This window comes from Apium graveolens, chromosome 6 (genome assembly GCF_009905375.1).
Source record: "Apium graveolens cultivar Ventura chromosome 6, ASM990537v1, whole genome shotgun sequence".
Classification (NCBI taxonomy): domain Eukaryota; kingdom Viridiplantae; phylum Streptophyta; class Magnoliopsida; order Apiales; family Apiaceae; genus Apium; species Apium graveolens.
In genome coordinates this window covers 213,382,383-213,443,840 of record NC_133652.1, presented here as the reverse complement: position 1 = coordinate 213,443,840, position 61,458 = coordinate 213,382,383, and the positions used below count along the sequence as shown (strand labels likewise).

Below are 61,458 nucleotides of genomic sequence, written 5' to 3'. Positions count from 1 at the left end.
GAGTCTGAAACAACATCTTCTAGATAATCCGGGTCTTTTAACAAATAAGAAACTCAAGTAGTAACTTGACAACCAAGGTTTAAAACTTATTTTATTCAAAAAGGCTTTTAGAAATTTGTGAGGAAAAATCTTTTCGAAAACTTGTTAAAAATTTTGAAAATTTTGAAAATCACACCTCCGGTTGTCCTTACTGTATGAGTTGGTTGTTTTCCTTCTTATGACCAGATACCAAGTTAAAAAAATGATCACCCAAAGATCCATTCACTTTCATTTATCTCCTTTCCTTCATTAGGTCTATTACTTTCCGTAATCAATGAAAACTTCCGCTGTCGTTGCACGTTATCTTATTCGTAGCTTCACATTAAGGCTCCCATACTGGTAGTACTCCCGTTAACCACTTTGCAATCATTGAGTGGAACAGATTATCCAATAGTCAACAAGTCAGCTAATGTCACATCATTGTTAAATGTTTATCACATCATTACAACACCATTTTCTAATCTCAAGAAATCTTTAGATCCCTAATCTCCTCTAACTCTCTCTCTTCAACACTTATCTACTACATTCCACAAGCTAGTCATGAGTGGCCTAATTACTAATAGCTTCTTGTAACCTGATAACAGCCATCCTTTAGAACACTTGAATCTTCTTTCTAAATTCCTTCTCACCTTAATTTGTATTTCAATACTCCATTTATTGCAGCTCCCGAATCCATCTTTATAAATACAATTGTTTCATAGAACAGATTTTAAACTGGGGTGTAGAACAAGGTGTAGGGTAAATTGAAAGGGCACACTCACAATCGATGTCTAGTAAAACAAGATAAACAGATAGAAGTTTCTTAAATAGGTCGCCTCATATCAAGAGGTAATAGAATAGCGTTAAATAATTTGGAGAGACGCAACAGTCATAATAAAAAGGTAATACCATTACTACTGTTGGAGGAACAAGGCGCAAATCGAATCTGGGAGAAGATGACGATCCTTAGACGGAAAGCTCCAAACGATCAGTTGATGCAGGGAAATCAGGATCTGCCATTGTCGTTGCCTGGATATCACGTCGCTAGTTAAGAATCCCGAATCGCAACACGAACCATGCCAAAGACCTACTATACAGTCGCACTCAACTTCACGATGACCTATCTTTCGATTTCCTATTCCTAATCCTAACCCTTTACCCAATCCCGACAATCTAGGCTTGTTTCAGTGACTTATAACCTGTAGCTCTGATACCAACCGGTGGCGCCCTCCAACCTGGGTCAGAGGTTCGGGGTCCACAACATATACTTAATATATAAACCTGTATAGAAATATTATTTGCAATGACCCTGCTTTACATAACCACGGATCGCAACAGGTTAAAGTATGAAAACAAGCCACAACCTTAACTTTTATTACAACGCACCAAATTCCCAACTAATTAAATTTACAACTGATATGAAATTATTCTTACAACCTTACTATCTCACTACTGCAATAAGCTCCTGCTAGCTCGATCAATCATAATCTAGAATCCTAGCTCGAACATTGAACTTGGAAACCTCGCTATCAACCGTATCCGTCTTAACTGTGAATACATAAAAAGATTCGCAAAAGTGAGCTAACTAGCTCAGCAAGTCATATTATCAATAACTGAGGTTAAACAAATAAACGAGGTGATTCAAAGGAATCAAGTTTCTTGTTAAACAACCAATAGAATTGGATATTCATTTAAAGTTTTCTTTTAAAACCAAGGTTAGGCTGCTGATCAGTCACGCGCTAACCCCGAGCAAAGCACACAGCACTGCTCTAACTACTGGATCCAAGGCACACATTGGCCTAACTTGACCATCGATATGGTCTGACCACGAATCTGGTCCACACAAAGAAAAACTATCCAATTCTAAAGCATTTCAATATGATCAACAATAGAGTTCAATAAAAACAGATCATAATTAATAACAATAAAATATTTGTAAAAGAGCATGGTAAAAAAATTCATGGTTACCGAAAGGGTATGTCAAAGTACATAAAAGAAGTGGCCTCCGGCCGGTAGGATAATCGGATATTAGATGAATAGTGTTTTTACAAGGTTTTAGTACTTTGATATCACAAGGTATGGTTGAGTATAAAAGTTTCTGTATGTGTAAACAATTCTGTTCCAGTGTTTGGTATATATGATGGATATATCTTTGGGAGTAGTATCTTATTTATGTGGTTTAGTATCTGGTAAATCAACAAGAAATGGTTTACAAAGAATAAGGCTTACGGCTCAAAAATCAAATGATATGGCTCAGGATCAAGGCTGAAGGATTCAAAGTATTTACAGTATAAAATAGAGCTATTTTGGGTATTAACAGTATGTCACAAGAGCATTTAGAAATATTTGCATTATATCTCGAGAAAGGTTTTAGAAATACTTGCCTTATCATAATCGATTTCAACTTCACTTGTACTTGTCTAATGACTTCATTCAACAATCACTCGTCTGCTTCTCCTATGCCTCGCTTCTATCCTCTGATTACTTGCTGTATTTTCTACATGTCAATTCTATTTTCTTGATCACCTGCTTCTCTTTCCTATGCCTTGCTTACTCTGCTAGGCATCATAAGTCTCTATCAATATTTAACTCATATGATTCTATTCGACATACACTTCTATCTACCCTTCGTTCACCAAATCCGATTAACGGATGAAAGTTACGCTATAAACAAGTAAACACCGAACATATAGACCGACAGTCAACCAACAGGTCACACTATAACATATAACACGTTAAATAATCAATGACATATCATTATAAAGGAGTCTCGGGTCGTAAACAGGCTTTCAGGTATTTTAAAATAATTTTTAAAACATTTTTCGGAATTAAACGGGTCGTTGGATCAATTTCGAAATATTAAACAGGGTTCGGTTGGCCAATTCTGGCTCCAAAACAATTTTATATAATTATCGAGCCTTGAAAATAAATTTAGAATAATATTTTAAAGCTCGAAACTATTTTTCAGAGTTTTTTAAATCATTTTTAAATAATTAAATCTAATTAAATAATAAATTAAAATCATATTAATAATTATTAAATCAATTAACAATTAATTTTCGAATTAATTGACAATTAATCAATTAAAAATTAACTGAATTAATTAACTAATTAATTAGATTTGTTTTTGAATTAAAAATAATTTTTGGAATTAAAATAATAATTTTCAGAATTTTTAGAAATTGAAAACAAATTTGGAAATGAATTTATAAAAGAAATCTATTTTTAAAGTTTTTAAAACAGAAATCCAATTCTGCAAAGCTGGGAAACCTGGGGGGCTAAACTGTAAAAACAGAGGTTAGAAATTCATTTTACAGAATTTTGGATCAAAACCGGGGTTAAACTGGGTCGGAACTCCGGGTCACCAAGAACGGAAACGGGTCGCGAAGAACCCAGTTTCCGGTGACCGGAATACGGCTCCGGTGAGCCCCGATTCAGTGTGAAAACCAGAATGTTTGACACGATTTCAAGTGGGGTTTTCATTCTAAACCATCTCAGGAGTTCAAATCAGTTAACAAATGGACCAAACTACATCTGGAAACGAAAAATCCGGCCAAAACATGAAGAACTCCGACGAGAACTTCAAAATACAACTCCGAGCTTATCAGAAATCGTTTTGGACATATGAATATATGATTCGATTGCAAATTGATAAGGAACACGATGCACCCATCAAGATCGACTGAAAACCCCTAACCAAGATTCCCCCCAAACTCGAATTGAAAACATTCAAACCATATAAACCCTAATTCCTTCAATCAGAGAATTAAACTTAAAATTGAACATGTTATTGAACTCCAAATCAAGAGTACAATATACCAAAATCATCAGGAAGAAAAGATCTTTAATATGCAAGCATCAAATCATACAACAATCTTCTGTACAAAATTCATCATTTAATTATCAAGAAATTCGAATATAAATAATTAAATAGAAAATCACCTGATGTTTCTGGGTTGAAATTGATGGAAGATTGGATTCTAGATTTCAGTAGCTTCGTTTTTGAGTATATGTACGCCAAAATCGGGATATCGATTAACGCCTCCCGAATTTGTATTTGATTACGAAGAACATAATATAATTATAGTATTTTCTCTGTAGAAATTCTGTAACTACTGTTTGCAAATGATTTCCGGTACAAAATAAAATACGGTAGAGGCTATTTATAATTATGGGAAATTAGTATCCCGTTGGATCATTCCGGATATAAAACGGTACGTTTATTTATAAAAACTGATCCAAACGGTATCGGTTTTCGAGATAATATCCAAATCAGTACAATTTGTACTGCGGTCTTGGTCTCAGCGCCTGGTTACACGTATTACGAGGTGATAATTGTGATAGTTTAATTAAAAAGCCCCCGTTTCTCAAAAATACGAGTTTTATTGATTTACCGAAACGAATATTGTATCGAAATGTTGCGCCGGGACCCGCGCAGGCCAAACCGTACGCCAGATCGAAAAGTCGAAACATTGGAATCTGCTCAGAATATTACAATTAGGTTAGGAAGGAGTTCTCGGAAAAGTTTCGGGTTCTAAAAACGTAACAACGGATGACGTCGGTTGGTTCCCGTTTTTTTATAAAATAGATTTTAAATACCCGGAAAAAGATTTTAGAAATTTCAATGATTCTTATAAATCCATAAACCAACATAAAAATAATTAGGAAGATATGACAATTATCTATATTTTATTTTGGACATATAAAAATTAAAATACTCAATTAATATTATTTTTGAATATCCCAAGTACATATAACATTTAACAATTAACTCACAGAATAGATACTGTGCATACATAATAATTGTATAATAACAAAAAATAATTACACGATATATCCCGGATATTACAGTGGGTGATATGAGGTTTCTAGTGTTTGTGCTGTCCGGACTTGTTGTTGGTAAGGTCGTATATTTTGTTTGTTGATATTTGGCTCTCTGGGCCGGGGTTTTTGTAACTTAATAAAATTGACACATAGGGTAGTCCGAACCATATAGGATTCAAGATAAATAAACTGTAGGGATTTAGACTAACCTCTATCATTTGTTCTAGGTATATGGTCCGGACTAAAGCTCGGGCAAAGGTTTACATCTCCTGCTACCCTGGCCTGTCAGATTCAGATTCATCCTCTAATTTCTGAGCGCGTTGAGATGGGGGAAGAAGACGTCCACTTTGGATGGCCAACGCGATCACAAAGCTGAACATAGGTAAAACCTCTCCTAGGAACGTGCCTTGTATTCCGGAGGGTTTGTGGGTGATGTTCCGAATTACTTCATCACCAAGAGTGAGGAGATAGAAAATAGCTGGTTACTATAGGAGTATCAGGTTCTGGCTATGCGAGGCAGCCGAATGCTGGTCCGGGGCCCGTATGACCAGGCTGATTCGATAGGAGATTCGCAGGAAGTATAGTCGCCAAGGAACCATACCAGCTGAAAGAGGAGTATGCCGCTTTGGATTATGCGGCGCAGGATCCGTCAATTTGGGCTGCCTTTCAACTGGATCCCCGGATTGAGTGGAGATGGCCTGAGTCCGGGGAGAGGATTTACCACAGACCGGCAGATGGTGTTTGGTCCGGTCTGGCTGGAGCATCTCCGGTCCGGGTGGAATCCGCATTGGCATTTATTTCTGAAGCACTTGTGTAAGTATGAGTATCAATTATCTCTCATGCAGATAACTCCAAACAGTATAAAGTGGATGACTTAGTTTATTGCCTGCTGCAATCAATTTAAGGTGCAGCTCACGTTTAGGTTGTGGCACCATATATTTAGCTTAGTTAGGTCTAGCTAGATGCCGTTGTATGAGTTTCGATTCCGGGCTGCGGAGTATGGCTACAGTTCTTCTTACAGGCTGGTTATCCAACAGTCTTCCCTGAAGTATGGAACGAGGAACTGATTATGCTGAGGGGTCTGGACTTGTTGTATCTTCCTCATATATTGCTGAGGAGTCTGGACTAGGTTCCCTCGGTCTGTTCTCCTGGGAGATGCTATCTGAATGGTTTTTTTCTGTATGTGAGTGTCTGGGAATTCAACTTATCCGGGATACTTTTATTATCCATAGGACCATGCATAGGCTAGGGATGTAAGTGTTTGTTTTTTGGTCCGGACTTGGTTATTGTTTTTGTACTTGTTATTTAGTGTTTGTTTTTTGTACAATACTTGTGCTAACTTGTATTTTGTTTTTTGTTTTGGCAGGCTTACCTCATTTTAATCCGGATATGTCTTCTTCAGCCTATAGTGATGCTTTGAAGAGTTTTAGGAACTGCCTTCAAGCTGACAAAGAAGGCTTCTGTTGCTGGGTCTGAATCCAATCCACCCACGGAGAAAGGTTCCCAAAGCAACGCTGTTTCAAGACCGGAGTCGTTGGAGAAGGATATGGATCCAGAGAAGGATGTTGAGGTCGAAGCTGGTGATGAGTTCGAAAACCTCGAAGATTGAGCCGCTGGGGGATGTTCCTGAGGTGGATCCTAGCCGGAGGAGGAAGAGGCTCCAGAATGTTGGTATGAAGCCTCCCCGGGTGGAGAAGGCTCGTGTTGATGCTTGTGCTGAGTCCGGAAGGGACAAGGGTAAAGGTGTGGAGGAAGTCCATTCGGAGAGGAGAAGTCCTGGGCTCGAAGAGCGTGTTGCCCGTTTTATGGCCGGAATTCCCTCTCAGGAGGAGTGGAAGAATATGAATGAGTCCGGATTCGATGCCACCATGAAAGAGTGTACTCGTCTCTGGGGTCAGGTATATAACGTTTCTGTTCTTGTTCTGTTTCTTCTATTTTTCCTTAGATAATTTTCCAAGATTTGCATTTTTCTTTTTGTAGCTTGGTGGTTGTATGGCCGGAGTTGCTTCCATGGCTTATAACAATTTGAAGCATGCTCAGGAGACGATAGCTGACAAGAATTCCGAGCTTGCAGAGCTGAGAGATCAGATTTATGTTAAGGATACTTATTTGTCCGGGCTGAACAAATATCTTAGCGATGTTACAACACGGGCTCAGAATGCTGAAAAGGAAGCTGCTGACTTGAAGTCGGAATTGGCTGAGCTCCGGAAGCAGATATCTGTTGCGAGACCGGAGTCGGAGGTCATCGATGCTTATAAGAAATCCGAGGAATATGATAGGGCGATTGCGAATGCTGGGGCTCCGGAGGTCGGGCGCTGCTAGATTATCGCTGAGAAGTATATCAAGACTAATCCGGAGGCGGACTGGGAAAGCTTTGTCCAAGAATTTATTAAAGCCAAGCAAGATATCGAGTCTGGACTCGGGGAGCTGTTAGTCGCTAAGCACGCCCTAATAATACACGCAAGTATACGCGATCGCAAGTAATATAGAATTATTTCTAGTTCGTTCCCACAGTGACTAGTTAAATTAACTATATGATTTATGCACTTATGCAATAATGATATGGCTATTATTCAATGCTAAGACGAATAACAATTTGGGTTTTGATTATACTATGATTAACTATTGAGAATTATACTAGAGAACATTAACTAAAAAAATTAAATAGAGTTGAATAATATATGACACAAACATGGGATTCTATTAAGTACCTCATTCAATAGCCTTTTCGTTCTTAACCTTAGCATGTAATGGTGATGACACTAATCAGATAACACGAAACTGATAATCGCCAACTTTCGTTGTACGAATATCATACTATCAGACATCCACAAAAGAGATAGAAGCTGAATAGACACCAATTATATTGAGACCCTATATGTCTATAGAATTTGACAACATAACGATTTAATGCACAAGTTATCTATCGTGATTACATAGGGCAAGTAAGATGGTTAAAATTACCTACGAATCATGCATAACAAATACACATGAACCTATGCTAGTATGGTAAGTTCTAAATCCTTAAATTCACTGTCACTTCATTAAGAATTAACACGTTGTCTTATAAGTTCGCGACGCTCATAAGAAGAATAAGCACAACCAATATTAGGTTATCATACAATCACCACACACTAGGGAATCGAAATAAATCAACTAAAGAAATCCATAAATAAATCCGCTAGAACCCCACGATAACGATTAGCCTATAATCGGACTCATCATCAACGTGTGTTCCGATGAAAGCATGGTATAATAAACGTAGTCTTTATAAATAAATAATAAATAAAGTACGTAATCCAGAGTATTAGGTTCAACAAAACAAGAAATGAGCATCCAAGATTACAACTTAGAACAAAGATTCACAAGAATAAACTAGATATTCTTCGCCTTCATTGAATTGTGCTATAGGTCTTCTTGCCGTCTTCTCCTTAAGCTCCGTTATAAAAAAAACATCTTTTTATTGTCTTTAAATAGCATCCCAATTAAGCCAAAAGCCCATAAAAATAGTCTTCTAATTGAAACAGGAAACTGGATTCCCGACCTGGCGCGGCCGCGCGTTTCACCAGCGCGGGCGCGCTGATATTCTGTTTCTTTGGCGTGGTCGCGCGCTAGCACAGCGCGGGTACGCCGGTCTTTTGGAAAAACTGGAATTGCCTTCTTTTATTTCTGCAATGAGTTGGGCTTCACGAGCCTTTATTTCTTGGGAGCCATCCTAACACCATATTAGCATCAAATCAATGTTAATTCACCTGAATCCTGAATCAATGTCTGAAATGCAAAAATGCCAGAAAACACATTAAAACACCAACAAATTAAGTACAAATACACCAATTCAAAGCTTAATAGATCGTTATATAGTGTCATAAATGGCACTCAACAGGAGCCAGAGCCCTTCGATGGTCCTTGTCCTAGCTTTCTCCCGCCAACTGCTCCGGTTTCTTAGATATTTGAATGCTTGAACTTGAATTCTGAACTTGTTGTTTTTAGATTGATTCTTGATCTGTAATTGTAATACTATTCTTAGCTTCGGGCTTATTTGGTCCGGTTAATTTTGATTTATTTGCTTTTGTTTGCTTTTATGTTTGCTGTTATAGTTTATTCTTGCCTTAGAAATTTTTCTAAGTTAAATGGTTGCTCTAGTCCTATACCATAATTGGTCCGGTCTAGGGTTTGCCTTTTTGCCTTTGTAAAAGTTTTTCTAAGTAAATATGTTTGCTCTAGTCCAGACTAATAGTTTGTCCGGACTAGTGATGGTTTTTTATTTAGAAAATTAATGTTTGGCTCTTTACTTGGAAAAATAATTCTAAGTAAATATGTTTGCTCTAGTACAGACTCATATATGGTCCGGACTAGTGGATGTTATTTTACTTAGAAAATTTATTTGAAGTAAATATGTTTGTTCTAGTCCAGACTCATCATTGGTCCGGACTAGTGGATGCTGTTTTGCTTAGAAAATTAATTCTAAGTGAATATGTTTGCTCTAGTCCAGAATAATAGTTGGTTTGGACTAGTGGTTGTTGTTTTACTTAAAAAATTAATTCTAAGTAAATATGTTTGCTCTAGTCCAGACTAATAATTGGACCGGACTAGTGGTTGTTGTTTTACTTAGAAAATTAATTATATATAAATATGTTTGCTCTAGTCCAGACTATTAATTGGCCCGGACTAATGGTTGTTGTTTTACTTAGAAAATTAATTCTAAGTAAATATGTTTGCTATAGTCCAAACTAATAATTGGTCCTAGCTAGTGGTTGCTGTTTTACTTAGAAAATGAATTCTAAGTAAATATGTTTGCTCTAGTCCAGACTAATCTTTGGTCCGGACTAGTGGTTGTTGTTTTACTTAGAAAATTAATTCTAAGTAAATATGTTTGCTCTAGTCCAGACTAATAATTGGTTCGGGCTAGTGGTTGTTGTTTTACTTAAAAAATTAATTCTAAGTAAATATGTTTGCTCTAGTCCAGACTAATAATTGGTTCAGGCTAGTGGTTGATGTTTTACTTAGAAAATTAATTCTAAGTAAATATGTTTGCTCTAGTCCAGACTAATAATTGGCCCGGTCTAGTCGTTGTTGTTTTATTTAGGAAATTAATTCTAAGTAAATATGTTTGCTCTAGTCTAGATTAATCTTTGGTCCGAACTAGTGATTGCTTTTTTACTTAAAAAAATAATTCTAAGTAAATATGTTTGTTATAGTCTTAACTAATAATTAGTCCGGACTAGTGGTTGTTGTTTTACTTAAAAAATTAATTCTAAGTAAATATGGCTGCTCTAGTACAGACTAATAATTGGTCCGGACTAGTGGTTGCTTTTTTGGATAAATTTAATAAATGTAATGTAGAGAAATGCTTTTCATTAATCTGAATTTTTATTCATACAAAATATAAGGAAAAACAAACTGGTTTCTTACCATATTGGCTACAAGATTTTGGTTGCTTTGTTTGCTTTTTCCTATTGGTAGAATTTCCTTAGTCTGAGTCCATGCCAGGTATTGGGGACTTCTGAGCCATCCTCGTTCAAGAGTTTGTAGGCACCTGGTCTCAGGACCTCTTTGACCTTGTATGGTCCTTCCCATTTGGGCATTAGATTTCCAGTGTTTGTAGGATCTGATGCTTCTGTGTCTCGAAGAACCAAGTCTCCAACTTGGAAGTTTTTGACTCTGGACTTCCCACTGAAATGCTCATTTATCTTCTCCTTATATCTCTCCATCTTTTCTACAGCTTGGTCCCGGACCTCATTAATTAGCTCCATGTTTGTTCTGAGTTCTTCTTCATTGGCTACTTCATCGAAGTTGATTGCCCTGTGAGAAGGAGATCCCACCTCAATTGGAAGCATTGCTTCTGTGCCATAGGCTAGTTTGAATGGAGTCTCTCCGGTGCTTGTCCTAGGGCTTGTCCTGTAGGACCATAGTACACTTGGTAGTTCTTCTGGCCATTTGTTCTTGCTTTCTTTGAGTCTCTTCTCAATACCCCGGAGCAGGATTCTGTTGGTGACTTCTACTTGTCTGTTTCCTTGGTGATATACTACTGATGACTTTTTGTGCTTGATCCCGCGCTCTTGGAGGTAGGACTCGAATTATGATCCGATGAACTGTGGTCCATTATCTTGTACTAGGACTTTTGGAATCTCAAACCTCATCAAAATATTGTCCATAAAATTTATGCAGTCCTGCTGGTTTATGGTCCTCATTACTTTCGCTTCAACCCATTTGGTCATGTAATCAATTGAAACTGACAAGTACCTGAGATCGCCTTTGGCCTGGGGAAAGGGTCCCATGATGTCAATGCCCCAGATAGGACCGAGGAAGGTAGGACTGGGCTAATTCGGGACACATTGCTGAAGAGCTGGCATTCCTTGTACTTTTTCACGAACTCTACTGTATCTTGGTGAATAGTGGGCCAGTAGTAGCTTTGCCTTATGATTTTATGAGCTAGGTCCTTTGCCGATATGTGATCGCCGCATATCCCTTCATGGACTTCCATTAAACTGTACTTTGCTTCTTCTGAGCCGATGCATTTTAGAATAGGAGAGGAGAAGGTCCTGCGGTATAGTAGTCCTTCTTCAAGGATGAACTTAGCTGCTTTTGCTTTTAGTCTTTGAGATTTTCCTTTGTCTTCTGGGAGTTCTCCTTTCTCTAAGTAGTTGATAAAAGGAGTCATCCAGTTCTGGTTGCTTTCGATCTCCAAGACTTCTTCGGAATCAATAGATGGTTTTTGGAGTTCTTCAAAGTAAATTGAGCAGTCCAGATCTGATGAGTTCCGGACTAGCTTGGATATGATATCCGCTTTCTCATTTTCTTCTTGACATATCTGCAGGACTTGATGCTTCGGGATTGAAGCTAAGTAGCTTTGAATCAGTGCTTGATACTTTGCCAGAATTGGGTCCTTTGCTATGTATTCTCCGTTTATTTGTTTGACCACTATTTGGGAGTCGCTGAAGATGTTCAGGTCCTGGACTTTGAGGGTCCTGGATAGCTTCAGTCCTGAAATTAATGCCTCATATTCCGCATGGTTGTTTGTTGTCGGGAAGCAGAAAGATATAGTTATTTGAATAGTGAATCCCTCAGGACAGGTTAGTATAAGTCTGGCTCCCGACCTCTCACTTGTTGAAGAACCATCTACTTTCAGGGTATAGGCTCCTGAGTTCGAAGCTTGATATGTCTCTGGATCTATGGTCATTGGTTCTGGTTCTTCTTCCGGGAAGTCATATTCGATTATAAAATCTGCAAGTGCTTGAGCTTTGATGGCAGTCCTGTGAATGAAGCTTAAATTGAACTGGATTAACTCCATAACCCAATTGACTAGCCTTCCCGAGACATCCAGTTTGTGAATTATCTTCATTAGGGGGTGATTAGTCACAAGTCTGATCTCTCTTCCTTGGAAGTAGTGTCTGAGTTTTCTCGATGTCGTGACCAAGGCAAAGGAAAATTTTTCTAAACTTGGGTACCTGGTCTCCGCATCTTTAAGTACTTGGCTTACATAGTAAACTGGGTGCTTTCTTCCATTTTCTTCCCTGATTAGGGAAGCTCCGACTGCTTGTTCTCCCGCTGATAAGTGTAAGTAGAGAGGCTCTCCTGGTTGAGCTTTAGTTAGGACTGGTGGCTGAGAGAGGTAGGACTTGATGTCCTCAAATGCCTTTTGCCACTCCGGACTACAGTTTACCTCTTTCTTGTTGTTTGCTCTCTTGAGCAAATCGAATAACGGTAAGCACCTCTCTACTAGCTTTGAGACAAATCTCTCGAGTGCTGCTAGGGATCCTACTTGCTTTTGCACATCTTTTTGGGTCCTGGGAGCCCTCATCTCCTGGATTGCTTTTATCTTCTCTGGATTAGGTTCTATTCTTCGGTTGCTGATTATAAACCCTAAGAACTTTCCTGCTCCTACTCCGAAGGTACATTTCTCCGAATTCAGTTTAAGCTGGTTCTTCCTTAGGTTGTTAAAACACTCCTTCAGATCTTCTACGTGTCCTGGTATAGTTGTTGATTTGGTAATCATGTCCTCGACATAGCACTCTAAGTTCCTCCCGATTTGGGACTTGAATATCTTGTTCATGGCTCTTTGGTAAGTGGATCCTGCGCTTGTCAATCCAAATGGAAACATCACATAAGCATAGAATGTTCTGTGAGTTATGAATGTTGTCTTAGGTATGTCCTTCAGGTTCATCTTGATCTGGTTGTACCCGGAGAAGGCATCCATAAAACTTAGCATGATATGTCCGGAGGTGGCATCTATCAACTGATCAATATTGGGGAGAGGGTATGGGTCCTCCGGGCATGCATCATTCAAATCAGTGTAGTCCACACACATTTTCCATTTGTCGTTTGACTTCTTTACCATGACAACATTAGCTAACCACTAAGGGTACTTGATTTCCTTGATGATTTCTGCTTTGAATAACTTCTCTACTCCTTCGTCTATTGCCTTTTGCCTCTCCGGGGCAAAGTTTCTTTGCTTCTGCTTGATCGGCCTTCTGTTCGGGTTGACATCCAAGTTGTGCATTGCTATGGACTCATGTAGTCCGGTCATGTCTCTTGAACTCCAGGAAAACACATCTTTGTACTCCCGGAGCAAGGACACCAGTTCTTCTTTAAATATTTCTCCGAGTCCTGGCCCGATATTCACCTTTTTGTTAGGACTGCTTTCCTCGATCAGAATTTCCTCTGTTTTAACTACGGATTCGATTTTTGCTTGGTCTTTGGTCGAGACCATTTGGTGAATTCGGGCTTCAGAGTTCTTCTTCAAATATATGCTGATTTGTTCTAATTCTTTACCTTTGGTTGTTTGCATGGTAGGACTGGCTTGGTCTAGGACCTGACTTACCTTGTCGACTACCATGACTTGGTTGCCTGTCAGTTCTTCTGCACTTGGTATGTTTGCTTCTGGATTCGGACTTGATTCAATGAATTGTACTTCTTTTTTTGCTTCTTCCCTTGGCCGGGGTCGGTGCTTCTTATGCATTGCTGTTATAAAGGACTGTGGCCTTTCTTTTGTTGTCCTGGTGGGTTTCTGCCATGACTAACCCCTAGTTGTAACATATTTCAGAAACTCCATAATCTCCCTTTATTTCTCCGAATCTCGTGGTGTTGGGAACTTGATCTTGAGATGGGAGATTGAAGTTATTGCTTGCATCATAGTTAGAGCTGACCTGCCAATGATTCCATTGTATGATGAAGGAGTGTTGATGACATAGAACTTGATGACATGAGTTACTTGGTTAGGAGCGGTTCCAAAAATGATAGGTAGATACAAGGTCCCTTGGATCGGGACTAAGTTGTGTCTGAACCCATAGAGTGGATCCTCCCGATAATCATTTGAGCCAACGCTCCCTAACTGCATTCGATCAACTGTGTGCTTGAAGAGAATATTTATCGAGGAGCCATTGTCTATCAGCATTCTTCTTACTTCATTATCAAAGATGTCCAAGATGACAACTAAAGCTGCATTATGGTGGGGGTTGACTCCTTCGTAGTCCTTACTGCTGAAGGATATCACCAGATCTGGGATTGATTGGATTGAGAGCACTTCTTCGCCGAAGTCCGGGCTTCGTGGTGGGGAGTGAGAGCCTCCTATGACCACATTAACTATGTTCTTTCCTCTCTTCTGCGCCTCTCCTCGGTTGTTGCTGTCCCGGACCAAGTACTTGTTCAGGTTTCCTTTCTTTACTTTGTCCTCGATGAAGTACTTGAGTGATAAGCAGTTCTCCGTCTTGTGGCCATGTGTCTCATGATAATCGCATTGCCTATTGTAAGGTCTGCTCTCCGGAGGAGTTTGCATCGGCTTCGGAGGATAATAAAAAGGTTTGTCTTTTATCTCCTTCAAGATTTCCTCCCGGGTCATGTTGAGAGGAGTCCAGTCCGGCTCCTGCTTTAGCTCCTGGGACTGCTTGTGGGTCCTGGATCGCTCTCTTGGACTCCGGCTTAGGACCGAGCTTCTAAAAAACTGGAGTAGCTTGTCTTTCTTAGTTCTGCTGGCTTTGCTTGAACATTTTGTGCTGATGGTAACCCCCTTTCGGTTAGTCATCAGAGTTTTTACTCCTAGATCCCCCACTCCGGGTCATACTCATTGCCTGAAGTACATCAGTTTCCTTTATGAATCTAGATGCCATGGAGTAAGCTGCTGCCAGGATTTGTGGCTCCATATTGATCAGTTCTACTATGTATCTTTAATTGTGCTCTGGATCTAAGTTTCTTCTGAAGATGCTCAGAGCTTCGCGCTCGTCCAAGTTTGAGACCTTGTTGATGAAAGAGATATGTCCTAAGTCCAATCATGTATGAGGATTTAGGAATAACTTTTATGTAATCTGTTTTGATTTCATTGATATTAATAAAAGACTTGTTTTGTTTTTATTGCGGGCTCTATCTATTTAAATGTTTAAATAAGATATACCACAGTTTAGAGTAAAGCTTTTTATGGATTGTGATGAGATCATAATAATGAGACCTAAAAGATGATAACTTTAAACTTAAATAGTTCCTGGTCGTAGGATTACTAACTAGTAATTAATAATCCGCTAAGATCGGTACATACTATGCTTGCTTCATTATGAAGGATGTCTGTTCTCATAGACATTTGTGTGGTGACACTATAGCTAGTATGTAGGTGCTTATTATAGAATAAGTTCACTGAACATGACTCACACAGCTGAACAACTGATGGAGTTCACTCACGTGTCAGCAGTTGTTCACATAGTGATAGTTGTACAAGTATCCTTAGACTTGAGGTCATCATAGTCATCTTGTGTACATTAAACTATGCTTTGGTTTAGTTCATAGTCTCAAGGGACAATTATAAGGGCTCTACTGGGTATAGGAATTTGTACACGAAGATAGTGTATGATCAATAAAGGATCTACCCCTTTCAGTGAAGGAAAAGAATGTTCAATGCTAATCCACTTATGCTAGTTCAGGAATCTCTGGCCAGAGTGAATGAAATTAGAAAGGAGTTTCTAATTTACATTAAATAGAACTAAGCATAGTGAATGGGAAAGCAAGTGATTAAATAAGATAGGCTTGACACAAGTTCCATGCCTTATATTTAATCGTGACATTGCAGGGTAGAAGGAATTGATTGTACGGTAACTACTCACTGAATAGGTTCTTGGTATTCTAAGCAGTGAATTCGTATTATCCGGATAGTCGCGATATGCTGAGAAGTATTGTAATAACCCCAATTTTTGAGAAATTTTGAAACTCTTATGAATAGTGTTTTTGCTGAACGAGAAAACTTTTCATGCCACGCTATGTAGGGGTTCTGTTATTGATCTTATGGGATATTATTAGTACTCTATGTGGTATATAAGTGTATGTAAAGATCGTCAGAATCCAATTCCGAACACTTTGATTTTTCCCGGAAATCCACAAGATACGGAGAGAATTGAGTATAAGGTAACAGGATAAAAAGGATTGAAATTAAAGGATTATAGGAGAGGATCATAAAAGGAATATAATATATTGAGAAAGGTTAAGGGAACCTAAGTAATAAGATCCCGGGTATGATCCCTCAAACGATAAACGAGAACGAAAGATAAGCGAACCGTAAAACAAATAAGTGACCAAGAGACAAGCTTGTACAAGAAGCCAGGGATTGTGACATCATCAAACCACAAGGTGTGGACAAGTGGGAGCATAATGACATGTGCAAGGTGACACAAGCATGACATAGAAGGGAAGGAAGTGTGGTTGAATTATAACCACACAAAATCAAGGTTAATTAAGTCATTAACCAAAAACAACACAAAAATCAACCAACCAAGCAAATCATTTCATTTTCATCAAACAAAACACAAAAATATCTTCTTCCCAAGCTAGCTCTCGGCCCATTTCTTAAAATTTGAAGATCCAAGCTCCACCACTTACTATTTAGCAAGGTAATTATCTAAGCTTCCCCATGGATAGTTACATACTTCCTATAAGTTTAAGCTTCTAATTCCAAGCCAATCTTTTTCTATAAATCAAGGAAGAAGATGGTGAATAGTAACCTTCAAGAAATAACTTTAGTTTTCTTGAATTTTTATGAAAGATTAAGGTTATACAAGCAAGGATCAAGGTTCTTTTAGGCATTCAAAGCTCTTGGGTTGTGTTAGGAAGCTTCAAGGAGGTATAAACAACTTTCACCTTTAACTTATAGTTTGAACTTTGAGTTTTGATGAGTTTATGGATGGATTAATGTATATATAGAAATATCCATGTATGTATAGCAAGATCCATGTATGATAGATGGTTTGGTTGGATTTGTGGTGATTTTGGATATGAATCTTGGTTAATGGTTAATGAATCTTAAGTTATGGTTAGTAGATCATGTTTGTGGTTGAATAAGTTGGAAAACCTTGAGATTATGGACTGACTTTGCCTTGATATAAGTTGTGTTTGAGGTATTGATGATGGTTGGGTGGTTTGTAGTGAATTGGTAAAGAATTGGAGTGGTATAAATATTGGTAATCGCGTAAACATAGCCGTCGTAACGTCCGATTTTCTTTAGACTGTTTTGTGCATAACATTAGGACCCGAGGACCCCCTGCTAGATTGTGACCACTGCCATGTTTAGGTAGCTCATGTTACGAGCTTCGTTTTGATATGTAGTTCGTTCGATTCCGATGCACGGTTTAGGAGAAACGACCGTTTCAAGTAACGGCGTTTTGCGAACGAAACTTTTTCCCTCGCCTTACTTTGAAACATAGGTTAAAGACCAAAAAGGGTTAATTAATGTATGAAACATTTATGGTAAGTGTGTTAGGCAGTTGGTAAGACATTCGCGAAGGAATCGCTTTAAAACTCGTAAAGGTTAAATTATTAAAAATGGTGGAGCCGAGGGTACCCGAGTGACTTAAGCGAATCAGTAAGCGCAGAATAAGCGTTAGAGTCTAAGTTAGTTAAAGTATAGATTTACAAGTGACTTTGGTTTAATTCCAACTTACTTGTTGTTTATAGGTTATCAGACTCGTCCCGAGCCATTCGTAACCCCAGTCGCTCAGGCAAGTTTTCTACCAGTTATAACTGTTGTTGTGATGTAAATATATGTATATGCATTATCTTGTGATAGTGCATGATTGTTATTAGCAAATTCTTGCGATATATTGTAGCATGTGATATGGTATATATGCATGCCTGTTTCATATTCTTGAAATTTATATCTGTTGGTTCAGTTGATAATACCTATGCTAGAGAATAGCGGTAACTTGCATATACCCTTAGTATAGGGACCCAAAGGTGAAAATATTTTCTAAAAACCGGGAGTCGAGGATCCCGAGTAATCTTGTATATATGGATATGGATATATATATATATATTTATATATATATATATATGGTTATAGTTTTCCAAACTATTAATCGAATAAGGTTTATTCGATAACTTTAACTTTATTTATTTATTTGAATATTATTTCGAATATTATTCGAGGGCTTATGACTCTTTTATATTATTTATTGAATATTATTTGAATATTCATTTGAGGATGTATGACTCCTTTATTTTATTTAATGAATATTATTTATAATATTCATTCGAGGTATTATGACTCAGCTTATTTTATTTATTGAATATTATTTGAATATTCATTTGAGGATCTATGACTCCGATTATTTGCTGAAATATATTCTTTATTTCATTAGAGAATAAACTGTTAATAATCAAACTTATTTTCGATTATTCAAATAAAGATAATACTTTCATATAAGTATATCTTTGGTTATTTAATACTCGTTTCAAGTATAAGTTTTAAAACTTCTACTTCAATTATTTTTATAAAAGGTTATTCTTTATGGGAATATTATTTAATTAATAATATTCAGATATTTTCTAATATTCTGGGGACTGATTTACTTCATTAAATCAGCCTTACTCCAAACACTCTTTAAAGTGTTTTCGAGTCTTCAAAATGATTTTTAAAAGTCAGAGCGGATCCCAAAACTCATTTTTATATTTAAGATCTTCCTTTTTAAAGGGGATTTAAATACTCGCTCAAAACCTGGGGAATCCGGCTCTGTGGTGTATTTTATATTCGCAACGAGGTTGCAGATTTTGTAAATGATTTGATTACTTGCCCAACGTTCGGGAAGTAAGCCCATCTCATTGAGTCGGCATAAGCGACAGGCCGGGGTACGGTCTATTATTGTGTAAGTGGCTGGGTGGCAGTCCATCAACGCGTGAGGGGCCGGGGTACGGTCTAGCGCGAGGTCCTAATGCGGCCAGGGTGATGACCGGTGAGGAATTCATCCATCTACAGTAGAAAAGGTTACTTATTGGTATCTTTGCCTGATCAGCGAGATATCGGGTTTATGCCAAAATTCTTTTCCTTTCCAAAATTCATTGGATGTTTCAAACTCTGTTCATACTTTACATAACAGAGGTTCCAGGAAATGTTTAAGAGATATATATATGTGGATATATATATATCGGGACTAAATAAAGTATCTCGTAACTTTATTTCATTCAATAATATTTCAAAGATTGAATCTATTCAAATCTTGTCTTGTAGTCTCATCTATGTGATGAACTTTTGAAACTGATTATAACTTGAACGGTGGTAGTTCAAGTAGTATTGGGAAAGATATAAGTATATTGGGGTATTTGGTAACCTCATCTTTTAAACTTATATCTAATTAATAATTGTCTTATGAATGACAAAGATTTTCAGAAAAACGTTGAGACAAGGTTAGATATATGAGATCACCTTGCAACGATATTTTTTTTATATATACAGTTATACACTGGGACTTTGTGTATATTATGCATGGAAGAGGACTTCCAATATTTTGAAAAGTATATATGTATATATACTGAATATTTTGCGACTTCATCGCATTAAGATATCAAACTTGGTTCATTTCTTTTGACCAAGACTTTCATGAGTATTATGAGTAGACTCATATATTGTAAATCATTATACATATTATTTTGGTGGGCTTGCTGCTCACCCTTGCTTTATTTCTTCATCACACAACAACAGTTAGGAAAGATGGCCAGACCCCAGCAGACCCAGCGCAAGCGCGTGGGAAGCGTCCCGCGTCTTCCCGTTGATGTTGTAGCTGCTATAGCTGCAGAGGTAGATCTATTGTAGATCAGACCATCTACTTTTGAGAATCAATTATGTATAATTATAACTTGTGGCAGATAATGGCAATTAACTGTAAATTTATCAAGTAATCATTTTGGGTTGTAATAACTTTTAAATTGTGGATTCAAAGACTTGTACTTATTTAAATTTCATCTCTGAGACTATAACGGGTTGTGGTGTGTGTTAGTGTGGGGTCACAGCATAAGGTTATTTATTATTAATTAAGTGAAGTGATATTGTGGAAAGAAAGACCGTGACGACCCGGATCCCCGACCCCGGATCTGGGGGTGTTACAGAAATGGTATCAGAGCTAAGCGTTATAAACCTAAAAGATGATGGGACGTAAAGATAATAAGTTCACTAAGATAATAAGAACTCTTGCCAAGTTCATAGTCGGACTACCTAACGTAGTACTGACAGTTAAAACCCTTATGGGAACCCTTATAAATGTAGCGATAGAAGCGTAGTTCGTTATCGTATAGAGTAGCGGGACTCCGAACCCTGAGGTTGAGGAGCAACAGCGCGATGATATTTTATTACTAATTGGAGATCGGATTGTGGATCCGATAGAGTGTCCTAATGCAGGACCGGATGATGTTGATATTAAGGATGTTGTCCTAGAAGGGATAGTTGCTGAGGAGGATCCCATGGAGGATCCTGACAAGAATGGATAAAGGGCTACTGATGAATTGATGACCATGGTTAGGTCAACTACCAGAGGTAGGATTGGTCGATCACTACCGGAGGTTCGTTCAAATTTGTAAAGATAGTAGCCCCCTTTAACGCGGCTTACTCATAAGACTGAGAAGTTCGAATAGACAGAGAAATGCGAGAACAGCTTTTAAGAACTGAAGCAAAGGTTGGTGACGGCCCCTATGTTGGCGTTGCCGGATGGAAAAAGGAGATTTTGTGATTTGTAAGTGACGCTTCGCATAAGGAATTAGGGTGCTTCTTAGCGCAGCAAGATAATCGCGTCTGCGTCAAGACAATTAAGGTAATATGAAATTCGATATCCCCGCCCATGAGCTTAGGCTCGTTGCAATAGTTTTACCCTAAAGATTGGAGGCACTACTTGTATGGAGAGAAGTGCGAGAATTACCTAAGCCATAAGTGCTCTAGTACATTTTCACGTCACAAAGAGCTCAACATATGCCAGAAGAGGCAGTTAGAGCTAACCAAGAATAATGATTGGGAGATTCTTTATCATTCGGGGAAAGCCAATATGGTGGCTGATGCCCTTAGTAAAAAGGAGAGACTCAAGATGATAATGCCTTTTGGAGAGTTTATAAGAGATTTTGAGAAAATGGAAATAGAAGTGAAGGTAACCGGAGCCGGTACCGAAAAGCTGTTTGAGATTGCAATACAGCCCGAATTATTGGAAAAGATCATATTGTGCCAGAAAAAGTTATGAATGAAGGTAGAGAGCCAACAATTAGATAAAAGATTAATATCGAGAAAGATGATAAGGGAATAATGAGGTATTCCTATAGAATTTGGGTTCCGAAAGTTCAAGAGTGTAAGGATGAGAACTTAGATGAGAGCCATAGTTGAGGAATAAGATTTAGAGCAAACCCTGAACGCGATAGTCAGGGAGGTCGCCATCAAGATAGAAGGAACCCATGACATAATGGAGTGGAAAATGAGGATTTTAAATTAAAAGATGACCCCGATTATGGGGAGTAGGATGAAACATTTCATAATAAGGAAACAGAAAGTCGAGTAAGGAAAGGAGACCCGAGACGGTACTCCTATACGGCAATTCATAGACCTGTCTAGACAGAACTTAGACTATTATCCCCAACCACCACTCTGAGGAGACAGTGCGGTGGGAAATTCTTTCATGACCTTTAAGTCGCTAAGCTCTCAGAGTTCCAAGGAACAAGCTGACCCAGTCGAGGCAAGAACCTGGCTAAAGGAAATAGATGAATCATTTGAGATTCTAAATGATTGACGAACCACAAAAGACTGTTTTGTCACTTACCCTCCCAAGAGAGAGACCACCCGCTGGTGAAAGGCCAAGGAAGGCACGGAGCAAGAGATTATAATAAACTGATTAAAGTTCAGCCAATTGTTTTCGGGATCGTAATTCCCAAGGTTATGGAATAGTGTAAAAGCTTTAGAGCCAGAACAAAGGCAGACGAGTATGATGAATTATGAATCTAAGCTGTAAAAGTTGTTAAGATTCGTTCTGAAGACGCGAATCCAGAATGACGGGATATTTGAAATCAATGCTTATGTTGTGTTGGTTCATGAAATAATGATAAGAGAAAGGAAAATAAAAAGGAATTGAAGTGGAAAGGAATAAAAAGGCAACAGAGTTTGAGGAATGATAAGGGAGTTGGGTATGAGGAAACCCTAAAGACTCCTATTAATAGAAATAGAAAAGTATATGATCGTCAGGATGAGGGTGATTCACCATGAGTTAAAGTTGACGGTTGAAGGCATAAGAGATGCATATAGTTTATCCCCTGTAAGTTGGGAGGATTCGAGGAAACCTTGAGATAATTCGAAGGATAAATAATGAGACGCGGATAGACTAAGGGGATAAGAAAGTAAGAAATTAAGAAAATTGGATGAAGGAAGTGACCTTCAAGAAGGTGAAGTGTAAGACCGGTGGCATGATACCCAGAAAGGGAGACGCCAGATATGAAAGATATCCCAACATTGAGGTGACTGTTGAGATAAACAACAAAAGTAAATAAGGAATTATTAAGAAGAAGTTCACGTTGAACACGACCAATATCTTCCAGAACATCCATGTTATCGTTACCAGATTAGGCAAGAAAAGCGGATAACCGTTGTTATCTTTTGGAGGCCATTTTGATTAACCTCATTTTGTATACAGATGTTATTGTGAAATTAGGCATTTACTATCGAGGTGGGAATGATTGAATAAGATACCCATATCAGGGATATATGACTTTATTTATCCATGGAAGGATGCTTGTACCTTTTTAAAGGTGGAATTAAGGATAGAACATCGGTAACTTAAAACGAATCCTAGGGGAATGCATAAAGGTTGGCATTTCACCCTTAATAGGGATAGTATGAGTTTTGACAGTATGAATTGGAAAGGATTAAGGTAATAATAACCTTTAAGGATCAGTGGAGAAATTCTTCAGAAGTATATAAACAATGGTTCTACTATTAGTAAATGGTATTGTGATATGCCCTGTATCTAGGGAATACAGGAGGAACGATTGAAGGATAACCTTAGAGGTTTTATAAGGAAAAAGGTAATATTCAAAATTCTCAAGAATGGAAATGGGGATAAAGGAAATATGACGTAATTATAATGATGCCAAGTGGGGCACGTGTTAAACCACGAGAAAGTATGGATCAAACCAGTAAAGGTTGAAATTGTTCTAGGCAATTAGGACTTAAGATAAAAGATGTTCTAAGTATAGTTGAGAGTCAGTCGTGACAGTGATTAACCTCTAAAGACTGAGGCAATAACTTATGGAAAAATGGTGATTTTTTTTTTACTCATCAGATTTTAAGGAATACATCTTCACATAAGCTGTGATTGAAATGAGGTAGAAAATTATTTGGAGGTGGTTAAAATGACATTGACTGTAAGGAAATTGTACTATCAGGAAAGGCCAAAGAGGTGGCCGACACTTTAAAGGTAAGAGGATAATTATAGGCACTTGTGCCAAAGGAATACAGTGATGATGGTTAAAACTGTGAAGGTTGTATTATGGTTTGGAAGATTGACATTCCTTCTGATGACTGTGCAATACCCAACTCTAATAGTAGTTAGTAAAGGTTTAATTCGTGTAATCGCCATGAGCGGGCTATCTATCTCAGAAGATACTATCTTGAGATAAGCCAGGACCATAGTTCAAAAAGGACTAAACAAACCTTTGAGTTAAGTCTTCTATTGAAGGCATATGATTAAGAATGGTATTAACCTGCTATCATTGCTTTGAGCGAAACTCTTCTGCAAATTTTATCTGCTTCATGTCATGAAAGTACGTCAGAGTTTGGAGTGTTCTTCATGAATTGTGATTGGTGGTTATGTTAACTCCTTAGGAGAATTAGATACGAGATGTATGGACTCCGTATGGTTAGTTATTAAGACTTCATGGAAAATGAATGACTACAGTAGGTCAGTGGTGGACCATAGTAAGGCAGTAATGATTCTGCGATTAATGAGCTGATTACAACCGTGAGAGTTGTATTGGAATGGGTGTTGAGATTGAGTACCACTAATCGGGTAGTGGTAGTGTATAAGTTATCATTGATAGACTAATTAAGTAGAGTATCTACCTAGTGAATAATTATTCTTTCTTATCAATAGAGAGTCGTATTATTATACGAGGAAGGTTGCGGTGCAAGCATAGAAATTCAAGTAACGATGATGTCTAGAATGAGATCCCAGATTCGATTTTCGATGTCGAGGGAGTTTCAAAGGTGATTATGTATAAGCTCAAGGAAGAGTGTGGGTCCATAGAATGATGGACGGGATAGCGAAAATATTTAGGCATGGGAAATACGAGGCTATAATGCTTGATGCTGATATAAATACGTATATGTTTTGTTCTCCTATGACAAACCTCTATAGTTCAGAGGTAGGTTCCAAGCCAGATATTTTGTGGCAGTATATTTTTTTCATATATACAATTCTCTTCAGTTCGTTCTTTTCTCTTCTTTTCATTTCATGTAAGCTGAGAAGAACAACCCTTCCAAAAGGGGAGGTATTGCCGAATGACTATCTATCTGTGTGATAGAAGCCGAGTAGGATACCAGCTATTGTTTAATTGCTTGTCAAGTACTAAAGGCTGGCCACCTTCTGTACTAACTATGCAATATAACAAGTGTTCATGATCATAGTGATCTCTCAACAAATTCCTTTACTTCTATTTGATTGATCAAATTTTGGAAAATAGAAACAACTGAATAAGGAGTAATAAAGTGGTGGTAGTATGCGGAATGGGAACACATTCGTGATACTAAGGTTGACGTGGTTATTAAAAGGTTATAGAACGCTAACGAGCAAAAGTATAACCAGTATAATATTAGGAACGGAAGGTAGTAGCGATTACGAACTGGAAAAGAATGGGTATTGAGAAGCAGAAGCTCTAATGATAAAAGCTATAATGAGAGTCTGTGCAATAGACTTGAAAGAATTTGGAATGATCACTTAATTCGGATTGAGTTATCTTACGACAATAGATCATATGTCATTATCGAGATGTCGCCTTATGAGATCCTTGAGGGAAGATAATGTCGATCTCCCTTATGTTAGGATGAAGTTGTAGAGTGCAAGATGCTCGGACCCGCAGTAGTCCAAAGGACCAAGGATATGATAGATCTAATCAGAGGACGGCTGGTAGTAGCCCAAGATGGACATGATAAGTATGTTGATTTGACACGAAAGGATAAAGAGTATGAAATAGGGGACCTAGTAATGTTATAGGTATCCCTTGGAAAGAATTGATGAGGTTCGGAAAGAAAGGAAAGCTAAGTCTACAATTTGTTGGACCCTTGGATATATTAAGACGTTTGGGAAGTTAGCATATAAGCTAGCCCTAACCCCGAATATGTAGCAAGTTCATAACGTGTTCCACGTATCAATGTTAAGGAAGTGTAATTCGGATGCCAGTCAAATAGGGGCATATGAGCGCATAGATATGCAACCCGACGTAACCTATATGGAGCAACCAGGAAGGGTTATAGAGTGAAAAGGAACAAGTGCTTAGGAGAAGGATTATCAAACTAGGCAGAGTTTGGTGGTAGAACCACAATGTGGAAAATTGACTCGAGAGTTAGAAAGTGTAATGCTAAGAAAGTATCCCCATTTGTTTTCTATCTGATTCCGGGACGGAATCCTTTTAAGGAGGGGAGACTGTAATAACCCCAATTTTTGAGAAATTTTGAAACTCTTATGAATAGTGTTTTTGCTGAACGAGAAAACTTTTCATGCCACGCTATGTAGGGGTTCTGTTATTGATCTTATGGGATATTATTAGTACTCTATGTGGTATATAAGTGTATGTAAAGATCGTCAGAATCCAATTCCGAACACTTTGATTTTTCCCGGAAATCCACAAGATACGGAGAGAATTGAGTATAAGGTAACAGGATAAAAAGGATTGAAATTAAAGGATTATAGGAGAGGATCATAAAAGGAATATAATATATTGAGAAAGGTTAAGGGAACCTAAGTAATAAGATCCCGGGTATGATCCCTCAAACGATAAACGAGAACGAAAGATAAGCGAACCGTAAAACAAATAAGTGACCAAGAGACAAGCTTGTACAAGAAGCCAGGGATTGTGACATCATCAAACCACAAGGTGTGGACAAGTGGGAGCATAATGACATGTGCAAGGTGACACAAGCATGACATAGAAGGGAAGGAAGTGTGGTTGAATTATAACCACACAAAATCAAGGTTAATTAAGTCATTAACCAAAAACAACACAAAAATCAACCAACCAAGCAAATCATTTCATTTTCATCAAACAAAACACAAAAATATCTTCTTCCCAAGCTAGCTCTCGGCCCATTTCTTAAAATTTGAAGATCCAAGCTCCACCACTTACTATTTAGCAAGGTAATTATCTAAGCTTCCCCATGGATAGTTACATACTTCCTATAAGTTTAAGCTTCTAATTCCAAGCCAATCTTTTTCTATAAATCAAGGAAGAAGATGGTGAATAGTAACCTTCAAGAAATAACTTTAGTTTTCTTGAATTTTTATGAAAGATTAAGGTTATACAAGCAAGGATCAAGGTTCTTTTAGGCATTCAAAGCTCTTGGGTTGTGTTAGGAAGCTTCAAGGAGGTATAAACAACTTTCACCTTTAACTTATAGTTTGAACTTTGAGTTTTGATGAGTTTATGGATGGATTAATGTATATATAGAAATATCCATGTATGTATAGCAAGATCCATGTATGATAGATGGTTTGGTTGGATTTGTGGTGATTTTGGATATGAATCTTGGTTAATGGTTAATGAATCTTAAGTTATGGTTAGTAGATCATGTTTGTGGTTGAATAAGTTGGAAAACCTTGAGATTATGGACTGACTTTGCCTTGATATAAGTTGTGTTTGAGGTATTGATGATGGTTGGGTGGTTTGTAGTGAATTGGTAAAGAATTGGAGTGGTATAAATATTGGTAATCGCGTAAACATAGCCGTCGTAACGTCCGATTTTCTTTAGACTGTTTTGTGCATAACATTAGGACCCGAGGACCCCCTGCTAGATTGTGACCACTGCCATGTTTAGGTAGCTCATGTTACGAGCTTCGTTTTGATATGTAGTTCGTTCGATTCCGATGCACGGTTTAGGAGAAACGACCGTTTCAAGTAACGGCGTTTTGCGAACGAAACTTTTTCCCTCGCCTTACTTTGAAACATAGGTTAAAGACCAAAAAGGGTTAATTAATGTATGAAACATTTATGGTAAGTGTGTTAGGCAGTTGGTAAGACATTCGCGAAGGAATCGCTTTAAAACTCGTAAAGGTTAAATTATTAAAAATGGTGGAGCCGAGGGTACCCGAGTGACTTAAGCGAATCAGTAAGCGCAGAATAAGCGTTAGAGTCTAAGTTAGTTAAAGTATAGATTTACAAGTGACTTTGGTTTAATTCCAACTTACTTGTTGTTTATAGGTTATCAGACTCGTCCCGAGCCATTCGTAACCCCAGTCGCTCAGGCAAGTTTTCTACCAGTTATAACTGTTGTTGTGATGTAAATATATGTATATGCATTATCTTGTGATAGTGCATGATTGTTATTAGCAAATTCTTGTGATATATTGTAGCATGTGATATGGTATATATGCATGCCTGTTTCATATTCTTGAAATTTATATCTGTTGGTTCAGTTGATAATACCTATGCTAGAGAATAGCGGTAACTTGCATATACCCTTAGTATAGGGACCCAAAGGTGAAAATATTTTCTAAAAACCGGGAGTCGAGGATCCCGAGTAATCTTGTATATATGGATATGGATATATATATATATATATATATATATATTTATATATATATATATGGTTATAGTTTTCCAAACTATTAATCGAATAAGGTTTATTCGATAACTTTAACTTTATTTATTTATTTGAATATTATTTCGAATATTATTCGAGGGCTTATGACTCTTTTATATTATTTATTGAATATTATTTGAATATTCATTTGAGGATGTATGACTCCTTTATTTTATTTAATGAATATTATTTATAATATTCATTCGAGGTATTATGACTCAGCTTATTTTATTTATTGAATATTATTTGAATATTCATTTGAGGATCTATGACTCCGATTATTTGCTGAAATATATTCTTTATTTCATTAGAGAATAAACTGTTAATAATCAAACTTATTTTCGATTATTCAAATAAAGATAATACTTTCATATAAGTATATCTTTGGTTATTTAATACTCGTTTCAAGTATAAGTTTTAAAACTTCTACTTCAATTATTTTTATAAAAGGTTATTCTTTATGGGAATATTATTTAATTAATAATATTCAGATATTTTGTAATATTCTGGGGACTGATTTACTTCATTAAATCAGCCTTACTCCAAACACTCTTTAAAGTGTTTTCGAGTCTTCAAAATGATTTTTAAAAGTCAGAGCGGATCCCAAAACTCATTTTTATATTTAAGATCTTCCTTTTTAAAGGGGATTTAAATACTCGCTCAAAACCTGGGGAATCCGGCTCTGTGGTGTATTTTATATTCGCAACGAGGTTGCAGATTTGGTAAATGATTTGATTACTTGCCCAACGTTCGGGAAGTAAGCCCATCTCATTGAGTCGGCATAAGCGACAGGCCGGGGTACGGTCTATTATTGTGTAAGTCGCTGGGTGGCAGTCCATCAACGCGTGAGGGGCCGGGGTACGGTCTAGCGCGAGGTCCTAATGCGGCCAGGGTGATGACCGGTGAGGAATTCATCCATCTACAGTAGAAAAGGTTACTTATTGGTATCTTTGCCTGATCAGCGAGATATCGGGTTTATGCCAAAATTCTTTTCCTTTCCAAAATTCATTGGATGTTTCAAACTCTGTTCATACTTTACATAACAGAGGTTCCAGGAAATGTTTAAGAGATATATATATGTGGATATATATATATCGGGACTAAATAAAGTATCTCGTAACTTTATTTCATTCAATAATATTTCAAAGATTGAATCTATTCAAATCTTGTCTTGTAGTCTCATCTATGTGATGAACTTTTGAAACTGATTATAACTTGAACGGTGGTAGTTCAAGTAGTATTGGGAAAGATATAAGTATATTGGGGTATTTGGTAACCTCATCTTTTAAACTTATATCTAATTAATAATTGTCTTATGAATGACAAAGATTTTCAGAAAAACGTTGAGACAAGGTTAGATATATGAGATCACCTTGCAACGATATTTTTTTTATATATACAGTTATACACTGGGACTTTGTGTATATTATGCATGGAAGAGGACTTCCAATATTTTGAAAAGTATATATGTATATATACTGAATATTTTGCGACTTCATCGCATTAAGATATCAAACTTGGTTCATTTCTTTTGACCAAGACTTTCATGAGTATTATGAGTAGGCTCATATATTGTAAATCATTATACATATTATTTTGGTGGGCTTGCTGCTCACCCTTGCTTTATTTCTTCATCACACAACAACAGTTAGGAAAGATGGCCAGACCCCAGCAGACCCAGCGCAAGCGCGTGGGAAGCGTCCCGCGTCTTCCCGTTGATGTTGTAGCTGCTATAGCTGCAGAGGTAGATCTATTGTAGATCAGACCATCTACTTTTGAGAATCAATTATGTATAATTATAACTTGTGGCAGTTAATGGCAATTAACTGTAAATTTATCAAGTAATCATTTTGGGTTGTAATAACTTTTAAATTGTGGATTCAAAGACTTGTACTTATTTAAATTTCATCTCTGAGACTATAACGGGTTGTGGTGTGTGTTAGTGTGGGGTCACAGCATAAGGTTATTTATTATTAATTAAGTGAAGTGATATTGTGGAAAGAAAGACCGTGACGACCCGGATCCCCGACCCCGGATCTGGGGGTGTTACAAGTATCCCTCACGATGTAGAATAAATATGATTAATTAATTAATCATATTTAATGAATTAGAGAATTTATATAAATAATGATAAAATAGTTTTATTATTATTTATTTCTACTACCGGCTTAATATTGAACCTACAGGATCACACCATAAAAGAGAATGATTTAATGGTGGAGGAATTAATTAATAATGGCTGATAATTATTTATTTATGAAATAAATAATTAATTGGCAAATTTAATAATTGATTAAATGAGATTTAATTGATTATAAATTAATTAAGAAAAGGTTCTTAATATTATTAATTAAGAATTTAATTTTTGGAAATTAAATCAAGTGAGAGAATTATTTCTAAAGAGTTTAGAAAAAGGATTAATAATTAAAAGGTGTTTTAGTTATTAGTGAGAATAATAAAGGGTTAATAATAATAATATTTTATGGGAAAATTTTCAGCTGAAAATTTTGCCTATAAATATACTATTATAGACCCTATTTTTGCCTAAACCAAAAAGATTTACAAAACCCAAATTCTCTCCATCTTCTCCTCCTTCATTACATCGTTTTCTTGGTGGATACCGGTGGAGTGCTTTACACTTGAGGAGAAGCTGCTAAGGATCTCCGTTCATCATTTTTGGATCGCCATTAAAGACCTCCATATTTCCATTAACGTAAAGCTTCTTAAGGTAAACATACTGAACTACGAATTAAATATTATTTTTCGCATGGATCCTGCGGAGGGTTTCGGTTTTTTTTAAGATTTAAATTTACGTTTTCGTTGCGTTTATGTGCTAAAAACCCTTCAATGGCATCAGAGCTACTTGCGAAAAGTTTTTAATTCATTTATGTGTTTAACTGTTTTCGATATATGAGCATTTACGTGATTCGCCATGATTTGATGTTGATATAATATGCTTAAAAATATGTATGGTTTTAAATATATGATATTCATGTGAGTTGTATAATCATAAGATGATTATGTAATCTATATATACTGATATATACATGATTTATGTTTGTTCTAATTATGAGAATCATATTAGATACAGATTCTGAATTGGCTGCTGCAGATTTGCTGAAATCTGGGTCTGGTGTCCAATTTACGCAAACGAATACCCTATTCCATAGGTAAACGAGCGTCTGAACAAAACTGATAGATAAAGCTATCAACGACTCATCTGTAAGGCGTTTGACGTCGTTTACTGCCCGTAAACAGTGATTCTTGTTTTTCTGATTTGATTCTGATTTTTCTGATTTTTGTCATATTTTCTTTTTATGATTAGATCATGGATAATATGATATATTAAGATCAGATTATGTGTTTTAACATGCTTTTATGTGTTGTATGAGCATGGTGGATGGTTATGGCCTTTCGACCTTAGTGTAATGGTTTTGGTTTTGGTTTTAAATACGACTTGCATGTCGTCAATATTTGTAATCATAAATCTCGAATGTAACTCGAGTTATTCTTGTAAGTTCATTAGATTAGTTTTACTTTCAATCATGTAATGTAATTGAAGACTCAAGAAGGCTATGGAAAGAAGTCTAAACAAAGAAGAAGACTTATGTAATAAGTAGTTGTATTTATTTCCATCACCATATTAGATTAACCTTGATCTTTATCATGAGCTTGATAAAGATCAAATAGGATGGGGCCATAACCAAATACATTTACATTATTGCACTTTACATTTACTTGTTTATTTAATTTTATATATGAGATATATGCCTATGGTTACCATGCGATGATAGATTTAGGTGAACTTAAATCAATATAAGGCGTGCTCTAGAAAATCTAGAATAGGAATCATTTCTTACCTTAACAATAAATATTATGAATACGATCATGAGATTCTTGTGTTTATGAAACACGTAATTGAATATGATTTTTCAATATTGAGCGAAAGGATGATTCTGTCAACAACAGATTTCTATCTGTAAGAAAGGGTTATTAAGTGACGCCTCTTGACAATGTTCCACCCTGTTAGGTCACACACACTGTAGAGGGGGTGAATACAGTGCAAAGTACAATCAAATCAAACTTTAATAACTCAAGTAACAGAAAACAAACTTTATTGAAACAATAAACTCTGTTACAGTATGGAACAGTTACCTCTCAGTGATGAACAAATATCACGAGAGCTGCTAGGGTTACAATGAATAATCTTCTCGAATATGATAACACTTATAGTGTAAACCCTATGTCTGTGTTTATATACTACACAGTTACAAGATAATCGCCAATTGATATGGAATATAATTCTGCTTCCTAAAATATATCAATTAGATATCTTTTCTTCCAAGTATTTTATTCTTCATAGAATTTCTTCTTCATGCATATCTCTTCTTATGTTTGTCTCGATCTTCTTTCCTTTAATCAGCTGCTGTCCTTATCTAACCGTCCTTTAGTACTTAAGTTTTGATATCCATCTTCTGATGATTATCTCCTGATAATATAAGTACTGATATCCTTAAGTCCTGACTTCCAGTAAGTACTGATTTATCCTGTTTAAGTAAGATCTGAAAACTAAACACAAATCATATTAGCCATGACATTATCAAATATATCTAACAATCTCCCCTAACTTGTAAATTAGCATAATATACAAGTTTAACAGATATTTGATGATGTCAAAAACATTAAGTACAAATTCATAAGAATTAGACTAGATAACTACAACTTATAGTCCTTAAAGCTTTACCAATCTTTAACTTCTGATAACAGCTTCAGTCTGTACAAATATCAGAATTTAATCAGTTGTAGATCTTGACTTGGCTTCATCTTCTGATCTCTTTGATGTCAGGAGTTGTTCTGAGATAGTTCTTCAACAAACATTTCTCAGCATATCTAAGTTTGTCAATCATCCTCCTTTTAGCATCTTTAAGCTCTTTAGTATCTTCACCAATTTGAAAGATTGCAGCCCTGAGATCATTAATATTAGCTTTTCTTATATCCTGATCCAGTCTGATCAAATATGCCTTATCAGACTCAAGATTGAATTCTACAGCCCTGTAACCCAGAAAGGTAGTTATAATCTTAGCAGTGTTGGGCTTGATTTCAACTATATCACCCTTGTGATCTCTGTACTTTGGAAGATATGTGCTGTCAGACTTAACAGAATAAAGTCTTTTCTGTCTCTGAATCTGATCCTTCAAATAGTTTGCAACACTTTCTGTTAATCTGTCATTCACTTGAAGTATGAATAGTACATGCTCCAGTTCTTCAAAATACTTCAATGTAATGGCATTTTGCCTTATATGATAAACCCTACCATCTGTCATGAAATACAACAAGATGTGTTCTTTCAAGTAGGTATCGTAAACCATTTGTACAGATTCCAGTTGATTCAATCTCTCAGGAGTTGCTCCAATATCTGGTTCACTCAAGGAAGTTGGATCATTGGTAGTGTTCTGTATTCTTCTTTCATCAGCACTTCCCAATCCAGTTTTATCTCTTGCTTCCTTTCCAGTAACCACTCTTGCTTCAAAACCACTTACAGCAGTCTTCAAAGGTTGAGTCTGTTTTGCTTTAGTGAATCCTGGTAGGAGTGTCTTTGATTTATCTTCTGATATCAAGTTAACTTGAGCTATGTCAGAGGTTACTTGCTTCTTTGAAATATCAAAACTTATTGTCTCTTGACTCTAAACAACTTGAGCCATGTCAGAGGTTGTCTTAAAAACTTTTCTTGAAGTCAGAGCAAGATCATCCTTTTCATCAGTGATTTCTTCATTCTCAGGAGACACATAAACCTTGATAGGTATAATAACCCCAATTTTTGGAATTTTTGAAACCATTATGAATAATGATTTTGCTGATTATGCTGAATAAGAAAACTTTTCATACCACACTATGTAGGGGTTCTTTTATTGATCTTATGAGACCTTATTAGTACTCTATATGGTATATAAGTGAATGTAAAGATCGTCAGAATCCAAATTCGAACACTTTGATTTTTCCCGGAAATCCACTAGATACAGAAAGAATTGAGTATAAGGTAACAGGATAAAAAGGATTTAAATTAAAGGATTATAAGAGAGGATCATAAAAGGATTATAATATATTGAGAAAGGTTAAGGAAACCCAAGTAATAAGATCCCGGGTATGATCCCTCAAACGAGAAACGAGAACGAAAGTTAAGCGAACCGTATAACAGATCAGCGGTCATTAGGCATCCAATTAGGAGTTAATCAAGGAGGTTAGGGATGATGAGGTCATCCAACCAATAAGAAGAGGGCAAGTGAGGGAGGATGACATCACAAGGTGACATAAGCATGACATAAGGGGAAAGAGGTGTGGTTGATTTAAAACCACACAAAGTTCAAGGTTAAAAAGGTAATTAACCAAAAACAAATCAAAAGCAACCAAGCTAGGCAAAACAACTCACAAACACAAAAATCATTTCACGTCTTCATCAAGAAGCTCTCGGCTTTTCTCTTCATTTCAAGGAGGAAAATTCAAAATTCAAGTTCCAAGCTTCCTTAATTAGTAAGGTAATTATCTAATACTCATTATGCATAGATATGGCTATCCTATAAGTTTAAGCCTCCAATTCATTCTCAATCTCTTCCAAGAAATCAATGAAGAAGATAATGAATAGCGATTTCAATATTTTTAACTTGATTTTCTTTGTTTTTCCTTTAAGATCCAAGCATCCTTAAGATATCTCAAGGCTTCTTAAGGCTTCCTAGCTACTCAAATCACTTCAAGGAAGGTATAACATCTCCAAACCCTAACTTTACTTTGTATATTAGGATGGTTTTGATTGTTATGGTAAAAGAGAAGCTTGATGCTTGTATGTTTAGAGTTTGGGAGGGAGTTGTAGTGAATTGGATGTTGGAATCTTGTTGATTAGTTAAAGGACTTAAGTATAGTTTTAAATTCAAGTTTAAGAATAAGTATAAATTGTTAATGTTGAGTTTTTGGGGCTGTTATGATGAAGTATGGAGGGATTTTTGATTGGGTTGTGATTGTGGATTGATTGTGGGTTGAATTGGAGTGTTTTAAATTGGGAAATCGCGTAAACATAGCCGTCGTAATGTCCGATTTACTTTAGGCTGTTTTGTTCTTAACATTAGGACCCGAGAACTCCCTTCTAGGTTTTGACCATTGCCATGATTAGATAGTTCATGTTACGAGCTTCGTTTTGATATGTGGTTCGTTTGATTCCGATGTACGGTTTAGGAGAAACGGCCGTTTTAAGTAACGACGTTTCGCGAACGAACCATTACCCCTCGCCTTAATTTGAAATATAGGTTAAAGACCTTAAAGGACTAACTGGAGTGTGAAACATTTATGTAAAGTGTAATAGGCAGTTGGTAAGACACGCGCGAAAGAATCGCCTTAAAACTCGTAATGGTTAATTTATTAAAAATGGTGGAGCCGAGGGTACTCGAGCGACTTAAGTGAATCGTTAAGCGCAAAGCAAGCGTTAGAGTCTAAATTGGTTAAAGTATAGAATTATAAGTGACTTTGGTTTAATTCCAACTTATATGTTGTTTATAGGTTACCAGAGTCGTCCCAGGCCATTTGTAACCCCCAGTCGCTCAGGCAAGTTTTTTACCCATATAACTGTTGTTGTGATGTATATGTGTATATGCATGATCTTGTGATAAATGCATATTTTTTATTAGCAAATTCTTGCGATATATTGGAGCATGTGATATGGTATATATGCATGCCTGTTTCATATTCTTGATTTAGATATCTGTTGGTTCAAATGCTTATTAGTTGCATAATACCTATGCTAGAGATAAGCAGTAGTTGTGTATACCCTGAGTATAGGGGACCCAAAGGTGAACCCTTTTCTAAAACCGGGAGTAGATGTTCCCGAGTATATGATATATATATATTTATATATATATATATATATATATATATTGATATGGTTTTTAAAAACTATTAATCGAATAAGGTTTATTCGATAACTTTATTTTATTCAATGAATGTTATTTTGAATATTCATTCGAGGACTTATGACTCGGCTTATTTATTTAATGAATATTATTTGGAATATTCATTCGAGGACTTATGACTCCGCTTATTTATTTAATGAATAATATTTTGAATATTCATTCGAGGACTTATGACTCCGCTTATTTATTTAATGAATATTATCTTAAATATTCATTCGAGGACTTATGACTCCGCTTATTTTATTTAATAAATATTATTTTGAATATTCATTCGAGGACTTATGACTGTACTTATTTTATTAAATAATATCCTTTATTTTATTAAAGAATAATATTTCGATAATCAAACTTATTTTCGATTATTCAAATAAAGATCGTACTTTCGTATAAGTATATCTTTGGTTATTTATTATTCATTTCAAGTATGAGTTTTAAAACTTTTACTTCAATTATTTTTATAAGGATTATCCTTATGGGAATATTATTTAAATAATAATATTCAGATATTTTCTAATATATCGGGACTAATTTAATTTATTAAATCAGCATTACTTCAAACATTCTTAAAAATGTTTTCGAGTCTTCAAAATGATTTTAAAAGTTAGAGCGGATCCCAAAAACTAGTTTCCAGATTTAAGATCTTCCTTTCGAAGGAGACTTGAATATTCGCTCAAAAATCTTAGGGATCCGGCTCTATGGTGTATTTTTTATTCGCAACGAGGTTGCTGTTTTGAGAAAACAATTTGATTACTTGCCCAATATTCGGGAAGTAAGTCCATCTAATTGAGTCGGCATAAGCGACAGGCCGGGGTACGGTCTATGAAGGTGTAAGAGGCTGGTGACAGTCCATCCACGCGTGAGTGGCCGGGTAACGGTCTAGCGCGAGGTCCTAATGCGGCCTGGGTGATGACCGGAGAGGAATTCATCCATCTACAGTAGAAAAGGTTACTTATTGGTATCTTTGCCTGATCAGCAAGATATCGGGTTTATGCCACAATTCTTTTCCTTTCCAAAAATTCATTGGATGTTACAAACTCTGTTCATACTTTACATGATAGAGGTTTTCAGGAAATGTATAAAGAGATATATATGCGGATATATATATCGGGACTTAATGAAGTATCTCATAACTTCATTTCATTCAATAATATTTCAAAGATTTAATCTATTCAAATCTTGTCTTGTAGTCTCATCTATGTGATGAACTGTTGAAAGCTCATTATACTTTGAACAGTGGTAGTTCAAGTAGCTTTATAAATGATATAAGTATAGTGAAGTATTTGGTAACTTCATCCCTTGTTTTTGCTTATATCCAGTAAGTGATTATCTTACACTTGATAAAGGATTTTAGTAAGTTATCAATTTAGATACTTGCATTATTGTTTACACTATATATTATCTTGCGAGCTGTAATGCTCACTCTTACTTTATTTCTTCATCACACAACAACAGTTAGGAAAGATGGCCAGACTCAAGAAGACCCAGCGCAAGAGCGTGGGAAGCGCCCCGCGCCTTCCCGTTGAGATCATAGCTGCTATAGCTGCAGAGGTAGATCTATCTGTAGATCAGACCTTCTACTTTTGGGAACCAAATATTGTATAATTATAACTTGTGGCAGATAATGGCAATTAACTGTAAACTTATCAAGTAATCATTTTGGGTTGTAATAACTTTTAAATTGTGGATTCAAGGACTTGTACTTATTTCAATTTCATCTCTGAGACTATAACGGGTTATGGTGTGTGTTAGTGTGGGGTCACAGCATGAGGTTATTTATTATTAATTAAGTTAAGTGATATTGTGGAGAGAAAGATCGTGACGACCCGGATCCCCGACCCCGGATCTGGGGGTGTTACAGAAATGGTATCAGAGCCAAGCGTTATAAACCTCAGAGATGATATGACGTTAAAATAATAAGTTCACTAAGATAATAAGAACTCTTGCCAAGTTCATAGTCGGACTACCTAACGTAGTACTGACAGTTAAAACCCTTATGGGAACCCTTATAAATATCGTGATAGAAGTGTAGTTCGTTATCGTATATGGTAGCGGGACTCCGCACCCTGAGGTTGAGGAGCAACAACGCGATGATGTTTTATTACTTATTGGAGATCAGATTATGGATCCGATAGAGCGTCCTAACGCGGGACCGGATGATGTTCATATTGAGGATGTAGCGGTTGAGGATGTTGTCCTAGAAGGGATAGTTGCTGAGAAGAATCCCGTGGAGGATCCTGATAAGAATGAATAAAGGACCACTGAGGAATTGATGACTATGGTTAGGGCGACTACCAGAGGTAGGATTGGCCGGTCACTACCGGAGGTGCGTTCAAGTTTGTAAAGATAGTAGCCCTTTAACGCGGCTTACTCGTAAGACTGAGAAGTTTCAATGGATAGAGAAATGTGAGAACAGCTTTCAAAAATTGAAGCAAAGGTTGGTGACAGCCCCTATGTTGGCGTTGCCGGATGGAAAAGGAGATATTTTTTTGATTTGTAGTGACGCTTCGCATAAGGAACTAGGGTGCTTCTTATACAGCACAACAAGGTACTCGCATACGCGTCAAGAAAATTAAAGGAATATAAAATTCGATATCCCCACCCATGAGCTTGGGCTCGTGGCAATAGTTTTGCCCTAAAGATTGGAGGCACTACTTGTATGGAGAGAAGTGCGAGATTTACCTAAGCCATAAGTGCTCTAGTACATTTTCCCGTAGAAAGAACTCAACATACGCCAGAGGAGGCGGTTAGAGCTAATCAAGAATTATGATTGGGAGATTCTTTATCATTCGGGGAAAGCCAATGTGGTGGCTGATGCCCTTAGTAAAAAGGAGAGACTCAAGATGATAATGTCTTTGGGAGAGTTTATAAGAGATTTTGAGAAAATGGAAATAGAAGTGAAGGTAACCGGTGCCGGTACCGAAAAGCTGTTTGAGATTGCAATGCAGTCGAATTATCAGAAAAGAACATATTATGCCAGAAAAAGTGATGAATGAAGGCAGAGAGCCAACAATTAGATAAAAGATTAATACCGAGAAAGATGATAAGGGAATAATGAGGTATTCCTACAGAATTTGGGTTCCAAATGTTCAAGAGCTTAAAGATGAGATCTTAGATGAAAGCTAGTTTGAGGAATAAGATTTAGAGCAAACCCTGTACGTGATAGTCAGGGAGGTCGCCATCAAGATAGAAGGAACCCATAACATAATGAAGTGGAAAATGAGGATTTAAAACATGTAGGATGACCCCGATTATGGGGAGGAGGAGGGAACGTTCAGACTAAGGAAACAGAAGTGGAGTAAGGAAATGAGACCCGAGACGGTACTCCTATACGATAATTTATGGACCTTTCTAGACAGAACTTAGACTATTATCCCCAATCACCACCCTGAGGAAACAATGCGGTGAGAAATTCTTTCAGGACCTTTAAGTCACTAAGCTCTCATAGTTCCAAGGAACAAGCTGACCCAGTCGAGGCAAGAGCCTGGCTAAAGGAAATAAAGGAATCATTTGAGATTCCAAATGATTGACGAATCACAAAAGACTGTTTTTGTCACTTACCCTCCTAAGAGAGAGGCCACCCGCTGGTGAAAAGCCAAGGAAGGCACGGAGCAAGAGATTATAATAAACTGATTTAAGATCAGTCAATTATTTTTAGGAAAGTACTTCCCAAGGTTACGGAGATAGTGTAAAAGCTTTAGAGCCAGAACAAAGGCAGAAGAGTATGATGAATTATGAATCTAAGTTGTAAAAGTGGTCAAGATTCGTTCTGAGGACACGAATCCAGAATGACGGGATGTTTGAAATCAATGCTTATGTTGTGTTGGTTCATGAAATAATGATAAAAGAAAGGAAAATAAAAAGAAACTGAAGTGGAAAGGAATATAAAGGCAATAGAGTTTGAGGAATGATAAGGGAGATTGGGTATGAGGAAACCCTAAAGACTCGTAGCAATAGAAATAGAAAAGTATGTAATCGTCAGGATGAGGGTGATTCACCATGAGTTAAAGTTGATGATTGAAGGAATAAGAGATACATATATTTTATCCCCTGTAAGTTGGGATGATTCGAGGAAACCTTGAGATAGTTCGAAGGATAAATAATGAGACGCGGATAGACTGAGGAGACAAGGAAGTAAGAAATTAGGAAAATTGGATGAAGGAAGTGACCTTCAAGAATGTGAAGTGTAAGACCGGTGGCTTGATACCCAGAAAGGGAGACGCCGGGTATGAAAGATATCCCAACATTGAGATGACTGTTGAGATAAACAACAAAAGTAAATTAGGAATTATTAAAGAGAAGTTCACATTGAACACGACCAATATCTTCCAGAACATCCTTGTTATCGTTGACCAATTTAGGCAAGAAAAGCGGATAACCGTTGTTATCTTTTGGAGGCCATATTGATTGACCTCATTTTGAATACAGATGTTATTGTGAAATTCGGCATATACTATCAAGGTGGGAATGATTGAATAAGACACCCTTATTAGGGATATATGACTTGATTTATCCGTGAAAGGATGCATGTACCTTTTTAAAGGTGGAATTAAGGATAGAACATCGGTAACTTAAAATGAATCCTAGGGGAATGCATAAAGGTTGGCATTTCACCCTTAATAGGGATAGTATGAGTTTTGACAGTATGAATTGGAAAGGATTAAGGTAATAACAACCTTTAAGGATCAGTGGAGAAATTTTTCAGAAGTATATAGACAATGATTCTGGTATTAATAAATGGTATCTTGATATGCCCTGTATCTAGGGAATACAGGAGGAATGATTCAAGGATAACCTTAGAGGTTTTACAAGGAGAAAGGTAATATTCAAAATTCTCAAGAATAGAAATGTTGATAAAGGAAATATGACGTAATTATAATGATGCCAAGTGGGGCACGTGTTAAACCACGAGAAAGTATGGATCGAACCAGTAAAGGTTGAAATTGTTCAGGGAAATTAGGACCTAAGATAAAAGATGTTCTAAGTATGATTGAGAGTCAGTCGTGACAGTGATTAACCTCTAAAGACTGAGGCAATAACTTATGAAAGAATGGTGATATTTTTATTTACTCATCAGATTTTAAGGAAAACATCTTCACATAAGCAGTGATTGAAATGAGGTAGAAAATTTATTTGGAGGTGGTTAAAATGACATTGACTGTAAGGAAAATTTTACTATCGGGAAAGGTTAAAGAGGTGGCCGACACTTTAAAGGTAAGAGGATAATTATAGGCGCTTGTGCCAAAGGAATACAGTGATGATGGTTAAAGCTGTGAAGGTTGTATTATGGTTTGGAAGATTGACATTCCTTCTGATGACTGTGCAATACCCAACCGTAATAGTAGTTGGTAAAGGTTTAATTCGTGTAATCGCCATGAGCGGGCTATCTATCTCAGAAGGTACTATCTTGAGATAAGCCTGGACCATGTTTCAAAAAGGACTAGATGAACCTTTGAGTTAAGTCTTCTATTTAAGGCATATGATTAAGAATGGTATTAACCTGCTATCGTTGCTTTGATTGAAACTCTTCTGCAATTTTATCTGCTTCATGTCATGCAAGTACGTCAGAATTTGGAGTGTTCTTCATGAATTATGAATGGTGATTATGTTAACTCCTTAGAAGAATTCTATACGACATGTATGGACTCCGTATGGTTAGATATTAAGATTTCATGAAAAGTGAATGACGACAGTAGGTCAGTGGTGGACCATAGTAATGCAGCAATGATTCTGCGAGTAATGAGCTGATTACAACCGTGAGAGTTGTATTGGAATGGATGTTGAGATTGAGTACCACTAATCGGGTCGTGTTGACGTATAAGTTATCTTTGATAGAAAAACTAGGTCGATTATTTACCTATTGAATATTTATTCCTTCTTATCAATAGAGAGTCATATTACTATACGAGGAAGGTTGCGATGCAAGCATAGAATTCTAGTAACCATGATGTCTAGAATGAGATCCCAGATTCGATTTTCGATATCGAGGGAGTTTCAAGGGTGATTGTGTATAAGCTCAAGGAAGAGCATGGGTCCATAGAATGATGGACGGAATAGCAAAAATATTTAGGCATGTAAAATACGATGCTATAATACTTGATGTTGATATAAATACATATATGTTTTGTTCTCCTATGACAAACCTCTATAGTTCAGAGGTAGATTCCAAGCCAGATATTTTATGGCAATAATTTTTTTTTACGTATATACAATTCTCTTCAGTTCGTTCTTTTCTCTTCTTTTCATTTCATGTAAGCTGAGAAGAACAACCCTTCCAGAAGGGGAGGTATTGCCGAATGACTATCTATCTGTGTGATAGAAGCCTAGTAGGATACCACATGTTGTTTAATTGCTTGTCAAGTACTAAAGGCTGGCCACCTTCTGTACTAACTATGTAATAGAACAAGTGTTATGATCATAGTGATCTCTCAACAAATTCCTTTACTTCTATATGATTGATCAAACTTTGGAAAATAGAAACAGCTGAAAAAGGAGTAGTAAAGTTATGGTGGTATTCGGAATGGAAACACATTCATGATACTAAGGTTGACGTGGTTATTAAAAGGTTATAGAACGCTAACGAGCAAAAGTATAACCAGTATAATATTATGAACGGAAGGTAGTAGCGATTACGAACTGGAAAAGGAATGGGTATTGAGAAGCAAAAGCTCTAATGCTAAAAGCTATAATGCGAGTTTGTGCAATAGACTTGAAAGAATTTGGAATGATCACTTAACGCGGATTGAGTTTTCTCACGATAATAGATCGTATGTCAGGTATTGAGATGTCGTCTTATGAGATCTTTGAGGGAAGACAATGTCGATCTCCCTTATGTTAGGATGAAGTTGTAGAGCGCAAGATGCTCAAACCAGCAGTGGTCCAAAGGACCAAGAATATAATAGATCTAATCAGAGGACGGCTGGGAGTAGCCCAAGATGGACATAAGAAGTATGCTGTTTTGACAATGAAAGGACAAAGAGTATGAAGGAGGGAACCTTGTATTGTTAAAAGTATTCCCTTAAAAAGAATTGATGAGGGTTGGAAAGAAAGGAAAGTTTAAGTCCATGAATTGTTGGACCCTTGGATATATTAAGACGTATTGGGAAGTTAGCATATGAGCTAGCCCTACCCCCGAACATATAGCAAGTCATAACGTGTTTCACGTATCAATGTTAAGGAAGTGTAATTCAGATGCCAAATAAATAGGGGCATATGAGCGCATAGACATGCACCCCGACGTAACCTATATGGAGCAACCAGGAAGGGTTATAGATTGAAAAGGAACAAATGCTTAGGAGAAGGGCTATCAAACTAGTCAGAGTTTGATGGTAGAACCACAATGTGGGAAGATTGACTTGAGAGTTAGAAAGTGCAATGCTAATAAAGTATCCCTATTCATTTTTTTCTTGATTCCGAGACGGAATCCTTTTAAGGAGGGGAGACTGTAATAACCCCAATTTTTGGAATTTTTGAAACCATTATGAATAGTGATTTTGCTGATTATGCTGAATAAGAAAACTTTTCATACCACACTATGTAGGGGTTCTTTTATTGATCTTCTGAGACCTTATTAGTACTCTATATAGTATATAAGTGAATGTAAAGATCGTCAGAATCCAAATTCGAACACTTTGATTTTTCCCAGAAATCCACTAGATACAGAAAGAATTGAGTATAAGGTAACAGGATAAAAAGGATTTAAATTAAAGGATTATAAGAGAGGATCATAAAAGGATTATAATGTATTGAGAAAGGTTAAGGAAACCCAAGTAATAAGATCCCGGGTATGATCCCTCAAACGAGAAACGAGAACGAAAGTTAAGCGAACCGTATAACAGATCAGCGATCATTAGGCAAACAATTAGGAGTTAATCAAGGAGGTTAGGGATGATGAGGTCATCCAACCAATAAGAAGAGGGCATGTGAGGGAGGATGACATCACAAGGTGACATAAGCATGACATAAGGGGAATGAGGTGTGGTTGATTTAAAACCACACAAAGTTCAAGGTTAAAAAGGTAATTAACCAAAAACAAATCAAAAGCAACCAAGCTAGGCAAAACAACTCACAAACACAAAAATCATTTCACCTCTTCATCAAGAAGCTCTCGGCTTTTCTCTTCATTTCAAGGAGGAAAATTCAAAATTCAAGTTCCAAGCTTCCTTAATTAGTAAGGTAATTATCTAATACTCCTTATGCATAGATATGGCTATCCTATAAGTTTAAGCCTCTAATTCATTCTCAATCTCTTCCAAGAAATCAATGAAGAAGATAATGAATAGCAATTTCAATATTTTTAACTTGATTTTCTTTGTTTTTCCTTTAAGATCCAAGCATCCTTAAGATATCTCAAGGCTTCTTAAGGCTTCCTAGCTACTCAAATCACTTCAAGGAAGGTATAACATCTCCAAACCCTAACTTTACTTTGTATATTAGGATGGTTTTGATTGTTATGGTAAAAGAGAAGCTTGATGCTTGTATGTTTAGAGTTTGGGAGGGAGTTGTAGTGAATTGGATGTTGGAATCTTGTTGATTAGTTAAAGGACTTAAGTATAGTTTTAAATTCAAGTTTAAGAATAAGTATAAATTGTTAATGTTGAGTTTTTGGGGCTGTTATGATGAAGTATGGAGGGATTTTTGATTGGGTTGTGATTGTGGATTGATTGTGGGTTGAATTGGAGTGTTTTAAATTGGGAAATCGCGTAAACATAGCCGTCGTAATGTCCGATTTACTTTAGGCTGTTTTGTTCTTAACATTAGGACCCGAGAACTCCCTTCTAGGTTTTGACCATTGCCATGATTAGATATTTCATGTTACGAGCTTCGTTTTGATATGTGGTTCGTTTGATTCCGATGTACGGTTTAGGAGAAACGGCCATTTTAAGTAACGACGTTTCGCGAACGAACCATTACCCCTCGCCTTAATTTGAAATATAGGTTAAAGACCTTAAAGGACTAACTGGAGTGTGAAACATTTATGTAAAGTGTAATAGGCAGTTGGTAAGACACTCGCGAAAGAATCTCCTTAAAACTCGTAATGGTTAATTTATTAAAAATGGTGGAGCCGAGGGTACTCGAGCGACTTAAGTGAATCGTTAAGCGCAAAGCAAGCGTTAGAGTCTAAATTGGTTAAAGTATAGAATTATAAGTGACTTTGGTTTAATTCCAACTTATATGTTGTTTATAGGTTACCAGACTCGTCCCAAGCCATTTGTAACCCCCAGTCGCTCAGGCAAGTTTTCTACCCGTATAACTGTTGTTGTGATGTATATGTGTATATGCATGATCTTGTGATAAATGCATATTTGTTATTAGCAAATTCTTGCGATATATTGGAGCATGTGATATGGTATATATGCATGCCTATTTCATATTCTTGATTTATATATCTGTTGGTTCAAATGCTTATTAGTTGCATAATACCTATGCTAGAGATAAGCAGTAGTTGCGTATACCCTGAGTATAGGGGACCCAAAGGTTAACCCTTTTCCAAAACCGTTATTCGATAACTTTATTTTATTCAATGAATGTTATTTTGAATATTCATTCGAGGACTTATGACTCGGCTTATTTATTTAATGAATATTATTTTGAATATTCATTCGAGGACTTATGACTCCGCTTATTTATTTAATGAATATTATTTTGAATATTCATTCGAGGAATTATGACTCTGCTTATTTATTTAATGAATATTATCTTAAATATTCATTCGAGGACTTATGACTCCGCTTATTTTATTTAATGAATATTATTTTGAATATTCATTCGAGGACTTATGACTCCGCTTCTTTTATTAAATAATATCCTTTATTTTATTAAAGAATAATGTTTCGATAATCAAACTTATTTTCGATTATTCAAATAAAGATCGTACTTTCGTATAAGTATATCTTTGGTTATTTATTATTCATTTCAAGTATGAGTTTTAAAACTTTTACTTCAATTATTTTTATAATGATTATCCTTATGGGAATATTATTTAAATAATAATATTCAGATATTTTCTAATATATCGGGACTGATTTATTTTATTAAATCAGCATTACTCCAAACATTCTTAAAAATATTTTCGAGTCTTCAAAATGATTTTAAAAGTTAGAGCGGATCCCAAAAACTCGTTTCCAGATTTAAGATCTTCCTTTCGAAGGAGATTTAAATATTCGCTCAAAAATCTTAGGGATCCGGCTCTGTGGTGTATTTTTTATTCGCAACGAGGTTGCTGTTTTGAGAAAACAATTTGATTACTTGCCCAATGTTCGGGAAGTAAGACCATCTAATTGAGTCGGCATAAGCGACAGGCCGGGGTACGGTCTATGAAGGTGTAAGAGGCTGGCTGACAGTCCATCCACGCGTTAGTGGCCGGGTAACGGTCTAGCGCGAGGTCCTAATGCGGCCTGAGTGATGACCGGCGAGGAATTTATCCATCTACCGTAGAAAAGGTTATTTATTGATATCTTTGCCTGATCAGCAAGATATCGGGTTTATGCCACAATTCTTTTCCTTTCCAAAAATTCATTGGATGTTACAAACTCTGTTCATACTTTACATGATAGAGGTTTTCGGGAAATGTATAAAGAGATATATATGCGGATATATATATATATATCGGGACTTAATGAAGTATCTCATAACTTCATTTCATTCAATAATATTTTAAAGATTTAATCTATTCAAATCTTGTCTTGTAGTCTCATCTATGTGATGAACTGTTGAAAGCTCATTATACTTTGAACAGTGGTAGTTCAAGTAGCTTTATAAATGATATAAGTATAGTGAAGTATTTGGTAACTTCATCCCTTGTTTTTGCTTATATCCAGTAAGTGATTATCTTACACTTGATAAAGGATTTTAGTAAGTTATCCATTTAGATACTTGTATTATTGTTTACACTATATATTATCTTGCGAGCTGTAATGCTCACTCTTGCTTTATTTCTTCATCACACAACAACAGTTAGGAAAGATGGCCAGACTCAAGCAGACCCAGCGCAAGAGCGTGGGAAGCGCCCCGCGCCTTCCCGTTGAGATCATAGCTGCTATAGCTGCAGAGGTAGATCTATCTGTAGATCAGACCTTCTACTTTTGGGAACCAAATATTGTATAATTATAACTTATGGAAGATAATGGCAATTAACTGTAAACTTATCAAGTAATCATTATGGGTTGTAATAACTTTTAAATTGTGGATTCAAGGACTTGTACTTATTTCAATTTCATCTCTGAGACTATAACGGGTTGTAGTGTGTGTTAGTGTGGGGTCACATCATGAGGTTATTTATTATTAATTAAGTTAAGTGATATTGTGGAGAGAAAGACCGTGACGACCCGGATCCCCGACCCCGAATCTGGGGGTGTTACAATAGGTTCACCAATGTTTTCTTTACCCTTGGATCTTGGATCTATCTACGGTTGTGATTTAGCCAATGTTGCTTCAGTATTTTTCCTTTCTTTTATCACAATGCCTTTGAGTTATGGAAGTGTCTTTTTACCAGAAGCTTCAGATTTAGATGTGACTTTCTCTGATTTAAGTCTGGCTTCTTCTTCCATTAAACTCTCCAACTCCATTCCTGGATTTTCCTGAAGAAATAACTGTCTTGACATTTCTTCAGCAAGATCTAAAAGTTCATCAGAACTTATCCTTTTACCAGTAGCAGAACTAATTCTTTTTCCAGTATCAGAACTTGTCCTGTGACTTGTGATTTCAGCTTTTCTTGATGAGAAACCTCTACCTTGACTATGACCTCTACCCATTCCAGAGTTTCCTTGGTCATCCTTTTCATCATCCTTCCCCTTCAGTGCCTTATCAGTTTTGCATTTGGACTTAATTACTTTCTCCCCCTTTTTGGTATCAGCAGGTAACAGAAGAGAGACAAGCAATTCCACTGAGGCTTGGATTTCATTAAGTTGAGATTGCTGAGAAGCTTGATTTTTTAGAATATCATCAATTTGAGCTTATTGTTTCTCTTGAGTCTTCTCAATATAAGCAACTCTGTCAAAGGTAGGTTGAGAGAATTTTTTCTTGTCAATTTTCTGAACTTGTTCTTGCTTAATGAATTCTTCTTGAATCTTATGTAACTCTGCATGAGTAGTTGAATGAAGACCTTGTAGATGTTTAGTACTCAATGTAGTGACTTTAAGCTGTGTTTTGAAATCATCAGTAATTAACATCTCATCAGCTTTAGTGAAGTGCTCAGCCAGATGCTTTGCATTTGGAACACAGGAAACTGAGTTCCATTCCTTAGTCCACTCATGTCCTGCAGGAGTTTCACTCCAAGGCACTGGTATTTCTCTTGTAACAAACTTCTTAACAAGTTCAGATTTAAGAACAGTTTGTTGAGGTGCATGTCCTGAAGGACCCGCTTCATCAGCATCTGCAGTTAGAGCAACATCACCAGTATCTCCAACATTTGTAGCATCAAAACTTACAGAATCAGTATATTCTTATAAAACAACAGTATGAGTAGCAATGGAGGCTTCAGGATCATCCTCTAATTGCTGATCTGGTTCCAAGTTCTGATCAACAGCCATATCCTGATGCTCACCTATATTCTGATCATCAGCATCTAGATGTAGAGAAGGTGTAGTAGATAACTCTGGAGGTTGAGCAGCATCAGTAACAGGTGTTGTTGATGGATTAGTTTCTGTTGGAGCTTCTAAGTGAAGGACTTCAGGCACAACCAAGTTCTGGATATCAATATCAGCACTTGTGCCTGAATGAACAGGAGATACAGTCTTAGGAGATACAGATGGTGTGTTGGCCTTTTCAGTAGCAGCTTTCTTAGTTGAAGTTAATGGAGAAGCAGTGGCTTTAGCAGATTCTGGTTCTTGTGAGATCAGAGATTCCTGATCCCCTTCCTTAGCTGCTGCTTCCTCATCATCTGAAACTGGCCTTTTTGCCCTCTGTTTCTTGTATCTCTTTGAAGATATGGATTCCTTGGGAGTTTCATCAACAGTCATTCTTCTAAGCCTTTTGAGAAGCCTAGATCCCCCAATTGCAGAATCCTTCTGAGAAGGAACTTTCTCAGCTTCTTTGACAACAGGTTCTGATGTAGAAACCTGTTCCTCACTGTCAGATTCATCTCTCAAAACAATCCTCCTTCTCTTCTGAGGTGTTTGGGGAACTGTCTTTGTCCTCTTAGCCTCGGAAGATGAAGGCTTCTCAGGAGGTGCTGAGGATGAAGGTTGAACTGTCTGTGAAGTGGAGAGATATGATTTGAGATATTGTCTGAGGGTAGGTTGAGTAGTATGAGTGGTATGTGCTGATGATTGTTGTGGTATTTGAGATGTGGTGATTGGTTGGACATCAGGATAAACAGATCTGTAGGTATCAGGATCAGCATTTACTAAGATATGTTTTACAGATCGAGGAATCTGTAAGGATCTAACCACCTTCTTCTTAACATCAACATTTACCAATTCATTAAAGGCTCATTTTGCAATTTTGAAAGATGGAGTTAAGTCAGTGGTAGGTTGGGGTTATCAGCACAACAATGATTAAAAATAAGCTGACAAAATCTAGCAAAGTAGACAACATTCCTATCTTCTGTCATCCTATCCCCAATAAAACCTATCACAACAGTTGCAAAATCAAAATGAGTTTGGTTAATGATAGCATACCCGATGTGCTGACTCGTTATAGGAATAACATCAAAGTTTGAACATTTATTCCCAAAAGCTTTAGTTATGCAGTCAAAGAAGAAGCTCCATTCCTTTCTGATATGAGCCCGTTTCAACTGCCCAAGCTTTGCCAAACTCTGCTCATACCCCAAACTAGCCATGAACTCTTTAAGAGCTGATTCCTCCGGGGTTGAAAAAGTACATCCTTCCGGTAGATGTAGGGTCTTATGAATGGTACCAGGAGTTACCCCATATGTAGAATCACCCACTTCAAAAACAATACTAGGAGTACCATTTTGACCACCATTATCAAAGTGTCCAGTCCTCCAAAATGTCAGAACTTGTTGGCTCGAAAAGGTTGAAGGTTGGGTCAATGCATACCCGATTTCACTGTGTGCAAGAAGATCTTGCATAAAATGCAACTCAGACGGAGCTTCAGCATGATCAAGAATTGCAGCATAGTTATTTGGAACAAATTTAGCTCCATCAATGATTAAATCCTTAGGTGCCATGAAAATAATCGAGATTTAAGAGTGCCTGTTAGGTGTTTGATAAAATGTCTAAATGAAAAACCAACGTCAGGAGTAGAAAGAGAGTAAAAGCAAGTAGAGAGATAAAGTGTAAAAGTGAATAAAAGATTAGAAAATCCTCTCTCTGTCTTACTTATACTTTTAAAAAAAAATGTAACCGTTGGACACCTGTCAGACATGCAGTAATAATGAATAGTTAATGGGCACGGGAAAACAGTAATCATTACTTACCCACTTGCAGTTTTTCAAGGAAAAATCGTTCCACTTACCCAGTAATTCCATTAATCAAGGTAAATCAGTTTTAATGTAAAATTGAAACTGTTTCCACTTATTCAATTATTTTTTACTGCAACACCAATATTCTGAAAAAAAATTCGAGTGAGAATGACCAAAATAAATCAAGGGAACAAGTATTGATAACGTAAAATCAGAACTTAATTTAAATTTAAATTATAATGGTCATCAGAATATGAATATTTATCATGATTTATCAATGCATTTCAGAACATCTCAGAGACAAGTACTTGCAAAAAAAAAGAAATTTCATTAATATATTAAGAGAATACATTCATGAAAGTTAAATTACATCAGACTTTTACAAGAGTGTCCTAAGCTGCTAAACCTAACATCAACAGCCTTAGTCCTAGCTCAAGAAGCAGGGCAAGGCTGACGATGAAGAAAACAGGAAGAAGAAAATAAATCATTTCTTCTTCCTACTCTTGATAAACAGAATAGCGAGTCGTATGATTCGCTCTTGCTGGCGGAGAGCTTCCAGCCTTTCCTCCTCCAATCGCTCCAGATGGCGATGGTAATCCATGTAGAAGAACAGGAGGTGGGTGAGTACCTCCTGGGGAACTGAGTCCCATATCTCATCAGGAATGGCAGTGACATGCCCTTCCTACTGCCAGGCTTCACAGCTCAGCTCCATGTTGAATGTTTCATAGTCCAAAAACATATTATAATTGACCATGGTGTTTTTGATATAAAGAAATTGGAGATGAGTTTTGTGATAAAAGAGTTGATGTGAAGGCTGATGTGAAGTGGTTGCTTATATAGGCAAAAGAATGCCAGGAGACGCAAGGAAATTCAATGCTGACAAGTAGAATTAATTCTACCTCGTCTCCCTAGACTGGGAAGACGAAAAACAGTCATTGGAAGTGTAAGTCATGGTTAATGCGCACAAGTAACAAGTAAAAATTACTGTACGTGTCGTGAACCACTATCCCTAATGATATTGACTGTTAATATTCTACCCAAACATAGTCTGATTTAAAATGAAACTGTTTTTAGATTTTATCCACAAATAAGTCAAGTAAAGAATCAGAATTTAATATCAGAACTTAGACTTATATTAGAACTTAACAGTTATCAGAATATAATTTCTTAACTGGAAAAATGAATGCCTATCTTAGTAAGTCCTCACACAAATTCTGATATAGATTCTTCCGAACTTAATCATCAGAACATGTAATCAGAACTTGTCCTCAGAATTTGTGCAATGTGACACAGAAACTGTTCATCTAAAATAACATAGATCACCACAGTTATTTTCATCATTCAAATGGAGTGTTTAGTGTGTGAAGTAAGCTAAATATCAGACAAAGAGTAAAGTCTGATTCACTTCAGTATATCTTAGAAATAAGGCATAACTAAAACTTTACTAAAAACCTGTCATTATTCTGAAACCTACTATTGAATGAGTTCATCCTTGAGTCCACCTCAACTATTTTGTGATAATTTTGTGCATCTTTTTAAATTCCATTTTACAGTGGCTTCTCAGTGTAAGTGAGTCACGACTGCTTATCAGAATTTATGCTATTATCAGAGTATTTCTCCAGTAATCATAGAGTGTGAAAAGTCACCAAGAAAATATTTTGCTTTTCTGATGCATATTTACATAATACCAACAATGCACTTGGGTCGTCCCTTCCACATTTGTACTCTAGATCTCAAAGGAGTACCTGAATTTTAATCCTTGATTTTTTTCTTTTTCTTTTGATACGTGAGGTTTATCAGCACTTAGTACATTCAAACAGATTTACTAGTATCAGAACTTAACAGATTAGAAGCAATATTCTAGTTTGTGACTTAGTAATAAGATAGACAAAGTAAACTCAACTAAGCTCAATATCAGAATTTGCTTGTGTCAATAGATTTCCACAGAAATAATTACTTCTAACATGGGATCCCTAGTTTATTGAAGACTACTAGGTCAGCATCTAGCACAGGTATCCTCATAGGATTGAGTAGTTACATTAACAGACATATCACTATCAGAGTTTAGAAACTTACATCAGACAATAGTCAGTACTTAAGCAAATTTTCAATTAAGCACAGAATACACAAAGAGAGTAATTTCTGTAAATACTGATCATAAAGTCTAATGCATCAAAACAAAACTAAGCAAATTTAGAAAAAGAACCTGACACCATTCCAAGTTCATTTACCAATCTTGTAAAAGTAGCTTCACACAATGGTTTTGTGAAGATATCTGCTAGTTGTTGATCTATTGGAACAAAGTGCAATTCCACTGTACCTTCATCCACATGTTCCCTGATGAAGTGGTACCTGATGCTGATGTGATTTGTCATAGAGTGTTGAACTGGATTACCTGTCATAGCAATAGCACTTTGATTATCACAGTAAATAGGGATTTTGAAATATGTTAACCCATAATCCAGTAACTGATTCTTCATCCAAAGAATCTGTGCACAACAGCTTCCTGCAGCAATATACTCTGCTTCTGCAGTCGATGTGGAAATTGACTTTTGTTTCTTGCTAAACCAAGAAACCAATCTGCCTCCAAGAAATTGGCTGCTTCCACTTGTGCTTTTCCTGTCAATTTTGTAACCTGCAAAATCTGCATATGAGTAACCTATTAGTTTAAAATCTGATTCTCTGGGATACCACAATCCCAGATCAGCTGTTCCCTTAAGATACTTGAAAATTCTGTTCACAGCTGTTAAGTGAGGTTCTCTTGGATCTGCTTGAAATTGCACAAAGACAGGTAGCATACATGATATCAGGTCTACTAGAAGTTAGATAGAGTAGAGAGCCAATCATACCTCTGTAATCAGTAATATCTACTGATTTACCAGTATCCTTGTCTAGTTTTGTTGTAGTGGCCATGGGAGTGGATGCACTTGAACAATCTTGCATTCCAAATTTCTTCAGCAAGTTTCTGGTGTACTTAGTTTGACGAATAAAAGTGCCTTCTTCATTCTGCTTGACTTGAAGGCCCAAAAAATAGCTAAGTTCCCCCATCATACTCATCTGATACCTTGACTGCATCAGTTTGGCAAACTTTTTGCAAAGTCTGTCATTTGTAGACCCAAAAATGATATCATCAACATAAATCTGGACCAGCAGTAAGTCCTTTCCATGGTTGAGGTAGAACAGAGTTTTGTCTATAGTTCCTCTGTTAAATCCACTTTCCAGAAGAAACTGAGCTAAAGTCTCATACCATGCTCTAGGGGCTTGCTTAAGTCTATAAAGTGCTTTATCAAGCCTGTAGACATAATCTGGATATTTGGAATCTACAAAGCCTGGAGGTTGTTCAACATATACTTCTCCCTCCAATTCTCCATTGAGAAAAGCACTTTTCACATCCATTTGAAAGACAGTAAACTTTTTATGAGCAGCATAAGCCAAAAATATCCTTATGGCTTCTAACCTAGCAACTGGTGCAAATGTTTCATCATAATCAATTCCCTCATGTTGAGAATATCCTTTTGCAACCAGCCTTGCCTTATTCCTTGTAATTATGCCATCACTGTCAGTTTTGTTTCTGAATACCCACTTTGTACCAATAACAGATCTATTCTTTGGTCTTGGTACTAGGGTCAGGACTTTGTTTCTTTCAAATTCATTTAACTCTTCCTGCATTGCTTGCACCCAATCAGCATCTTGAAGAGCTTTTCCACTTTCTTTGGCTCAGTTTGAGAAAGAAAAGAATTGTAAAGACATTCATTTGAAGTACCTGTTCTAGTTCTGACACCTGCATCAGGATTTCCAATTATCAAATCAGGTGTATGTGATTTAGTCCACTTCCTTGCAGATGGAAGGTTTTCTCTAGAATTGGATGCTCCCCCATGATCCATATTGTCTTCATTTTCATTTTCTGATGCTCCCCCTGAAACTATGCTCTCTGAGTTGGATTCTTCAGTATTTAGATTTTCAGAACTATCAGAACTTGGCTTATCAGAACTTGACGAATCAGAACTTGAAGAGCCAGATGTATGTTCTGATGCTTCTTGAGATGTGGTAAGATCTTGAGTATGATCCCCTTGCATAGGTGCATCTTCCTTTGGCGTAATCACCACAGTTTCAATAACATCAGAGTTAATCCATCAGAGTTTGCAGTATCAGGACTTAGATAGTCAGGATTTTCAGTATCAGAATTTGAGTTTTCATTTTCAAATCTCAGCTGATCATGATCAATAAAATCTTCAAGTCCAGTAATCTTCTTGTCATCAAAAGAGACACTGATAGATTCCATGACCACTCTTGTTCTCAAATTATAGACTCTGAAGGCTTTTGTGGAAAGTGGATATCCAACAAAGATTCCTTCATCAGCTTTTAGATCAAATTTGGATAGCTGTTCAGGATGAGTCTTGAGAACAAAACACTTACATCCAAATACATGAAAATACTTTAGATTTGGCTTCTTTTTCTTCACCATCTCATACGGTGTCTTTCCTTGCTTGTTAATGAGTGTTGCTTTCTGAGTAAAACAAGCAGTCTGCACAGCTTCAGCCCAGAAATAGGTTGGAAGCTTTGCTTCTTCAAGCATTGTATGTGCAGCTTCAATGAGAGTTCTATTCTTTCATTCAACAACTCCATTTTGCTGTGGAGTTCCAGGAGCAGAGAATTCCTTCTTAATTTCATGGTTTTTGCAGAACTCTTCCATTATCAAATTCTTGAACTCAGTGTCATTATCACTCCTTATTGTCTTCACAGAATCTTTGACCAATTTATCCAGTTGTTTGACATGATCAATCAAGATAGATGCAGTTTCACTTTTTGTGTCCAAAAAATACATCCATGTGTATCTGGTGAACTCATCCACTATGACCATAGCATATTTCTTCTTTGCAATAGACATGACATTTACTGGACCAAATAGATCAACATGTAGTAGGTGATAAGGCTCAAGAATTGATGACTCAGTCTTGCTCTTGAATGAAGATTTTATTTGTTTGGCCTTCTGACAAGAATCACAAAGGCCATCAGGAGCAAATACTGACTTTGGCAGTCCTCTCACAAGATCTTTCTTGACCAACTCATTTATATTGTTGAAATTTAAATGAGAGAGTTTCTTGTGCCAATTCTAGCTTTCTTCAATTGATGCTCTACTCATCAGACAGATTACAGAACCATCAGTATTTGTTGAAAGCTTAGCTTCATAAATGTCACCACGCCGGTATCCTTTCAGAACAACTTTGCTTTTAGATTTACTCACAACTTCACAGTGTTCTTCAAAGAAATCAACATGATAACCTCTGTCACAGATTTGACTTATACTCAGCAGATTATGTTTAAGTCCTGAGACCAGAGCTGCTTTTTTAATGATGACATTTCCAAGATTGATATTGCCATATCCCAATGTTTTTCCAATGTTGCCATCTCCATAAGAAACACTTGGGCCAGCTTTCTCCACAAAGTCTGATAGCAGGGCTTTATTTCCAGTCATATGTCCTGAACATCCACTGTCCAGAACTAGGATGTTTTTCCTGTTGTCCTGCAATCACAAAGACCACTAATGATTAGTTTTAATGACCCAGACTTTCTTGGATCCTTTGGCCTTATCAAGTTTGTTAACATTTGCAGCGGATTTAGCATCAGAGTTTATGTTAATATTTTTCTTATCAGAACTTACACTATCAGACTTTGAATCAGAATTTACACTAGAAGGAACAATAGAAACTTTCTTTAAAGAAGGTTTTATTTGATAATAATCATAGTACAAACTATGATATTCCTTACAAGTATAAATGGAATGCCATAAACTACCACAATGAAAACAAGGATTTTATGGCTTATATATAACAGACTGACTCTTAACTCCTGACTTTGAAGGTAAGGAGTTTATGTTCTTATTCTTCCTGCAAAAAGAGGCCAGATGGTTAGAACTTGCACAGTTATGACACATTTTCCTAGGAGCTTTAGGAACAGGCTTATAATCATTGCTTTTATTCACACCTTCCTTTCCATTCCTATTTTTCCTAGGTGATTTTACCTTGTTTGCGTTCTTAACATCTTTCAACTTATGCTTAAGCTGCTTCTTAGTCATTAAACCTATGTTTACTTCAGTTGACTTTTCCTGTGTAAGTTTGTCAGAAGTTAATCCCTCTTTAACTTCTGATTTCTCATTATCAGACTTTACTGCTACAAACTTAACAAGTTTTAACTTTGGCTTTTGTTGAACAACAGGCTTAACTTCTACAGTTCCTTTGTCACTCTTATCCTCTCCATAACCTAAGCCCTCTTTCCAGTTTTCACTACTTAGCAAATTTTGAGTTGTTCTGCCAGAGTTAGTCCAAGTCCTGATAATCTCTCTTTCCTTTTCTAACTCAGTTTTTAGAGATTCATTCATTTTTAGCACTTCATCCCTAACATTAAAAGCATCATCTCTATCCTTCTGAGTTTGATGGAACATAACTAACTCTTTTTCTAAGAAATCATTTCTTTTCTTAAAAACAAGATTTTCAGAAGTTAATCTTTCACATGTTAAAGTTTGATCTCTATAACTAACGAACATGGTTTTAAGATATCTTCTCAACTCATTAATATCATCAGTATGAAAAGCATAAGTAGTCTGAGATACCTTTGATTCAGCAGCTTCAGAACTGCTTTCCGTACTTGCTTTATCAGTATTTGCCATCAAAGCATAATTCTCCTCACTTTCAGAGTCTGAGGTGTCTGTCCAGCTTTTCTTCTTTGTGACAAGAGCCTTGCCTTTGTCTCCCTTCACTTTCTTGCAATCAGGAGATATGTGGCCTTTCTCACCACAGTTATAGCATTTGACATTGTTATAATCTCCTCTATCAGACTTTCCTCCTCTGCCCTCAGATCTTCTGGAATTCTTCTTATCAGAACTTGTGCCTTTCCTGGAAAACTTCTTTCCCTTCCTGAACTTCCTGTATGCAATCTTTGCGATCCCTTTCACCATAAGAGCACACAGCTTCATCATTTCCTCATCAGCATCAGTCTCAGGCAAGCTTTCAGAATCTGAGTCATCATCACTTTCAAAACTTGATGACTCAGTATAAGACTTTGTGAAAAGAGCTTTACCCTTGTCTTTCCTTGAGGTAGTTGCCTTGGGGGATTCTTCTTCAGCCTTAAGAGCAACTGTCCTTGACTTTCCTCCTTTCCTCTTGCTTCTTTATTCCATCTCAAGTTCATGAGTCTTGAGCATTCCATAAATTTCATCAAGAGTTGTTTCATCAAGATTGTAGTTGTCTCTTATTATTGTTGCCTTCAAATCCAAGCATTCAGGAAGAGCTAACAGGAATTTAAGGTTTGAATCTTCAAGATCATACTCATTATTAACCAGTGACAAATCATTCAAGAGTTTGACAAATCTATCATATAAATCAGTCAATGACTCATTAGCCTTTCAGTCAAAGTGTTCATACTCTTGAGTGAGTATTGTCTTCCTGTTCTTTTTAATTATATCAGTTCCCTGACACCTTGTTTCCAGAGCATCCCATATCTCTTTTGCAGTCTTGCACTTAATTACCCTGTTTGACATTACATTATCAATGGCACTATGCAGTAAGTGTCGTACATTAGCCTCCTTAGCAATTGATGCGATATCTTCAGCAGTATAATCACTCTTCTCCTTTGGTACAGTCTTTGCTGCTTCACCTGCAACTGCAACCGCGAGCTTGGTTGGTTTGTGAGGTCCTTCCTTGATTCTATTAAGATATTCTGGATCTGTAGCTTCCAGAAACATGGTCATCCTCACCTTCCATATGGCATATTCAGATGGTCTCAGTATGGGAACTCTGATGGTCTCATACCGACTTTGAATTTGTGTCTTTGGAGGTTCTTCAGTTTTGGTAGGCTTAGTTGGAGTTTCTGTGTCAGACATGATTGTGTTTGGATCTTAAACTGTTTGTGCGTTAACAGATAGGCTCTGATACCACTTGTTAGGTCACACACACACTGTAGAGGGGGTGAATACAGTGCAAAGTACAATCAAATCAAACTTTAATAACTCAAGTAACAGAAAACAAACTTTATTGAAACAATAAACTCTGTTATAGTATGGAACTGTTACCTCTCAGTGATGAACAAATATCACGAGAGCTGCCAGGGTTACAATGAATAATCTTCTCGAATATGATAACACTTATAGTGTAAACCCTATATATGTGTTTATATACTACACAGTTACAAGATAATCGCTAATTGATATGGAATATAATTCTGCTTCCTAAAATATATCAATCAGATATCTTTTCTTCCAATTATTCTATTCTTCATAGAATTCCTTCTTCATGCATATCTCTTCTTATGTTTGTCTCGGTCTTCTTTTCTTTAATCAACTGCTGTCCTTATCTGATCGTCCTTTAGTACTTAAGTTCTGATATCCATGTTCTGATGATTATCTCCTGATAATATAAGTACTGATATCCTTCAGTCCTGACTTCCAGTAAGTACTGATTTATCCTGTTTAAGTAAGATCTGAAAACTAAACACAAATCATATTAGTAATGACATTATAAAATATATCTAACACACCCGATCTGGGAATCATCTGATTATCGATTATTGATTTGAAATATTTAATTTAAAAGGAAGAATCTCTTTATAATATGATTATGATTGTAATGTAATATAATCCCTCTAAAATTAAATAATATTAAGTAGTAATTGGCCAATAACACAACGGGCTTGTGTCGGTCATAGCCTTCCAACATGGTAGAAAGTGGTTCCTATTTTTAAATTATTGTCGTTTCGTGCTACAGCCGAGGGCTTTGACTTTGAAATAAGAAATACTTGTCTATTACATAGAGATTTGTACATTGAATTAAAATCTAAAGGTCGGTACGTGCTACAGCCGTGGGCCGTTGGAGACTGATTTAATTGTATGAAATGTTGGGTTAGACTTGACTTAGAATATTGAGTTTGTCGTGCCACAGCCGTGACTCAATTATTCAAGAGGCTAAACTTATATTAGGGAATAACTTAAGATGTAATTGACAAGAGTTGTCTGCCTATTGAACATCACATGACGTTTCGTGCCACGGCCGAGGTTATGTGATGGAATGTAGGATCCCTATTCCCACTAGCATTATGAATGCTTAATTTTCACTTAGGGGGTTGAAAAAAATTAGATAAACTAGTGGGAGACACTTATGAATAAAGACCCGATTCATATAGTGTTTTGAAATGAAATTGAATATTTTCTAAGTGTTGTTATGTCTTTATCATTTACAGATTTAATATATTCGTCATGTCTTCTGCACTATCACTCCGGAGCATACTAGATGCTCACAAGTTGACTGGTCCTAATTTAGCTGTTTGTTTTCACTGTAACAAGTTGGGGCACTGGAAGAGGAACTACAAGGTTTACCTTGCAGAATTGAAGAAGAAGGGTAGTGAGACTACCGCTTCTGATTCAGGCATGTTCATGATTAAAGTTAATATGTCACTAGGTCAAATTTCTACTTGGGTATTAGATACCGCCTATGGTTCTTATATTTGCAATTCGTTGCAAGGACTAAAGGGAAGTAGGACTCTTGAAAAAGATGAGGTGATTCTACGTATGGGCAATGGAGCAAGGGTTGCGGCCATATCTGTAGGATCATTTAGTTTACATATGCCTACGGGCAAGACTATTATTTTGAATAATTGTTATTACGTTCCCTCTATTGTGAGGAATATTGTTTCTATTCCTATGTTGGATGTGGATGATTTTTCATTTATTATTAAGAATAATGAATGTTCTATCCTTAGAGACAATGTTCTTTTTGGACGTGGCATTTTAAATAATGGTCTGTATGTATGTGACGTAGAGCATGATTTACTTCATATTGAACAAACTAATAAAAGAAAACGAGATAATGAAAATCTGACCTATTTATGGCACTGTAGGCTAGGTCATATTAGTGAAAATAGACTGCGGACATTGCATAAGGAAGGGTTACTTGACCCCTTTGATTTTGAATCATATCCTACATGCGAGTCTTGTCTATTGGGTAAAATGACCAAATCTCTATATAGTGGACATGAAGAGAGGGCTGTAGATTTGCTAGGATTGGTACACACTGATGTATGTGGACCAATGTCTACGCAAGCCATGGGTGGATTTTCGTACTTCATTACTTTCATAGATGATACATCTAGATTCAGATATGTGTATTTGATGAAACACAAGTCTAAAGCCTTTGAAAAGTTCAAAGAATATAAACATGAAGTGGAGAAACAAACCAAACACAGTATTATAACTCTTCGATCAGATCGAGGTGGTGAATACTTGAATGGAGAGTTTCTAGATTATCTCAAAGAAAATGGTATAGTCTCCCAGTGGACTCATCCATATACTCCACAGTTGAATGGGGTATCTGAAAGGAGAAATCGAACTTTGTTAGACATGGTTCGGTCCATGATGAGCTATGCGAATCTTTCAGTATTCCTGTGGGGTTATGCATCAGAAACCTCAGCATATTTACTGAATAAGGTGCCTTCCAAATCTGTTCCTCAAACTCCATATCAGATATGGAAAGAAAGGGAACCGAGTCTTAAACACGTTAAGATTTGGGGATGTCCAGCTTATGTCAAGAAAGTTGACCCAGATAAGCTGGAATCTCGATCTGTAAAATGTAATTTTGTGGGATATCCTAAAGAGACTTTAGGGTATTACTTTTACACCGATCATCGGGTGTTTGTCTCCAGACATGCTACCTTCTTGGAAAAGCAGTTTATCCATAAAGGAAACAGTGGGAGCAAAATTGAACTTGATAAAGTTCAAGAAGCACAATCTACTACGGATCAAGTGGAAACACCTGTTCAGAATGAACAACCTTCTGTGGAACAGCCCATTCGTAGGACAGGGAGAGTGTCTCGCCAACCTGAGAGGTATTATGGCCTTGTCATTGAGAATGACAATGAGTTGTCAATCATTGATGATGACGACCCTGTGACCTATAATGAGGCTATGAGTAGTGTTGACTCAGAGAAATGGCATAGTGCCATGAAATCCGAAATGGAATCTATGTATACCAACCAAGTATGGACTCTGGTTGAGGTGCCTGAAGGTGTTAAGCCTATTGGGTGCAAGTGGGTATACAAAAGAAATATTGGAGCAGATGGCCAGGTGGAGACCTATAAGGCCAGGATTGTGGCAAAAAGATTCAAACAAATGCAAGGGATTGACTTTGATGAAACTTTTTCACCTATAGCCCTGTTAAAATCAATTCGGATTTTGCTTGCGATTGTTGCTTACT

The 61,458-nt window shown here is 36.6% G+C and overlaps 2 protein-coding genes across 2 annotated transcripts; both read right to left on the bottom strand.

The window, feature by feature from the left end:
* Window positions 1–10,295: 10,295 nt before the first annotated feature.
* Window positions 10,296–13,180, bottom strand: LOC141665719 (uncharacterized). Its single transcript, XM_074471704.1, has 4 exons — window positions 12,291–13,180; window positions 11,086–12,095; window positions 10,978–11,041; window positions 10,296–10,740 (listed from the first exon to the last, which is right to left on the bottom strand). Exons 1-4 carry the CDS (start codon window positions 13,178–13,180, stop codon window positions 10,296–10,298), a joined length of 2,409 nt encoding a protein of 802 aa, XP_074327805.1.
* A 723-nt stretch (window positions 13,181–13,903) lies between these two features.
* LOC141665718 (uncharacterized) lies at window positions 13,904–14,863 on the bottom strand. Its single transcript, XM_074471703.1, has one exon. The coding sequence runs from the start codon at window positions 14,861–14,863 to the stop codon at window positions 13,904–13,906; it is 960 nt and encodes a 319-aa protein (XP_074327804.1).
* Between the last annotated feature and the right edge of the window lie 46,595 nt (window positions 14,864–61,458).

Coding starts and splice junctions, on each gene's coding strand:
- LOC141665719 (XM_074471704.1), bottom strand. CDS start 13,180: ATGGTAAAGAAGTCAAACGACAAATGGAAAATGTGTGTGGACTACACT. Junction 12,096..12,290: donor CTTAAAGATGCGGAGACCAG/GTACCCAAGTTT, acceptor CTTCATTCACAG/GACTGCCATCAAAGCTCAAG. Junction 10,741..10,977: donor ATGGACAATATTTTGATGAG/GTTTGAGATTCC, acceptor ATGGTCCTACAG/GACAAGCCCTAGGACAAGCA.
- LOC141665718 (XM_074471703.1), bottom strand. CDS start 14,863: ATGACTAACCGAAAGGGGGTTACCATCAGCACAAAATGTTCAAGCAAA.